At 42.5% G+C, this 72089-nt stretch overlaps 1 protein-coding gene across 1 annotated transcript; it reads right to left on the minus strand.

Annotated features, from left to right (window-relative positions):
* Window positions 1–1540: 1540 nt before the first annotated feature.
* On the minus strand, window positions 1541–22219 carry OLFM4 (olfactomedin 4). The gene is made up of 5 exons (XM_004274540.4): window positions 22074–22219; window positions 16977–17129; window positions 10763–10975; window positions 8783–8942; window positions 1541–2414 (listed from the first exon to the last, which is right to left on the minus strand). Exons 3-5 carry the CDS (start codon window positions 10901–10903, stop codon window positions 1612–1614), a joined length of 1104 nt encoding a protein of 367 aa, XP_004274588.1. The 5' UTR covers window positions 10904–10975; window positions 16977–17129; window positions 22074–22219; the 3' UTR covers window positions 1541–1611.
* Window positions 22220–72089: the final 49870 nt, after the last annotated feature.

Consider the following 72089-nt stretch of genomic DNA (forward strand, 5'->3'; position numbering starts at 1 on the left):
CATTGGAAATAATCAGATCAGTCATGCAAATTAATGAGTACATAAGATCACATCCCAAAAGAAAAGAGTGCAGGCTCATACAACAAAAGCTGCCAGAGAGAATGGATTTTAAAGGGAAATGAAAACTAAAGAGCCAGCCCTGACTTTGGAATCTTAAAAGGTATTGATGTTCTTCTCTGCTCTTAGGTGTCCTGGCGTTTGGGAGGTAGCCATTCTCTGAACCTCACAGCAAAGTGTGGACTGGTAAGAGGTGTTTTTTATAGTAAAATAAAAGTGAAAAAACACAAGAGACAACACTTTTTCATACCACATTTTAATCATTTATTAAAAGGGGAAGAATACAGCGTTTAAGGAGCCAGTCCTATCAACGAAGACTTCTGAACATCAAACGAAAATAGACCAAGACCGGATGATAAAGCCATTCAAAAGCACAGAAGCACACACACCTGCAAGGTTTTCCGATTGCACTGATTTACTACGTACTTTCAACTTTTTTTTCACATTGCTTCCTCAAAAAAAATTAAAATTTAATTTTCTTACAAGTTTCAGGCTTAAAGACAAAAATTGCATGAAGCCGTTGATGTGACTTAATACAAGTCTAACGTATGCTCTAAGGGCTTTACTATAGAACCAGATAGGCTATCATTTTATCACGGCCGTTTGCTTTTCACGGCCGTTTGCTTTTCTTATGGTCTTAGAGTCGTGAAAGTAAAAGTTCATGATGAAACAAAAGAAAATTAGTTTTGTTTATCTTATATCTGTTCCATTAAAAACTGGTTAATTTTTTTGTTGTTGTTAAGTAGGAGTTTGGGGGAGGTGTGAGAGGAATTGATTGGTAAGTCTGGTTCTAATCTTCTGAGCTGCCTTTGGAATGAAGTTATGAGGTAAGAGTCTTCTACTGACTCTTATGAAGGTCAAAAGAGAAAAGAAAAACCCAAGTGCCTCCTCTGCAGATCCATCTGGGACTGATTAGATAATTTAATGCCTAAAAGGACTTTTCTCCAGAAAACTCAGAGCATTTCACAGATAGAATACAAGCACACTGAATTTACTTATCTGATACATAAAAAACATCATTCCACATGCTAGTAAGAAAAACAAAGTTGGAGATTTGGACCCTCAAGGAGTTTCAGATATTAATCTGCCTAATTAAGCCCCAGATTTCTTTCAGGTGTGGAAGAATTAACCAAGCTATATGGAGGGGAACTGGTCCTTGAGCCCTCTCTTTTGTACAAAGAATCCCCAAAGCCATACAGAGTTCTCTAAGTTCCTTAATTTCCAGATGTCACCTCACCGAAGGCTTCCTTAGAACCATGATGCCCCGAGACCTCTGACAACCCGCCCACCCTGAAATGACCTTATTTCAGTTGAGAAATGCATCCCAGGAAGCAGGTGGCTTCCAAGAGAACTCATCCAATCAGGGCAATGTCCTAAGTCTCTAGTGTGGTAGAACTCTGCTCCCAAACATTACAACTAAGCAGATACACTTTTGAATCCTGAGCCCCGCCCTGCTTCCTCATCCCTCACTCCCCCACAGATACCTAAATAAGTGGAGAAGACCATTTTTTGTGAAAAAAAATTTTATTTCTCTCCACCCTAACACATACAAGATTACTGGGGTATCTGTTGGAAGACAAGATCATAATTCAGAAGGTAACCATCATTATAGACAAAAAGTTTCTGCTCGAAAGGATGATAGTTAATACTCTGCAGTTTTTCCTTCACCTTCTGCATTACAATGTTAAGTTTACCCTCTTTCCCTGTGCTTGTGTCATAGTAGTAGAAAATCTCTTCTGTTCTGGTGTTCAGAGTACGGGTGGCATACAGAACCCCACACACCATGAATGTGTTAGTAACAGATGGTTTATACTGCTTGGTATGCCAAGTGTTTAGCACCTCAAGTGTGGTGTCGTTGAGTTTGCTAATCACCATGTTACCAGTGCTGGCTTCAGTTGCATAAGTCACCCACAATCCATTCTCATCCACAGCCAAGTCGATATCTTGCCAACCAACATTAGCATAAGAAAAGCGGTTATTATAGGCAGCATCAGGGAGAGTTTGAGTCAAAGCAACTGAGGCAGTGGTCAGGTTAACTTTGGCAATGTTCTGGGTGCCGTACCAGTTGACATACATGTTATTCTTATAAACTACTACACCACCACCTTGGCCATAGTTTAACCAGTTCTCTCGGGCATTTGTGTACAAGAGCAAATCATCCAGTGTATTGTAGATTCTATAATATTGCAAAGTTCTCCCATCAGTATCCAAAGGTGCCACCCAGTACCGCCCTTTGCCTGGGTGCTGAGGAGAGTAATCCCGACCCCAGGCACCGTACAGATAGCTAGATCCTCTCCAGTTGAGCTGAACTATAACCGGCCTGCTGATGTTCACCACACCGCCGTGAGCACAGCTCCCTAGAGGAACAAGCAAATAAAAGGGCATTCTTAGAGAAAATGAATGACAAGATACAAACAGTTTAATATCCTAAGAACCAAAGGAATCCATAAACATTTTTCTTGTCAATGTTCAATGACAACCGTGGTCCTGATGGAGAAGAGGCAAAACCTACTCTTGGTTTCTGTCTCAATGCAAACCCGCTGTCAGTTCTAGAGAGCACTACCTTCTATTTACATGAATGAGCTTTCAGTCTGGAAAATGGGGATAATGAAATTCCCAAGAGCCATATTAAGAAGCGTTGAGGGCCCAGAAAGTAGAAAGGAGGACTTGGTGAATTTAATATATTTTCTTCTACGAGAAAGCGTTTTGCCAATATTATTTTATTTCCTTTTCCTTATAGAGAAATCAAGAAAGTAAGATCAGGTGAGAATGCTACCCTATTTTCATAAAGCCAGAAGTTGCTATTCACCAGGGTCAGGGAGAATTGGGATGAAGGAGAAGTCTGTCCTAGGCAAGTCTTTCTTCCCTTCACCCTCTGCCCTTCCCTGGGACCCCAAGGGCATATCCACACCAGGTACCAATGATGCCCCAAGCTACTCTCAAAAGAGGAAGTTTGTACTATGGCATTTTAAAAGATACAGAAAGATGGTCTCCTAATGGACCTCTAAGAGGTCCTCTAACGGTCCTCTAATGGTGGGATTTCAGCCTTGAGAAGCCATGGAAGTTATTATAGGGCAACATTGCCTGCTCTGTGCCCAAAACATAGCCGATCACATAGATCACTTGGTGACCCATCTCACTGCACAGTTACAAGGTGGGCCTTGCTGTTCATAAGCCATAGTCTACTGTGCCACAGAATGACAGGCAAGCACTTCGTCGTTCCCATTCTGTTGCTGTCATTGTCACAATGTGTACAATCAAGTGGGACCAGACTCACCGGTCCCTGAATCTACATTCTCTGTAACACTTGGGTGCATAACTCAGTCTGGGCAATTTGGCCCTTTGCAGAGCCCTCCCTCTGAAATGCCTGCCAACCCAGACCATTTATGAGCTATAAAAAATAAAATAAAATTCCTCCAGTATTTTTACAATAGCTATCTAAAGATGTGAACACACATTTTCTGGAATCTTAACAAATACCCTTAAAAAACTGGTCATAAATTTTATTGGAATTACAGAGAAAAGTCAACTTCAGATACATTTGAGATCATTTTCCCTCATCCTTTAAATGCTTGGAGGGAATCAGGGTGCCATGGAGAGTGTGTGAGGTGGGCTTGGGCCAGAAGCAGAGCTCCAAAGAATTGCCCGAGATTAACATTGTGGGGAGCAAGGGGATGCAAAGCATTCGCCTCTGAGTCCCGGCCTCTGACACATATGGAAAGACCCATTCCTTTCCTTGCTAAATGCCTCCCCTTTCTCCCCTCCTCATTCAAGGACTGTTCAGAGATGAAACCATCACTAGAAATCCTGCTTTTATTTTTCCAATCTGTTGGGGCTTTTTGGTCCTGGAATTAAATACGTGCTCCTTAAATGCTCTCATAAATCCGCAGTTGGTGGGAAAGCCAGCCAGCCATACAACAGGTAGAGAAATGAAACCACTCTGTACCTAACCTCAAATAATTTTGCATATCATTAAGCAGAACACAGTCACGGCTTTATTTTAATAATGCATGCACCATTTCATAAATAAAAAAGCAACGTGTGTTCAGCTAAGAGACTGCTCTCCTCTAAAGAAATAATAAAATTATAAATTATTATTTCCTCTTCTAAAAGTGATCTCTCAGATGAATGCTTGTTTGCTTTTGTTTATGAAACAATGCATGAATTATTAAAATAGAGTTAGCGGTGTGTTCAGCTTAATGATAACAAAAACTGTTTGAGTTTCCATATGTTACAAACTGGATTTTCTAGTTAAAATATCTTCCCGAGAACTTATTTATTCAACTACATTTCACTCCGAGGAAATAAAAGAAAGTCACTTTTTCCTTGCAGGTTAGAAGACTCAGGCATTATTTGCTTAATTGAATCTTGCCCTCCTTGAAAGGAAAGATTCCAAACCAACAGCAACAAATTATTTAAGGAAAACTTACGAGGCATATAACACATTCAAGCATTTTATCATGGGATTAAAGAAAATAAACTATTCTGTCCTAGATGTGGAAATCCTTAGATATGAAGGAACCAAAATAAACTTCTCTTAAAAATCACTACTACTACTACTACTAACGTCTCATCATTTCACAAGTTGACCAGGTGATTAAAATTGTACCTGGTATAAATATTAAAACTGTAGGTCATTTAAATCTCTTTTCCTCACCCCACAACAACTTTAAACATCTCCTGTCCTTTTTGTTTTTATCCTCTATCTCCTTTAGACCATTTTTAGAGCCCTGGCTCTCATCAAAGGAAGTGGAAATAAGAAGAAAACTAAGTATTCTTGTCCATGCTACAGATGTGGCTACAGCAGTGACAAACTGCTGACAAGGCTATGGCGGGTTTCCTCGACTCCTGGCGACAAACCGTCTTAGAAATATGAGTGAAACTGACAGCCGGCCCAGTGCCCACTGCTCATCTAGCGCAAGCAGAGACCCCATCCGCCCACCCTTTCTACACCAAGCTTCTCCCCGCCCTTTCTAATCTTGTACCCTTTCCCAGCCTGCATTTCAAGGTCTTAGAGATACTCCATTCTTTTCTTTCTTTATGCCAACTTTATCCTACCAGTGGAACAACAGCCCACTGCCCAACCCTGACCCGAGAACTATGAAAAACCAATGAATCATTTTGCACTTCCTGATGGAAGAGAACACACCATAGAAATGAGAACGAAGGTACCCTTTCAGCTACTCCGCAAGCAAAAAAGCCAAGCTAATTTGGTGTTAATCAGGTTGGTGACTTCTTGCAACTTTCTTGTCACTCTAGGAATCACAGGTGCACCTCTCTCTCCATTACAGCATCTGTGGAGGGCAGCCTGGTACACTGAAAACATTGCCAGATTCCAATTCAAATCCTGACTCCAGCACTTATGAACCGCGTATCCTTGAGCAAGTTACCCAACCTTCTGAGCCTCAGTTTCCTTACGTTAAAGGAAAAATAAGAATACATACTCTGCAGAATTGTGAGGAAGAGTAGACAGAAGACATGTACATTTGACTCAATAAATGATAACGGTCAGCATTATAATCACATCCATGTTACAACTGAAGGTTTACACGACTGCTTCCCCTCCAAGATAGTGGTTTCTGGAGGTTTCTGTACTTACCCTGATAACCCGAGTGCCCAGAACAGGACCAGCTACCCAGTGACACCAAATTATGTTTGTGGAAATAAAAACTGATGAAATCCCCCAAACTCACCTTACCCTTATTTATAAAACACTAGCTCTTTACCCTGGTACATAACTGAAAGTTTCCAAGAGCCTGGTATTCAATCCACTGAACGTAATGCAGGGAACCCTCTACACCGGATAGCCTTGGTTGGCAATCTCTTCTTTGTCATGCAATTTATTAGATATTGCCATGGTATTCTGAAAATATCCTGGGAGGCCACATGGTGAGATTTTAAAATACTCCAACTTGGCTTTTTTAAAGTCTCATGGCCAGTAGCACTTTTTTTTTTTAAAGCTAAAGATTATATACCAGCAGAGGAAACTTAATCTTGGATCCATCAATGCCCTCTCTCACCTGGGCCAGTGAACTTTGAGCAAAGACGATAATACAATTAAAATGGTTATAATCATAAAATGATTAAGATGAAATGGATATGTGTTACCTAACACTCTGCTCCTCTCTAGGCTTGGAATTTTGACCGGTCACCCTACATCTTTCGTGGACCATTTACTGTGCACCTACTATATGCCAGCACAGATCCTTGCATCTTTGAGCACAACAGTGATGACCCCTGGGCATTCACATCGCATTTTCCTATCTGCAGTCCTTTAGATTCAGGGGGAGAACAGAGAGAAACTGAAGGCAGTTGTTTTCAGGAAAAACAGTTAATGAGCGCAAGGCCAATTATTTTAGATTAGAAAGTTCTATGAAATGAAGCAGAAAAGGATGCCATTTGCAGCAGAAGCCATCTATAAAGCACATTTTATTGAGCCCTAATGCTATGTACTGGCTCTCAGATCAAGCTGACCGCTGGGGTAGCGAACTGCAGCTGCCCAGAGGGCCCAAGAGAGCACAGAATTACTTTATAGCTGAAACTTGCATAGAGTGTTTTTTGTTCCGCGCAACTCTGCAGTGAAAAAAAGCAGACAGGCCAGATTTTAAAGTCCCATAATAGTGAGTAACTTTAATTAAAGTCTCCACAGGCTCACAACTTTGTGGTGCCTGGGGACTTTCCAATTCTGCATTATCAACCAATCCAAACAGAAAGAGAGCAAGTGAAAGAAATTGATTTCAAACCATGACAAAAAGTCAGTTTAATATAAACATCATAAATATAATATGAACAGAGCTGGAGGAGGGCCAAGTGGCTTGGCAGGGATCCAGCTACAGCCAAGGTTGTGGGAAAGTGAGAGGAAATCTCGTCCAATTTGTTTAAACAACACAGCTGGGCTGGGCTGGCTCACAAAAGTCTAAGTGTGAGGACGTGGGGGAAAGTTCTAGATAAAAAAAAGGCTAACAAAAATAAGAAAACAGACTCACTGTTTTCTTCCTTAGATACTAAGCCATGTACTTTCTCCCCCACCGCCGGCCTTGAGTTACTGACGCCTAACCCTCGAGGTCCTGAGATGACAGGGAGCAAGGGGCCTTGCACTTCGGCCTCAGCTCTGTCACCAGCTGCCTGTGTGGCGTCAGGAAAAGCAGTATCCTCACCACTAGTCCCCTCCTCTGAGACATGACAGCCCTGAATGTTCTTTCCTGCTCCAAAATGTCCTCATTCCAAGGGATGCATAGAAAACTGTGGCAGAAAAAGCTATTTCATGAGGACAATTTGCTGAGGTTTAAAAAGAGAGAGAAAGAAAAAAGGACAGGAGGGATAGAGGAAAGAAAGAAAGACTTGCTCAGGTAGTATCAGGAGTGGTCGCTGCTTGATTCCTGCCCTCAGGGAGCCCTCCGTGGCCCCGCAGAATGAGCTCTCATTTCCAATGACGACGTTGACACCTTTGATCCCAGACCACATTTAGCCTGGTTTGTTAGAGGACAGAGCATGGCCTTTGTCCCAAACCTCCTCTGCATGTCATACTGTGACAGATTCCCAACTGCAGAAGGAGGGAAGGTAGGGCTCTGAACAACACCAAGAGGCTTATAACTGTGGCAGTATTTAATTAAAGCCTTAAAGAAACCAGCGACACTGACAAGGATCCAGAAACGCATGGCCCAAAAGGAAGCAGGTGGTGACAATGGGAATGAATGAAAATAACAAGAGCTGTACGATCTGATTAACAGATACTGTCCCCGTTCAGGCTGAGATGCTCAGGATGTGCAAAGAGAGCTTCCCTATGACCCTGGCTCCAGGGCTGGACCCTGCGGCTTTAGTTCTCCTGGAGGGACGTGCCGGAACACACACGGATCTAGCACTGCTTTTGTTGGCAGCAAGATGTTCACTTCAATTATCCTCATTAACAACAAATACAATCGCCAGTGTATAAATGCCGATCGCAGAGCTCTGGGTCTCCCAAGACTTGTTTTATGAATCCTCACAGCAACGCTGCCAAGTAGGTATTACTGTTCTCCCGTTTTACCAAGGAGGAGATTAAGAACCTTTCTGCTGTGGCTACATAGCTGGAAAGTTCAGGCTTTTGGGGTCACAATGCCACGCCCCTGACCCCTACACTCCACCAGTCCATTCAAGGAGGTATTTATGAGCACCCACCTCTACGCTACACTTATCCCCCTCCAAGGATGATTCCTTAGAGAGGATCACGCCGTCTTTGCCCTGCAAGAACTCACAGTCCAGGAGGGACGGCAGGACACACCCTCATGTACTGGGCATGCGGAGCCATCCGTTAAATCCTCACTGAATCCTGGGAGGCACTCCACAGCACGTGCATTTAAGGAAAGCAGGAAGGAGAAATAAAGAGGTGGACGGAAGGAGGGAAGGAAGGAAGGAGGGATGGAGGATTCAAGGCGTAACCCAGCTCATCACATAAATGAGCCAATCAGCCCTTACAATCCACAGGACAGCCCGGAGGGGAAGCCTAGCGGATTGCAGAGGCTTTCCCCGGGCCCCTGATAACCAGACAATCACCGTAGAGACATTTCTTCTGTGCGCCCCAGGACATGACAGTATGTAGAGCTCTGGTAGGTGAGATTTAAAAGCAGGGAAGAGTAAACTCAGAGCCGCAAAACTCCCATCCTTCCTTCACCTCCACAATCCCAGAGCCCTTCCCCACCCAACCCTTAGCTCCTCATGGGGCCTGGTAAAGATGGGGCCCCCTTACCTGGTGCAGGGGGAGGGGGTAGGGCAGGAAGGCTTCCGACTTTAGAGTCCTCACATTCCTTGAGTTTGTTCTTCAGAGCCAGGATTTGTCGGCGAATGGCAAGGACATTGTTTTTGTCTAGCGTCTCAAGCTTCTCCACCATGAGAGTCATATTCCTTATCTAAGGAAATCAAAATTCAGAGTGACTTTATATTATTGCGCAATTTCCTTCATAAACATTCAGGGCTGAATATGTCACTTAGGGAAACATTGCCAGAGAATACACCTGAGATTCTTCTGACTGGTTTCATTTGGAAGAATACATTTCATGGTTTAGCGTGAATGCCTGTCAGATTGCAGGCCGATGTGCGTGACAAGAAGAAAATGGCAAAGATTTTAACAGCTTTAATAACAGAGAACAGGCTCCGTCTAAGTATCCACAAGTGTCCATTAAAGTTCATCTCTAATAACCTTCCCCTATAAACTCGTGTTTACTCATGTCGTACTATAATTAAGTTTCTAATGAATGGTGAGGGCCAGAGAAAACCTAAATTCTAAAATACAGAACCGGAATTCTCAATGACAGCCCATGTCATGACTGGGCTAGTAAATTCTCGTTGATATAAATCACCCAAGCACAAAATCTACAAACAATAAATGTTGGAGAGGGTGTGGAGAAAAGGGAAGCCTCTTGCACTGTTGGTGGGAATGTAAATTGATACAGCCACTATGGAGAACAGTACGGAGGTTCATTAAAAACTAAAAATAGAGCTACCATACGACCCAGCAATCCCACTACTGGGGATATACCCTGAGAAAACCATAATTCAAAAAGAGTCATGTACCACAATGTTCACTGCAGCTCTATTTACAATAGCCAGGACATGGAAGCAACCTAATGTCCATTGACAGATGAATGGATAAAGAAGATGTGGCACATATATACAATGGAATATTACTCAGCCATAAAAAGAAATGAAATTGAGTTACTTGTACTGAGATGGATGGACCTAGAGTCATCATACAGAGTGAAGTAAGTCAGAAAGAGAAAAACAAAAACTGTATGCTAACACATATATATGGAATCTTAAAAAAAACAAAAAGGTTCTGAAGAACCTAGGGGCAGGACAGGAATAAAGACACAGCCGTAGAGAATGGACTTGAGGACACAGGGAGGGAGAAGGGTAAGCTGGGACGAAGTGAGAGAGTGGCATGGACATATATACACTACCAAATGTAAAATAGATAGCTAGTGGGAAGCAGCCGCATAGCACAGGGAGATCAGATCGGTGCTTTGTGACCACCTAGAGGGGTGGGATAGGGAGGGTGGGAGGGAGATGCAAGAGGGAGGGGATATGGGGATATGTGTATATGTATAGCTGAGTCACTTTGTTATAAGGCAGAAAGTAACACACCATTGTAAAACAATTGCACTCCAATAAAGATGTTTAAAAAAATAAACAATAAATTACCCAAGCATAACATTAATGGGATAGTGTTTATCCACAGAGCTTAAAAGGCTTCGCAAAACATCCTCACAAGAAACTCCTTTAAAGAGGCTTGTGGAGTATGTAGAGAAGCATTCCAAGAGGGATCAGGACTGTGTGATCATTCAAAAGGAGAAACAGACCTAGCAAATCCAAAACCGTGGTCTTCCAGTCCCATGAGGATAAATCCAGAACAGAGAAGACCCCTTGATCTAGCTTGGCCATGGAGTTGTTCACACTTATGTCATCTCCTTTCTAGAGACACTGAAAGGCCATTTGGTTTTGGGGCAGGACTCTGACCATTAGACAACACCTACTCCTCAATCAGCATGTTCCCAACGTGTGTAATTTACTGTTCAAAGCCAGGTGTCCATCCAAAACAGAACACGGGCCTTGCCAGGCGGTCATGAGAGAGTACAGCATTAGACGTCAGAAGAGGGACTCCGATCCTGATCCTAGCACTTGCTCACTGAAGAGACATTATTAATGCACAAGAAGTGATTTCATTCCTTACCTCCACTTCCAGCTGGTCGACAATCACTGAGCTTCCAACAAAACCAACCTTCAGCTGTTCGATCAGTTTCTCCATCTCCTTCACTTCTACCTTGATCAGCTCAAAGTCCAGTTCAGTGTAAGAAATGGTATCTTTTTCCATGATCTCTATTCGGACGGTTAGGTTTGAGAGTTTCTTTTCATACACGCTGATTAATTGCACATACTCCTTCACCTAGAGGGGAATCAAACAGCTCAAGTCAGTTTTCAGAGCGATGTCATACAGCTTTCCTCCACTAACCAAGTCCTTGGGGACTATTTGATTGCCTTCGATCTTTTTTAATTAAAGAAATGGATCAAAAATATATTTACCTAAATATTTTTTAAAATCTATCCAAATACAAAGAAGTTATTATTACAGTGGGGGAGAGGGTGGATTTTGCACTTGCCTAGACTAAAAATAATTGTGCTGCAGAATCATCATTCGCAAGTACATTTTAATCTCCATTTTAATGTTTGAAGATACTAGCACCCCAAACTAAACTCGTTTGAATCAGTCTTTTGCCCGCCCTCCTCTGCTTAGTACACATGCTCTAAATCAGGGTTTCCCAACCTCAGCACTATTTACATTTGGGAATAGATTGTTCTTTCTTGTGGGGGGCTTTTTGTGTAGTATAGGATGTTTAGCAGTATCCCTGGCCTCTAGATGCCAATAGCACCTACCCACCCCCCAGCTGTGACAACCAAGAATGCCCCAGACATTGCTAAATGTCCCCCAGGGGCAAAATCACCACCATCATCCCCTTCCCTCCATTTAGAAACACCGCTCTAAATCTAAGTATTTTCTAGAAGAGGGAGAAATGCTCTGAGAAGAATTCCTTTGTTGATCACCAAATGCAATGAGTTTTGAGCCCCTCTGCCTTCTATAGAGTGACATAAAGACTCAACTTACAAATTATGGTTTTCTCCAGGTATATGCCCAGGAGTGGGATTGCTGGATCATATGGTAGCTCTATTTTTAGTTTTTAAAGAAACCTCCATACTGTTCTCCATAGTGTCTGTACCAATTTACATTCCTGCCAACAGTGCAAGAGGGTTCCCTTTTCTCCACACCCTCTCCAGCATTTAGTATTTGTAGACTTTTTGATGATGGTCATTCTGACCCATGCGAGGTATTGTAGCTTTGATTTGCATTTCACTAATAATTAGCAATGTTGAGCATCTTTTCATGTGCTTTTTGGCCATCTGATATCTTCTCTGGTGAAATGTCTATTTAGTAACTAACAAGAACATACTGTATAGCACAGGGAACTATACTCAATATTTTGAAATAACCTATAAGGAAAAGAATCTTAAAAAAATACATATATATATATGTGTGTGTGTATAACTGAATCACTTTGCTGTACACCTGAAACTAACACAACATTGTAAATCAACTATACTTCAATTTAAAAAAAAGATCCAACTAACTCCACAATATGTGAGGGTATGTGCAACTGTAAAGTGCACATTTCATTAAGTGCACCCACATATTTATTCCAAGTTTATTCCAAGAACTGATTATTGCAATCAGACCTTTAAATTACACATTTGTTGCATATTTTTGAATGTCTGATCATTAAGTTAAAATACTTCCAAAAATTCCCATGGTGATTTAGTGTATAATTGGAATCTCCAAATGGATATTTCAATAAACACCGTTGGTGGTTCTTTCCGTATCTGATCTCTAAAAGAAATGCCATGGCTTTTTTAAGGACCTGCTCATTAAAAGTTGCCGGTTTTATATGCTTTTTAAAAATGTGAAGAGAAGTAATACTTTTCCCCCAAACTTCACTAATGTCAAGAAGCTGATCCACGGGGCCTGGATGAATTCAGAGCCAGATGTCAGCCTCTAATCTTTCTAATACCAAAAGCAGCCCTAACTTCTGTCCTTTTAGCCTTTCCACTTAACCCCACTGTACAAATTAGACACATAGGCCATGAACCTAAAGGGCTAGGGCTTCAGGCAAAGAGGATTTTAATGAAAGTTGAAAACGCAGCCCTTGGCACTGCTCGTGTATCTCCTTCGGCAACTGATGCTCATTGCCATCAGATGAGGCTGATAAGGCTGGTGACATTTTGGTGGATAAGGAGGTTAAAATATATATATATATATACCTAGCAAGTCCCACTCAAAAGTACAAACACATATATAAGGTAGCCAGGTTTCAATTCCTCCAAAAATCAGGCATAAAACATTGGCTGTGAGAAAAAAAATAATAATAATGGAGTGCCAACCGATGGCAGAAATGGAAGTTTGCGAAATGAATATTCTTGGCATTTGGTCTTGCCAGCTCTTGGAACGAATGAAACACCCTCAGCTTTCCTGGCACATTTTGGTGGCATATCACAGCTGTTGTTCTATAAAAAATAAGTGGTTCGACTGTCATTTCTGCTAAATAAAATGTGGCTCTCCCAGATTCTCACTGCAAACCTCAGAGAACGTATGGTGGGCCTGCCCTGGTTCTGCCCCAAAGTAAAGGGTCTCTACAGATCTGTTTGGGGGAAATCTTGAGGTTCCTTCAAGAACTGGGCTTCACTGGAATGTCAAGAATAGCTCCGGGATGTTCAGGAAAATTGGAATCATCCATGGAGTTACAGAAGGCAGGAGAGAATTTGAGAATGGGCCAGAAAGGCTTCGTGGTGTGAATGTTACTAATTTAAATAGATTGTGAGTCTAAACTCTTCACGTGTACGAATCTCTAGTGTTGAGATGGAATGGAAAATTCTGGAAACATCCCAACTCTCCCTGGGAGGTGCAGCCTCAGCAGAGGCGCTCAGTTTACCTGGGGATGTGTAGCAAGAATATGCGTCCAGCCCTACAGGGACACTTCCCTGGGTCAACATTTTTCGTGTAAAGCTCCCCGTCACTACAAGTTTGAGCTTTAGACAACTCATCTACACTTGCCCTCAAACGCTCAGCCCTTCATTCAGAGCTCCCATTCTTCTGTTCGTTATGCACGTATCATGTCATTGATGGGTTCTAAGCATTAAAGTCTCTTTGGGGGGTTGTTGCTCTATACAGTCAATGTGGTCTTGTAATAGATAAGGATGCAGCCCAGGTGGCTATTAAGCTAAAGAATTAGTTGGCTTGTGTTTCTGCCAGTTCCTCAAAACCTGTGATCCTCACCATAGCTAGATTAATTGAAATAAATAAAGGTACTTTGCCACATACTGTCATTTAAATATATTTTTTAACAACAAGATTAATTGAGCTTGAATTGGCCGTCAAGACATATGAAGCACTTTGCAGCTAGATCCACCTAAGCTCAAATCTGGCTTCAGTACTTCGTGGACAAATCACTTAATTTCTCTAAGCCTACATTTCCTCCTATAAATCAGAGGTAAGGGTAACAAGCTCACAAGATGATTGTAAACTCTAGAGATAATGTATATTAAGTGCCTGGTGTAATGGATGCCCTGTAAGTTACAGCAATTATTAGACAGTGATTTCAGGTTTTTTTCAATCTGACCTTTTAATTTATTATATTTCACTGCACAAAACGTGGCTCCGTAGACGTTGTTTGTTTATGGGTTGCCTAAATGTCTCCCAGGCTGCCTCCACCCTCTCATGCATGAGGAACTATTAGCAAAAGTGTCATATTAAATAACTTGCCCCAAAGACCATAACCCTCTAGAGAAAAAAAAATTCTGAGTTGTCTCCTTTCTAAGTACAGTTACACAGGGACATCTCATAACAACAGAAAAGTATAAAATGCTTTCAGCATCTTAGGCAGAGGCCGTCCCTGTCTTCTCCCTGTCCTGACAGATAATGAATCAATGTAAGACAGTCCAAATCCTTTTCTACTGGCCTGCCCAAACGGGCGTGCCCCCAGGCCTCTAGATAAACGGTGATTCCCAAGGCAACCTAGGGACAGCTATAGTAATTCACCTGGAAACTCAAAAGCCCTCAGCTGAAGAGATAATTTTGGATGGAAGGCATTACTGACCCGGTGCATCTCTTCTTAGAGCATGATAACCGCACGGCAGAGAGGAAAGATAATGATTGAAAGAGAATGATTCCGGGGCTTCCCTGGTGACTTAGTGGTTGAGAGTCCGCCTGCCGATGCAGGGGACACGGGTTCGTGCCCCGGTCCGGGAAGATCCCACATGCTGCGGAGCGGCTAGGCCCGTGAGCCATGGCCGCTGAGCCTGCGCGTCTGGAGCCTGTGCTCCGCAACGGGAGAGGCCACAACAGTGAGAGGCCCGCGTACCACAAAAAAATAAAAAAGAAAAAAATAAAAAAGAAAGAAAGAGAATGATTCCGAAGACCGAGATTCCTGACCTGGCTTAAGCAGCCAAAAGACCTTTACATTTATGTCTCTTTACCCTTATGAGCCTCAGTTTTTCCATCCCTACAATGGGGAAAAGAACACTGGCTTATATGCCTTAAAGGGTTGCTTGAGAGTAGAACGGGAAAGCGCAGAGGGAAGCTATTACTGCTATTGTTGTTATCCTCACCTGTCACACCCCGAATCCATTATGCAAATCTCAGTGGGCAGGTCAATTCCTTTCTTAGGCTTCAATCATGAATTATTTTTAGAACCAGCTACTGACACTTTCGAACCGAAAGTTTTTCCACCTACTCCACACTTCTTCCCTGCCAATTATTAGCAAGGCAGATACCACCTGACCCCCCTTAACAGGATTGGAATGAAATGTCCCAGACTCACAAAACTCTCCCTGGAGCAGCCTGGGGTTTCAAACTGCCGTTCACATCCCTGCCAGCCAAGAAGACATGCAAATCAGTAGCTCCCAATATTTCAAAGCAAATGACTCTAACTGAAAAGATCTTTACCTAGGATTTCCTCCACTTGTTATGTTTATATGCATAACTTCTTATCTGTACTTGATTATGCTATGAATATTAATGACTGGAATTTATAATTTAGTTCTGTGCCTTTTCTGCTGATTAATTCAAGGACATTTTATTTCTTAAGAAGCTAGGTTCCTGGAGTTGTCAAACACATTTTCCTGGACACTTGTTTAAACTTAGAATATTTATCTACCAATTGAGGTTGAAAGCAGGGGCTCAGCCTCATCAGAACTTTTGTCTTAAAAGAGAGCTAGGCTCAATGTTGAGGTAGCTGAGCTGAAATTTCTTGGGAAAACCTATTTTGAATCTTGCAGGGAAGCCAGAGCTCCTTGTAAGTAAATTAATGAAATGATATTAAATAATGCATAATGTGATGATAGCCTAGCTTGGACTTCACCTGTACAGAAGATGGAAGTTCTTTTGGTTGATTTTTAACTTGGCTAAAAAGGTTAAAGGGGTCAAAACTGGAATGTCAAGTTCATTGCTCCAGCCAGCTCAGAGAAGGGCTAACCCCATGAGATGACTTCCTCTGGCTGGAGAAAGCAGTAATCAGGGGGTCAAGTGGAGGTTTTTATCAAGGCTGAGCCACCTACTAGTCTCATTTCAAATTCCCAGGGAAGCCTTCGGTTTAGGGCTAATGCTGGATGCATCTGATGTAATGTCCCTGCTGAGACAATAGAGGCTAACCCCAAGAAAGAGAGAGAGGGAGAGAAGAAAGAGAGTGAATTGAGAAGAGAAAATAGGAGGAAGAGAGAGGAAAAGAGGGAGGAAGGAAGGAAGATGAGAGGGAGATTTGTGGGAGGGGTGGAGGAGAAGGAAGGGGAAAGTCCAAAAGCAAGAGAAGACCAAAAAAAGTAAAAAACAAAATAAGAAGGAAAAGGGAAAGAAAGGACTGAGGCAAGAGGAGAAATAGAAATGAAGGAAAGGAGGAATGGAATAGAATAGGCTGAAAAAAATGCAAGGGCAGGAAGATAGAACATAAAGAGGACAGAGGAGAGGAAAGAAAAGAAGGCAAAGCTGGAGGAATGACCAAGAAGAAGACCAAAAGGAAGAAACCACAAAACCAAATACAGATTTCAGAGTTGAAATTTAGAGGGAGAACTCAGGCTTCTTTCCAGCTGCACACACACCATGATATTGAAGCGAGTTTATCCTGTGGCGTGACTCATCTCCATCCCATCTTCTCCCTGTGCTCTCACTCTTCCTGCTATAAAGAACTCCATAGGTTGCTGTGAAAGAAATGCTAAAGCTTCCATTAGATGCAAATGTGCTCTTTGATACAGTGAAGAAAGGCTGCTTATAAAGTCCTGAATAAAAAGTATTTTGTTTGTTCTTAACAAGATATTGTTGGAAGAGGAAAAAAGAATAAAATACTTACTTTAGAAAACTCTTTCTCGAACTTCTGGGAGATAGTTTGGGCTATGATTTCCAAGCGTTCCACTCTCTCCACAGGAAAGGTGGTGTCTGGCAGGATAACAGAGCACTGGCAGGTCCCACGGTCATCCTTGGAGCCAGTGAAGTTGGGAAACGACTGTAAATAAAAATAAGTTCAACATCAGTAATAAGCCGGGAAATGAGCCTTTGGCAAGGGAAGTGACAGAAACTGGCTTGTCAGAAGAGTGCTCAGAGGCAAGCGAGTGGATTTCAATACATAAATGAATGGAATCATAGAAACACCCCAAAACTGCTGCCATGTCTCCCAAGTGTAGCTCAGTGTTCAGCCACCTCTCCACCTGTTAAGCAAACCATATCATTCTCCTTTCTGGAAGAGTCTTTAAGGAAACTACTACTGTCCCCATGTAAGGAAAAAGAAATAAAGAAATGATGAGAAGACTTCCCTGTTGGCACAGTGGTTAAGAATCCGCCTGCCAATGCAGGGGACACGGGTTCGAACCCTGGTCCAGGAAGATCCCACATGCTGCGGAGCAACTACCGTGTGCCACAACTACTAAGCCTGTGCTCTGGAGCCCGCGAGCCACAACTACTGAGCCCACGTGCCACCACTACTGAAGCCTGCGCGCCTAGAGCCCGTGCTCCGCAACAAGAGAAGCCACAACAATGAGAAGCCCACGCACCGCCACGAAGAGTAGCCCCGTTCGCCACAACTAGAGAAAGCCTGCGCGCAGCAACAAAGACCCAACGCAGCCCAAAAATATAAATAAATAAATTTATTAAAAAAAAAAAAAGAAGACGCGATGAAAGTCCTAAGTTGGCAATTCTACCACTTACTGGACCTGAATTCTCTTTAAGTCTCTGTTTCCTTATCTGTCAAATAGATATAACCTGCTTCACAGGGTTGTTCCCAAGAGGAACAAAGTAATGTAAACCAAGTCCCTGGCACGTGGTAAGTGATCAGTAAATGTCACTCTCCTTTTCCTTCTACACCCTCATTTCCTTTTCCACACTTCTACCCCAGCCCCAACCCAATGCCTTCCAGGAAAGTGAGAAAAACATCAAGGATGTGGGTTACAGTGAAGCTATGCAATGCAAATTCACATCCTCTCTTCACCTGGGAAAGTGTATAATTAACATCCTTCAAAATGGCGACAAACCAGCCATTTGTTAAAAACTGAGCAATGTATGAGTTTGAAGATTTTGTGCAAATTCTTTTTAAGTTTTCCAGCTTATCACTTGCAGAAAAGTCATTTTTAAATATTTGATGTTTCTTTAATATATTCAGGCTCCCACTTCGGTGCCACTGAATATTTTAAAATGACAGGTTTGAAAGATCCTGTTTTTCTTTTGTCCCCTTTGAGCTTCCCCAAGGGGATCCCGGCACAATTAACATTTTTTTATTGCTACAATTGCCTTACGGAGTAACTCTTGGCAGCCGACTGAATGCCTTTCAATGATCTTCTCTGACGGCCAGCCCAAAACTCACCTGTGGAACATCAGCCCGAAGGGTCTTTTTCTGAAACTACCAAGGGGAGAGCGATGGTTTTCAGAGTTTGAAGAAATGCAGGCTACACTTCTCAATATTTCAGAGGTCAGCTGGCTGTAGCTGAGGTTGTGTGCTCTGTGATTTAATGTCTACCACCTTCCCTGATTCTTGAACAAGCTGGACTTGGATGCTTCTATAATCAAGATCTAGTCCATCAGTGACCTCTGAACCAATTAATTCAGGCTTTGGCAGCCAAATTGCTTGTTATTTTAACCTAATCTTCTATAAGATGAACAAATACACACACACACACACACACACACACACACACATATATATATATTTGTACCCAAAACTCTCTATGCCACATTAATTCTTGACATTGGCCTCAACTTTCTTTGCCAATCACACCCCACACCTGCAAAAACTGGGGAGTAAGGAGGAGGGACAAGCAAGTTTATGCTGAACACTGTGGCTGGGAGGAGGGTAAGGGAAAGGTCTTTGCCAGGGACAAATAAAGACTAGACAAGCCACACCAGGAGCCTGTCAGAGAGCAGCTTCCCTGGGAACCAGTTTTATCACTCCCACGGAAGGCAGAAAGACTCCAGCTCAAGCATGCCAAGGCTTTTGCAGGAGGACCTGTCCATGCCATCATGGACTTTTGAAGAAATAGCTTATTATAATAACTGTCTACCAAAAAAAACGGTCTTGCATCGCATTTTGACAAGGGGAGGTCGATTAGCTGCACAAGACAGGGTTGGACCATTCTGAGAGTTCTTGGAAAAGCTCTGTCAACTCCATAAACAGTAGAAATCATCAAGCAGTCTCTAGACAATCAACTGGAAACTACTAGCTCACAACTTTTTCATCCTGAAGTTCACCTGAAAGGCAGGCAAATAATTATGAGACCTGCTGATAGCCATTCCGCTGTCTTGTATTGCACATCTCCGTCCTGGCACAGTGGACTTCCCGCCTTCCATCCTTCTTATCATCAGCCCAGCGTGCTCAGCGGACATCCAAATGGTCCATAAGTTTGATCAGTGTTTCCCATTAGAGATATTTCTGTTCCTCTCACTCAAAGACCATGAAACTAATGGCGATGGGTCTCTTTCTGTGGCAAATGCTTAATCTCTATGTGAGTGTCACATGGGGGACGGGAGACAAAAAGAAGCCCTTGTCCCCTTGGCCTTTGGAAGGGTATGTGACCCCCCTGTGGACCCCACAGACACCTTACACTGATCAGTTCTCACTCGGCCTGTGTTCAATTCACATTTACTGGTGTCTACAGCTTGCCAGGCTCTGGTCTGGAGCCGGACAAATAAGAGACAAATAAGACCCACTTCCGGCCCAGTGAATCAGGCCCCTTGTCATTATGAAAGCCTTAGTGTCTTTTTCCTCAACAAGCCCTTTAGCCTGATGACAAAAGCGTGTGACTCGAGGTTCTGACTCTTGCCAGGTGCTGTGTGAGGCAAAGCACCGAGGCTTTTCTTGCCTGTGAGTTGAGGACCGTGATAGCAGCTCCCCTCTTTGGAGGGCGACACCTGAGGCTGGCGGAGTGCTCTGAGCACGCCAGCGAAGGTGCGACTCACATTTGGGATTGCAATTGGTTGCAATTGGTTGCAATTGGTTCTAATTAGCAGCCAAGTCTAAGTGCCTGTAAAGAGTCAAGGCATAAAATAATGGTACTCAACATTTTCAAAGTACAGAAAATGATATGTTTGGAACTTGCTCAATGACAGTTATAAAGGGGTTTTCCACCACTTTCCAAAGAGCTCATCAAGCAGCCCTAGAAAACTGGGTTTATAGCGGAAGTGACACCTAGCCTGCCATAAAAAAGAAGTTGGAGTCGTGATATTAACTCACCAGAGGGAGATAAGTAAACCAGGAAGGAAATTAAAAACTCTAAGTATAATTTAACTACTGTTAATGGTAGTTAATATTTATCTTATCTTTTAAATATTTATCTTCTTACCAAACAACAGACACTTTGAGTTTCTCTGTTTCTTGACCTGTATTTTCTTTTCTATTATGTTAGCTGATCACCTTACCTAAAAGCTGGTTTCTGATTGGTGATAAAACCTCACAATATACTATTAATTTTCATTTTAATTTTTTTTAAATGCTAACCAGTTCTCATTGTCCCCAGAAGTCATTTAGTATCATGGAATAAAATGATATGTCTGATTTCTGGCTACAAAGAATCTTGGTTCATATTGATGATTCCCAAACCATTCCCTTCTTCAAAATAAGCACTTTAAATCTATACTCCATGAAAATATAGAAGGCTGCATGGAGAGAGATGGTGAAGAGCATGAACAACTAAGTTTGAGCTGTATCACTGGCTAGTTTATTGACTTTAAGCCAATGATTTCATCTCACTAAGCCTCAGTTTTCACATCTCTAAAATGGGACAATTAATTGTACTTACCTCTGAGGTTAAATAAGATAATATATATTATGCACTTAACGTAGTCCTGACATTTATAAGGCACTCAGTAAACACTGTTACTGCCATTTCTGAGCCCTATCCAAACCATTTCATTTCATAATTGACAAGTTTTCATTGCCTTTGAGGTTCTGATGGTGAAAGGAAAAAAAAGTCTTTTCCTCCTCTTTTCCCGTTGGCCCTTCCATTCAGATGATCCTATAAACAGTGACCTGACCTGTGAGTAAAGATCATAGAAGTACAGAGGACAGCCTCAGGGGGAGTTAAGACTCCCCCACCCCAAATCATACCTTAGCAAGGAAAGCCTAGGTTTCTCAGAGCAGGACTCCTACAGAGAAGCCCGGAGCTGATGGAGGGAGGAGCTGCTTCCTGTGCCCTAACTTCTCACCCCTCTGTGCCTATTTCCCTTTCTTCAAAGGAGATCCAAAGAGGGCTCATCCCCTAAAGAACGAGGCTCACTGCACGTTGTAGAGATGTGGGCTAGCTGGACCAGTCCCTTTCTAGTGCATGCTTTGTTTTTCATTTGTTTGTTTGTCTTGTTTGTTGCTACTGCTATCGTCATTTTGAACTGGAAATGGCTCTTAAGATCCCTTATAAGAAAGACTGAAAAGAGCTAACACTCCTCCAGGGAACTATGCATGTGTAACAGCACTTTCCCAAGGACCAGGGATTCCTCCTCTTCCTTCTGTCACCCATCTCCCTTACAAACAGGCTCAGAGAAACTCTCAGGTCTCCAACCAAAGCACTGTGGGTCCCTGATAGCCGCAAATCAATTAGACACACTTTTCTGGAGCTTCTACTGGCAGGGCTCATCCCCTAACAGCTGGTATCTGGGAGAGAACCCAGGCATCTTCATTTTTCTTAGTCCCCTCCGCCCCGCCCCGATTCTAAGGTGCAGCCAGGTTTGAGAACCTCTTGAAAGCTTAGATTCTTTCCCTAAAGCCCCCAGCCGGAGAACCGAAAGAACTGCTAACAATTTAATTATTTTACCCAGGTTTTAATTCATTTTCAGGGCACCTACAGTTAACAAAGGGAGTCGTAACTCTGCTCCAGTGTTCAGGCCTAGCCATCCGTGAAGTTATATTCAGTTCCCCAAAAAGCCAGAGGAAGGGAAGGAACGCAGCTATCAGACTCTGGGGCATCCTCACCTGGGACTCGAAGCTGGGGGTGGACCAGCCAGAGCCAGAGGCGGAGGTGGAGCTGAAGTCAGAGGTGAGTAAGGAGGTGGAGGCGGTGGTGCGGAAGTGGGTAGAGGTGGCGATGGTCCCACCGACGCTCGCAGTATCTGAGTGGAGGAGGCACAGAAGGGCCAGCAGGCAGGGGAGGCCCGGCTTCATCTTGTGCTCTAGGCTGGAGCCACTAGCTGCTGCAGGAGCTCCAGGGCTTCTTATAGTGCCCAGTGGGGATTTCCCCCCGGGGCCAGTGTGCAGGGAAAGAGGAAGCTGCCAGAGAGCACGTGACCACCCAGGAAGGTGAGGACAGCCGGGAACTTGCGTCACCTGCACATCGGGTCCTGAGCCCCACTCTGCCAGCTGCCCTTGAATCTGGGTCTCTCCTACCAAATCTTAGCTCAAATGCGCTTTTGCAAGCCCAATATCTGGTTTCCGACTTGACGCTTCCTTGAAACAGATGGGATGAAAGTAGTCTTTGTGGATGAAGAGCTTGGGGACCCCAGGAAGGAAAAGTAAGCCTCAATCTTTTGCCCAGAAGCCATCTCTATTTGTCCCCTGCCCCCCCCCCCCCCCGCATTGTCCTGAATGCGGCTTTCCAGGGAAAGCTAGGGAACTCCATCTAGAGACTGTGACTCTCCCCAGGGGAGTCCCTCTTCACTGGCTACTGCCCAGGCTGTCTCTGACCGCTCCCTTGCAGTGTCTGCTTCCACACAGAGTTCTCTCAACAGCCCCACTCAGAAGGAGACACCAGCCATGTGTCTGCCCTGGGACTTCAGTCAGGGCTCTGCGCTATCAATCACCCGGCCCTGTGAGCTTGACAGAGGAGAAAGAACCCAAGCAGGAGGCTGCCCCAGACCCAGTTCGGGAGGCCCATGGTTGAACAGTTTCTTTCTCCAGAAGGTTCTCTCTTGACCTCCTTATCCCAGACCCAGTTGTGAGCTGGTTAGGCATTCAGGAGCTCAAGGTGTATTCCTGAAACTGAGAGATAGGGGTGGTCTTCAGGCCCATTTACACCCCTCCACCATTTCACACACCTCTGTGACCTCTGCCCTCCTTCCTGCAGGGGAAAAAGGGTGTTGGCCTGAATATTCAAAACCAGCTCTGTCATTTAGTCAGTGGCATTAGGCAAATCACTGAGCCCCCTAGTGTTATAACAATTCCTAAATCATTAGAATTAAATGAAATATTGTATAAGAAGTTGCTTATAAGCTTTGAAGTGCTATACAAATGTCAGATTTTTTTGTGTGTGCTTTTTTGGTTTTATTTTTAATTTCCTAAAGCCCAGCTCAATATGGAAGGTGTTTGGGTTTGAAACAGGGAAAGAAGGTCCCTGCCCCTCACTGTCCCCACCCCCAGGCCAGGAGCAGTGCGGAAGACCTGGTCTGAAGGGTTCTTGCACCTCAGGGGCTGCACAAACTCTCAGAATCAACACTGTACTCATGTGAGAAGCAGGGTCTTCATTGAAACACACCTGACCAGCCACACAGGGCGCCTTCTCAGGGCAACTTTATACCCACATTCACGTGGACGTGGTGATAGGCAGTTAGAGCAGGCCCAGGAAGGTCAGGATCATTTTCCCAGAAGTTTTCTGGAAGCAACGGGGTCTGCTTACCTTATCTGCTCTAAGGCAATGTGCAGTGAAGATGGAGGTCAGGGACAGGGGATCCATGGCCATCTGTTAGAGGAGAGGAAGAATATTTTTTTTCTTTTTTCTTTTTTCTTTTTTCTTGAAGTATAGTTGATACAATGCTGTGTTAGTTTCAGCTGTACAGCAGAGTGGTTCAAATTTTTTATATATGTGTGTGTATATATGTATATTCTTTTTCAGATTCTTTTCCATTATAGATTATTACAAGATATTGAATATAGCTCCCTACTGCTGTACAGTAGGTCCTTGTTCTTTATCTGTTTTATATATAGTAGTAAATGTATGATAGTCCAAAATTCCTAATTTATAAAATTAGGAGGAGTGTTTTGAAGCCCCTACCTCTCCTATTCTGCCCTATAGTGGGTTGTCAGATTTTGCAAACAAAAATACAGGACATCCAGTCCAACTGAATTTCTAAAAAGTAACGAATCATTTTTTAGTATAGGGATGTTCCATACAATATATGTGGGACATACCTATGCTAAAATAACGATAGGCTGTTTACTTAACGGTTGAATTGAACTGGATATCTTGTGCTTTGTTTGGGAACCTGACCACCGAAGGCTGCTTGTTCCACCTGGGCAGGGCCCCCTGGGAAAGGATGTGAGCTGTGAAGCTCACTGTTCCCTACCAAAGCAATTCAGCTTCGGCCCCTTTGGCAGAATGGTCTAGACACTGAGACGTCTGGCCCAAGACAGGAAAAGCGGATGGCATGTGTGAGAGTGGAAATTGGTGAACTGAACCCATTATCCTGAGATTGAACACCATGACTATGAATAGAGAGAGGAAAGCTTCCTCTGCTTCCCATCGTGGTTTCCCTCTTCCTCCTGCTTCCCACCAAAGCAAAGGGCAAAATCTCTTCTCTTTTGCTTGTAGCCTCTGTCTGTGGGTATAATGAGCTTTCCTTGCTCCTTTTTTCAAGGAACATGTCAGTGCCCTTGTCAAATAAATAAAAAATCTCATTAACAATGGCAGCCCGTAGTCATGACTACCTTTAGAGCCCTCTATGACCAATCCTTTAGGAGACCCTTTTCCAGAGGGGCTGCAGTCCTGCAGGAATGAGGCAGCAATTCTCTCAAACACAAGTGTGCCCTAGGCAGGAAGATACTCCCCCTCCCCCTCCCCCTCCCCCTCTCCCTCCCTGCCTCCCCCCAACACCCCGCCTCCCTGCCACTGCCTCACAAGCTGCTTTGTTCCTGTGTGCCTCCGTAGTTTTCAGATTCTGTACTATTTGGTAGCAGCAAATGCACAAAAGCATTGATGATGACTCAATAATGAGATTATTAATAATAAGAGTTTGATCAGCTCTTCTGCAAATACCTTTGTCCAAAGAAACAACAAGTTTCCTGGTAATTTGACAGACTGAAAGACAGGAAGAAATTATCAGCACTGCAAAGCAAACAGTGTATTAATATAAAAATTTGTTCTGACAATGGGCTCCTTCTAAAGGAAGAGGTCACTGAAATTCACTTGAGTAACACTGTATTCTTCACTGACAGCTTGAAGGAAAGTTACTCTGTGTGCATTTCATTAGGGGGATTCCCTAAAGCTGTACTTTTTGACCAGTTGCAACACACAGGAAAAAATAATCATATAGATAAAGCCTTAATTTAATCCCCCGTCATTAAAAAGCAATGCCAAACATACCATGGTACTTTCAGAAGACAGTGTCTTTAGGGTATCTGGTCTATAAAAAGACAATAGAGGCCAGTTTAGCCAACAGACTGACTACAGAGGTTGTGCTGGGGTGACCCTTTCCACGTCTGTTGACCTCCAGACAAGGAGATCTGGAGGTTGGAGGTGGAGGTGTTCAACACCTCCAACAACCCTCGAATTGCTATTAGCAATACTAGAAATGATGTGTAAAAATAATAATCAACTGACATCATTCATGTACCCTGGAAAGAAGGTTAATGGTGTGTATGAGGCCTTCATTAACAATGTGTATCAGGCCCCACTCTGTACAAAGTATCAGGCCCTATGAAGACTTAAAAAGAAGGACAAAAGCATAATTATTGCTAATAAAAATGTCCGGTCACTCAGGGGAGGCAGGCCACTTCAGAGAATATCCTAGGAATGAAAACAACAAATTGGACTCAAAGCCAATGACATGAATACTGAGGAATGACCGGATGGATGATGGGGACCAGTCTGAGGGAGCTGATGTGGGAAGAATTCACCAGTTGTTGAGCTTCTTAAGGATGGAGACAAAGGCCTTCTTAGTTTTGAATCGCAGCACCTGGCCCAGTGCTTGGTACTTGGTGCCCAATAGACATTTGTACACTGAAGGGACGTATTTAATAAATATATGAGTGAATGAATGAATGAGTTGATTCAAGGAGAATTGTGAAAAATTGTGAATTTTTTAAATTATTGGAGGAAAGGGAGTGAGTTCCCAGCAAGAAAAATTACATGAGTACAAGAACTCAGGCAACCTGAATTCTCTCCAAGGTCATGGTGCTGGCCACACCCCTGTAATTTCACATGGCCACCCTAGCAACTCATCCTCAGATCAGAATTCCTAAGGTTGTTCCTCAGCCTGACCCAAACCCCGAAACACTCTAATTCCCTAAGTATATCCTGTATAAGGAACTACACAGACTTAGCCATCCAATCATGGTTCAGAGAATTCCAGCTCCAAAATACAGAATTTTCAACCAAATACTTATGTTTTTAATCTGCAGCAAAATCATTAACGTTGGCTGAATGAAGAACCAAGCTAGTCAAAAGCGCAACTGATGGAAACCAGTGCAAAGTTCTGTGCAAATGCTGAAAAGCAAAAACAACAACCAAAAAATGTGTTGAAAGTCAACATATGCTAATTTTTTAGGAAAAAGAAAAACTCTACATCTTCTGAGACAAAGCGTGGACTAATGAGCCACAAGTGTGCTCAAAGCTATTTCCCTTAGGATTGTTGGTGTACAGTCAGGAAACACCTGCCACCGTAAGGGGCCAATGGACTCAGGAAGCACCACACCCCAGGCTTATCTCTGGACCCCTCCAGAGAGACTCTACCCAGACACCTGGGACCAAGGATGGCCACATAAATTCCTCTTGCTGTTTCCTGACCACTGCCTTCACTTCATCCCAACAGCAGCACCTGAGTTTCCCACACCAGTTGGATATTGTAAATCACCCAGTCATCCTCAAATGGCCAGATGAGTTGGTTTCCCCAACCAGAAGTGAAGGTGCATCCTCCTCTTGCTTAGCTGCCCCACTACAGAAGCTCTGCTTGCCTCACATCCAAACCACCTGAGTTAATGATACCAGCTGTCTCAGCAAGGCCCGTTTTCCCCAGCGTTACTTGCACATGTTCAGCCTCATGCACCTCTCATGGTGAGAAAGAAGCACACTTTCTGCACCTAAGAGGAGTTGTCACCTTGAAATTCTAAGTGTGACCCCTGCTACTCCTGCAGCATTTTCAGATTTAGTCTCGTCTTTTATTTTTCTCTTTCCATTACTTCCCTGCCTGAGTCTTCTCAAACCCTACAAATGCCAAGCCCAAGCTAGGTGTCAGGATTCTGCACTTAGAGACAGGTCCATGTACTGAAAAAGGCAAAGAGTCTAAAATACTGAGCAAAACTATTGGATCTACCAACTTCCTAGCTGAGTGACTTTGGACATGTAAGCACAGCAGGACACGTCAAACCTGAGCTTTCCAATAAAGTAACCACTAGACACGTGTGTCTATTGAGCAGTTGAAATGTGGCTGATCCAGACGTAAGTGTGTTATAACTATAAAATACATACTGGATTTCAAAGACTTAGTATAAAAGGAAAGAATGTAAAATACCTCTTTAGTCATTTTTATATTGATCATCTGTTGTAATGGTAATATTTTAGATTTATTGAATTTAATAAAATATTCTAATTAATTTTACCTGTCCCTTTTTTATTTTTTTAATGTAGCTCCTAGAAAAAATTTGATGACTTGTGGGGCTTACATTAAATTTCTATTGCTATGATGGAGAAGCTTCTAAAGGTTACAGAAATGTCAGAAGTTGTACCATTTGGCCCTTCCCACTGATAGGAGGTTAGCTAAGCAGGTGTGTTGCTGTCATTAGATTTCAAATTTAACATTTCTTCGTAAGTGTTAAATGTTACAGACACTCTCTCTAAAGAGCCTCAAAATGAAATTATAGATTTTTTTCTTTATCTTAAAATGCTTATCATGTAAGAGAAAGGAAAAATATTGGAGAGCTATTTGGGACAAAGTGAGGGAATCATGTTAAGAATTACCTCTACAAGAATGGTCACATGGGGGCTCCCCTGGTTGTAAAGTGGTTAAGAATCCGCCTGCCAATGCAGGGGACACGGATTCGAGCCCTGGTCCGGGAAGATCCCACATGCCGCAGAGAAACATCCCATGCGCCACAACTACTGAGCCTGCACTCTAGAGCCCATGAGCCACCACTACTGAGCCCACGTGCCTAGAGCCTGTGCTCCACAAGAGAAACCACTGCAATGAGAAGCCCACGCACTGCAACGAAGACCCAACGCAACCAAAAACTAATTAATTAATTAGTTAAGAATGGTCACATGGCATTTTATTTGAGCCCACATTTTTAAAAACCAAGAAATTTCACATAAACTCCTATGTCTGGAGTTCCTTTGAGGGCAAAAGAAAGTTCTAGTGACAGCAGACTTACACTCCCCGTATCAGTGAGCTGGAGCCGCTGGAAACACGCCTATTCCCCATTTGGCCACGTTCCTATCATTCACACCTGGTCTATTTCCTTTATGTGTATGACCTATCTAGCCTTTATAGGACTTTTGGATATGCCATTATTGTTCTCATGATTTCAGATTTGAAAAACAGCTTTTCAGAGGCAAAGAACATTTCCTCAAAAAAAAAAAAAAAAGAGAAAGAATGTGGCAATTTAGATATTGCATTTCCCCTATTTCATCAGAAGAACAGCATCATGTTAGAATGTATTACCAAGGATTACATGCCATATCACTAAACTTAGATTTATGAGTTTTGGAAAACTATCAGAACACAGTGAAACAAATTTTGAAACTGCTATTTAAATAGAACTAAATTTAATGAATCGTAAAATGAAGCCATAGGCAAACATGTGCAGGAAATTCATGCAAATATGATCACAAAACTATCAAATAACCCAACGTCATGTATGATCAGTTAAACATAATTGAAGTTGGCTCTTCCTTGTCCATCCTGAGCCTCACTTAACACTCCCTACCTAGCTCAGCTATGACTTACTTATCCATGAGGCTTGGCCCACGTGTGGCCCAGTACAAAATGAAAATGTGGACCCCTTGTTCAAAAATGATTAAGAATTTTAAGGCAGTGATAGCAAAGCATAAAACCAAGTGCAAAACCTTTCTAAGTAGGGGGCCTTGTGGGACCGCACAGGTGGCATGACCATGAAGCCAGCCCTGACTACAGTAAGGGACATCTAGCCAATCCTGGAGGCTTAAGGAAGTCTTCCTACGGGAGGTAAAATCCCAAACTGATACTTGAAACCTTATTTTCTAATCTCTACCACCTAAAATTGGACTTTGCAGTATCAGGATAGAAGAGGTACTCTTTGATCTCCTCCTGTTCCTATCCAGCGGCCTTTGGCAACCAGCAACTAGAACTTGAAGGCGCCAGCAATACTGTGATGAGAGGAACTGAGGCTTCTCTAATTTAATCTCGCTTTTAAGAATTTCCCACTCTGGTTGCTATATAATGACACTTTACAGTTTCAACTTTTCTTATAGGATGTAAAACTTAGAGTTAGAATGATGGTGACTTTGATGTCTTCATGAAAATTAATATTTAATGAAAAGCTTCCAAGATTATTTGAAAAATAAGTAACATGTATAAAACATGAAGCTGAATTCTTTTTCAGTTTATTGCTTAGTTACAACCCTCCAGTGACCAGACCAACCATTATCAAATATAAGTAGTTTCTACATAATCTTGACCCTGCACTGCACCTCACCCACTTCTTTGGGTCACACACGTTGGTTATGCCATACCTGTGTTTAGTTAAGCTTTGTTTTGTGTGTATAGGTATCTATAGGTGTGCATGTATGTTTGGTGTCACTTTGGGTCCTTACTGAGTTCCCAATTCTTTCATTCATAGAAGGGAGAAAAGAATAATAATTCTTCTTAGTTAATAAAACTATTCATTCATTTATTTACTAATCTTTAATGAGTGTGTCCTACGTGTCAAGCACTGCTCTAGATGCCAGGTGATATAGTAATTAAAATTAAAATGCCTACCCTCATGGATCTAACAGTTTAATATAAGACAGGCAATAAAAAATATAAATAAGTAAAATACGTAGTGTGTTAGATGGTGTTAAGTTCCATGGAGAAAAAATACAGAAGGAAAAGGAAATAGGGAGATCGGGGTTGCGTGTAGGAAGGAGATATTTGAGTAAAAGTGCAAATGAAGTAGAAGAGGAAGACATAAGGCTGTCTGAGGGGAGAGCATTCCAGGGAAAAGCAAATGCAAAACCACAGGGCAGGCATGTCACCTGGAATTGAATGACACAGCCTGAAGGCCAGGCTGGCTGGCAAAGAATGAGGTGGAAGGGACTTGTCAGTGGTGTCAGAGGGAGTGCCATGTTGTGCTGGGCTTTTAAGACCATTACAAAGATGTTGGCTTTGTCTCTGGGTAAGTGGCGGCCATTTGAGGAGAGGAATGACATGTTCTGATTTCTCTTTTAGCAGAATCACTCTGACTACTTGGTTGAGGTCAGACTGTCCTGAGCTGATTGTGAGACTTCTGAGATAATCCAGGCAGGAGACGATGGTGTACAGACCAAATTGACAGCAGTGGAGATGGTGAGCCGTGGTCATGTTCTGGATGAAACTTGATGTTAGAGATGAAAATATCTGCTGTGGGCTGTAAAAGAAAGAGAGGAGACTGACCCTGCAGTCTCTGGTCTTAGCAAATGGAGAATGACGTTGGCATTAACTGGAATGGAGAAGGCCACAGAAGGAGCATGTCTAGAGGAGAAGTTCAGAGACTCACTTTGAGATTGTAAAGTTGGAGGTGTTTTTTAGACATGCGAGTTGCAATGTTGTGTAGGCAGTTGGATATAGAAGTCTGAAATTAAGAGCAGAGGTCCAGGCTTATAGAATTGTTGGCATATCAATAATGTTTAAAACCATGGGACTTGGTGAAATCACCAATGAAGTGTTTATAGATTTCTTTTTTTTTTTTTTAATGTCTGAGATCTAAGATCTAAAAGCCTCCAAGGTTAAAAGTCAGGGAGTTGTGGAGGTAACAGCCAAAGAGATGGAGAAGAAGCTGCCTGTGAGGTCAGAAGAAAGGCGGGCAAGTGTGACACTGTTGAAGCCAAATGAAGAAAGAATTTCAAGAGGGAAAGAGCAACCAACTGTGTCAAATGACTCAAATGGGTCAAGCAAAATGAGAAGACTGAGAATTGATGATTGGACCTAGCAATGTGTGGGTCAGGGTGACCTTTAACAGAGCAGTTTTAACAAAGTGATGGGCCTTGAAAGCATGATTGAGGACATTTAACAGACAGAGAAGAAAGAAACTGAAGCCACAAAGTACAGACAATTCAATCAAAGAGATTTGTTTAAAAGGGCACCAATAAAATATAAGGACCAAGTGAGATACCGTGTGTGAAAGTGCTTTGGAATTATAAATGCACTATGTAAATGCTGGCTATGATTGTAAGAACCTGAACCTTCTGTGTTCTAAGAATATGGCTTTCAAAATGTCAGCCAGACTGAAGCATTTCTGTGCCCAGTTAGAGCTTTAGCACCTCAGAAGATTGTGTTCTCACTACACCCATGGCTGTTCCAAGCAATCACTAAATCCTCAAAAAAAATCAAAGTTCAAAGACAGTGATAGCATGGTCTATTCAACTCCCCTTCGCAATCTGGTTTTACAATCAGCCCACAAAGTACAGGATGAGGAAAAAGTCAAAGTTCTATACACAAAAGAAAGCTACAGATAGTCTTTAAGAAAAGAGGTCTTTGTTCTTCAGGAGTACAGAGCCTTGGGAAATTCCCAAATCAATCAACTCCTCTTGATTATGGCATCAAGATATTATAAAATGAGTTGTTTCCAGTAAGAGAAGTGCCCTCACCCACTGCTAATGAGAGACATGGCCCAGATGGTTATTGAAGGGCGTTGCGACCGTTCAAAATGAGCATCTACCCTGTTCCCGATTCAGGATGTCAAGTTAATACTTTATTCCTGATGATATGGGCAAGGTGCACCACATGCCTGCAGGACTGGACCCATAGACTCCAGGCAGCATGTTTCACCTCAATTTTCTCCATCCCTTGGGGATCCAGGCCAGCTGCAAGACTGCCCAGCTCAGAACATTCAGCATGAGAGGACCATGGGGTCACACCTGAAGCAGTCAGATCTTAAAGCAACATGAGCTGAGGCTGAGGCGAAAACACAGTCACCTATCCTTTCCCTTTCCTATGCATCCATCCACCAACTCATTCACTCAACAGATGTGCCAGGCTATACACTCTAGGCCAGTAGAGTTCAATAGAGATATAGTTCGAGCCACAAATGCAAAGCCTCATATGTGGTTTTAAATTTTCTAGTAGCCGCAGGAGTAAAAAAATACAAGTGAAATTAATATTAGTAATATAGTTTATTTAATGCAGTATATCCTAGGTCTTATCATTTCAACATTTAAAAAAATTATGAACAAGAGTGTAAAATTATTTTGCATTTTTTTGTACTAAATGTTTGAAATCCCGTGTCTATTTTATAGTTCCAGCACATCTCAACTCAGAGTAGCCACATTTCAAGCACCCAGTAGCCACAAGTGGCCAATGGTTACCATAGTGGCCAGTACGGATCTAGTCACAGGGGATTCCACAGGGAAAAAAATCACAGGTCTTGCCTTGGAGAAGCCTGCAGACTAGTAGGGGTGGACTCACACAAGTAAGCAGGCTATTAGAATTGTGCCAAAATAAAGGCCGCATGTTAGTGGGCTGCAGGAAAATAGCTCCTAATAAGATCTGAATGGTGGGGTCAGAAAGACTACCCCAGGAAGTGAAGTCTTAGCTGAACCCCCCAAAGGATGTAAGAATCTAAGAGAGAGAGAGGCAGGAAAGGGCACAGGAAATGCACTGAAGAAAGAGGAGCATCGTTTGCAAAGTTCTGGGAATAAGAGAGAACATGGCATATTCTGGAAACTGGCAGGCATTCATTATCGCCAGAAGTTGGAATCTAAGAAGGAGAACAAGAAAAAGCCCTCAAGGTAAGGAGGGACCAGACCACAAAAGGCTTTGTGAGCCATAGTGAGAAAGTTGGGCTTCCTCCTGATGGGGATGGTTGTCCTTAAAGAATTCTGAGCAGGGGTTCTTGGTTGCCCCGTTTTCCAAGTCCATCTACTCCAAGCCCATCTTTTTAATTGAGGAACGGTTAGCCCATAGAGGTGAGGTGAGCTGCTTAGAGTTCCCAGCTGGCTGATGGCAGAACTGAGACCAGAACCCCGACTGTGACCTCAATCCCACAAGGTCCTTCCACTGTCCCACACTCAGGACACAGGTGTGTCTGAGCAGAAATGGAAGTGCCATTGCTCCACACAGCAGATAAGGTAACAGAGCCCATCGCACCCGACAGTGAGGCAAGACGGTCAGGAACTAACCCCGGGGGGGGAAGAAGAGGGGGAAATGTGATTGCCTAGGAGGGGTACTGCCTCACCTGCTAAATTTCTGGGTGGCCAACTCTGGGTCCTGTTCACCTAGCTGAGCCCAGGCTTGGGGTAAAAGGAAAGTGTAAATGAGATCAGGGCCAGTAGCCGGGCCCTCTGCTGGCTGTACCTCCAGGCCACCTTGGGAAATGGCGCGAATGAGGGCTGGCCCTGCCCAGAAATTCAGCAGGTGTGACAGTGGGTCTTGAATGTGCCCCTGTTTGTTTTAATATAAAAACAGCATTTAAAATGGACACAAGGTAACCAAACTAAACACCTAGACTGCGGTATTTTACCCCCAAGGTGCCAGGGGTGTAGAACGCCACAGGATCAATGTGCATCTTCCTGCTGTGTCCACTTTAAATGTTATTTGTATATTAAAACAAACAGGGGTACATTCTCGACTCACTGTCTCACTTGCTGAATTTCTGGGCAGGATCAGCCCTCACCCCATTTCTTGAGGTGGCCTGGAGTTACAGCCTGTGAGGTGGGGAAAGCTTATAAACCTGTTTTCAGGGTCAGAAATGTTAAGTGATTCCTCTAAAGACACCCAGCAAGTTGGTGAAGAAGCCAAGTTGAGGACCCATGTCTTCTGGTTCCTTGTCCATCGGAGTAGAAATGGACAAGGAGGACTAACAAACCCATGGGAAGCTGATCCAAGGTCACGATCATCACCTCCTAGCCTACTTGTTCCACCATTATGGCTTCATGCCTTTGGGTGTGGGTGTGTTTATAGCTCTAGGGCTACCCTTTTCAGTGCGAATATTCCCAGGAAGGGTCTAATCTTAAAATATTATCCATTAACAGAAATTACATAAAATCAGGAATGGGACACAGAAAAGGTTGATGGTGAAGGGCCAGGATGAGAGCCCAGGAGGGCATAACAGATTCTGAGGGGGTGATGGGAAGGCACAAAGGCTGGCTTTGCCCTCTTCAGTTTCCTGGAACCAGTCTGCATCCATAGAGCAAACATTTACTGAGCACCTAATATATACAAGGCACTATGCTACACTCTGTGAGAAACACAAAGAAGTATAAGGAAGGTCTTCTGCTCACCCTGTCCTCAAAATTTAGTGTATTAATTCTCTATTGCTGCTATTAAAAATTACCACTAAATTGGTTTAAAACAACACAGATGTACTGTCTTATAATTCTAGGTCAGATCTCACAGTGCTAAAATCAAAGGTGTTATCAGGGCTGAGTTCCCTTCTGTGGTATCCGTGTCCTTACCTTTTCCAGCTTCTAGAGGCTGCCTACATTCCTTGGCTCATAGCCACCTCCTCTGTCTTTGGCCAGGAGTGTCTTGCCCACTCCACAACCCTCTGACACTGACTCTTTTCTTTGCCCCGCTCCTCTACTTTTAAGGACAGTTGTGATTACATTGGGCTCACATGGATAATCCAAGATCACCTCCTCATCTCAAGGTCAGCTGATTAGGAACCTTAATTCCATCCTCAACCCTAATTCCCCTTTGCCTTGTAACATAACCGTCAGTGTCCAGGGATTAGGGCATGGACATTGTTGGTGGGTGAGGAACATTACTCTGTCAACCACAGGGAGGTTAAACACTCAGATATAAAATTAATTCTAAATAAGGTAAGAACCACACAGATCATAGATGCCACAGAGTTCAAGAAGGGAAAGATCACTTCCTGCTGGGATCATCAGGAAAGGCTTCCCAAGACAAGAGGCTGTGTGATATGCAGGGGGTACCAGGATACTCCATGAGATGAAGGGCTTGATCTCTGTGATCCCACTCATCTGTCCAGTGCTAAAGCATTTTGTCCCACAGAAGCAACAGCAGCAAAAGCAGCAGGAGAGAGAAATGCCGAGCTGTGGCTGCCAGCGCCTGGGGAAATCACAGGATCTCCACTGAGATGAGTTTTCAGGGACAGGTCATGGAGGGCTTGCATGCCCGGCCAACGACTGAAGCTTTATCCCATAGGCTCTGGGCAGCAATTTAAGGCTGACTAAATAATGCCTCCAGTGATGATGCAAGGAATATGGGGATACAGAGTGATGAGGCCAGAAGGGCAGCATTTTCGGCAATCCAGACAGAGGTAAAAAGGGAGAGGATGAGGGTGATGGCGGGGCGGGGGTGGGGGGAGTGGGTTGGAAAAAGGGCACAGACACATGGGCATCTCACAGGCAGAATGAAGAGATGGGTGGGTTGTGGAGAGGTGGGCATGGAGAGCAGCACGGTCGTGATGGGGAAGGACATTTCAGGAGCACGAGTCTAAGGCGTGGGCAAGATCCCAGGAGGAAATCGTCCTCTGGCCGTGGAAAATCAGGGTTCAGGAATACTTGGAGGTATGGAAGGAATTAATATCTGTGATCAAGAGCAATGTAATAAAGAGAGGGGCACAAGGATTCAACCCTGGGTAATATCCTATTTAGGGGTCTGGAGGAGGGAAGAAGCCACTGAAGGAGATGGGAGCAAACAGCCCCCACGGGCTCTCTCTCACACACACACACACACACACCCCGGGAGCAAGGCTGCCCTGTGGCTTACAGTGTTATTAAGATACAAGCACCTTATCAGAAGGGTGGTGCAATAAATCGCTACCAACCACAGTGCTTATCAGCAAGCAGCCGATCAGCCAGGAGAGCCCTGAGAGGTGAGAACAGTGGGTCAGTGACAGAAGCTCCCAGCCTGGGGCTCTGCCCGGAAAAGAAAGTTCAAGGGAGCACTTCCAGCTCCCTTTCTCCACCAAGCAAATCGAGAGTGCTGCCCTCACTTGGAGGGGGTTTCTGAGAGGACACACTAGGGGCTGAAGTCAGTTCTGAGAATGTGGAGACAGGGCCCCTTTCCGATGTCCCCACCAGGTGCTGTTTGTAACATCCTTTAGGCAACCGTGTGTGTCCACAGTCTCTGGCACAATGTCCCGTGTGTAACAGACCTGCCGTGTTTGTTGTTTGCAAGCAGAGATGAAAAGACCAGGACAGGGGCACTCAGAGGATTTCCCATCATGGTGTTTCTCCACACAAAACCAGGCTATGGTGCAAGCAGACTTACCATGTTATCCCCTTATATGGAACTCAAAATAAAGGTAAAATTAATATGTTTTGCTACAGGTCAACATAGAGGTCACCCTTAAGGGTCAGGAGCAGTGACTGGGGTTGCACACAAGGGGGACTTCTGAGGAGTGGGAATGCTCTGTCTCTTGGTCCAGGGCTGGTTACACGAGGAGGCTCTCTTGGTGAAAATTCATCAGACTGTCTTCATATGGTTTGTGCTTTTTTCTGGATGTGTATTACACATAGATGAAAGAGTTCGCTTTTCAAAAATGTTACTGTGGAAATGCCCTGTGCCCCTGAATGGGAGGTCAGGAATGCTGTGCTAGGAAGAGAGGAAGTGATGCCAAAGAGAGGAAGAGATGCCCAGAAAGAAACCTTGGCCATCCTACAAGGGCCACACTGAGCTTTTCTCCAAAGAAGGGAATCTGGTTGATGGAGGAAACTGCCAACTGGGTAAGCTCACCAGTCATGGTCAGGGGAACAGGCAGCTTTGGAGTCCCCTGCTTGTCATGTGAAGAAGGCACTACAGACTCCACAGTCAGCAAGATGCTTGGTCTCAGTGCTGGTCAATTTTAAGTGCCAATCTGGCTATGTTATGATGCTTAGTTTTTTGGTCAAATGCTCATCTAGGTGTTACTGGAAAGATATTTTTTTTAGATATAATTAACATTTACAATCAGTTGACTTTTATCACTTCTCAGCCTTTTGGCCAAGATCATTTGTAGCAATTAGTTGACATTAGGTAAAGCAGATTATCCTCCATAATGTGGGTGAGCCGCATTCAATCACTTGAAGGGCTTAAGAGCAAAGACGTGAGGTTTCCCTCAAAAGAAGAAATTCTGCCTCTAGACTGAAACATAGAAATTCTGCCTTGGGTTGACAAACTTCAGACTCAAGACTGCAACATCAATTCTTACTTGAATGTCCAGACTGCCCTACAGATTTTGGACTTGACAGCTCCCACAGTGCTGTGGGCCGATTTATATAAATACTGGTTTATATAGTTCCTATTTATATTGGTTCACCATATTGGTTCTATTTCTCTGGAGGTCCCTGACTAAGACAATTTCCAACAGGCTGTTCTCAGGGGTCTCAAAGCATCTTTCTCAGGCCTTCTCTGAGGGCAGAAAAGGTGGCAGCAGCATTTCCATTTGGGGGGCTGCAGCCTAAAGTGAGGGTCCTTTTTCTAAGGAAAAAGAAATCCACAGCCAGTCCAAGGATCTAAATGCCGGCTTTGCCCTCTTTACTCTTAATTCAGCAAATGTCACAGGCACGCTCTGTTAGCACTGAAAAAAGGAAGTTCTGGGAGAAGAAAATATTGAGAGAAACCTACATGTTTCCAGTTTTTCCTGCTTGGGTTACTTATGTGACTTTTTCAGAGGGTCCCCAGAAACCCCAAATAAACAACCACATTCCTGCAGGTATATCCAAACCCACGTAAACTCTGACCCAGTTAGATACAGCAGAGGAATTGGGTGAAACAAACACAATGTTTGTAGGGCTTTAATCTTCTCCAAACCCTGAAATATTGTTGAGATGTTTTATCTTCCATTGCACGTGGAGAAGATTAAAAAGCCATGATAAATGGTGTGCTCTCCAGGAGGGAATGCCATATATAAGGCAATACATAATTTCCTGCTTCTGGTACCGTTTGGGATAATCATCGTGGTGACGTGAAAACAGGAGGGATATTAATTTAAGATTAAAGCATAATTATAAGCCCTGTCATACTGTTAATTTCTTTTAAATGTTCTTCTGAATAATTCCACCTTTGAGAGATGGAATAAGCACACAATTAAAAACTACATTAAATAAATGAATAACTGGGCTTCCCTGGTGGCGCAGTGGTTAAGAATCCACCTGCCAATGCAGGGGACATGGGTTCAAGCCCTGGTCCGGGAAGATCCCACATGCCGTGGAGCAACTAAGCCTGTGCTCCACACTACTGAGCCTGCACTCTAGAGCCCGCGAGTCACAACTACTGAGCCCGCGTGCTACAACTGCTGAAGCCTGCGTGCCTAGAGTCGGTGCTCTGCAACAAGAGAAGCCACCGCAAAGAGAAGCCTGCACACTGCAACCAAGAGTAGCCCCCGATTGCCACAATTAGAGAAAGCCCGCACGTAGCAACAAAGACCCAATGCAGCCAAAATAAATAAATTAAATAAATAAATTTAGAAAACCAAAAATGAATAACTAATTAATGAATAAAAGAACTCTGAAAATAAAATGGGCCATGCAAATTCTAAAAAATAATTTTAAGAGGCCAGATCTTAATTCTTCAGGTCTTTGAAGGAATAGCACTTGGATGCAGATAGATAGCATCTCCCTCTAGATTTAGCTCTCAAAGAGCTGTGTTCTTTGGTCACACACTGCCCAGGGACAGATTTAGGTGCAGACACTGCAGGCGACTGGGCTGCATAATTGACCAACCTCAACACCTTCCCAATCTTAACACCATTGCCTCCTCCATAATGCCTGAAATTCTACACTTTCCTTTGTCCTCCAGCCAGAAATTCTACTAAGATGATTCTACCATTGATTATGAATTCCATTATAAAATGCAAATACTCCCATAAAGCTGACAGGTGGATCATTCCTTAGCACATTGATATGAACCAATTTAATCACATTGCTTTCCTCCCAACACCTAATGGAGGCCAACTTCTTGGAAGAGTGAGATGAGGGAGAAAGGAGTGGTCATTTTGCAAGAAAGGGAAATAGTAGGCTGAGAAAGGGAGAACCACCCAGTTCAGGAGTGTTCTGGGAGCTCAGGGAAGGTGAGAGATAAGACGCCATGATAAGCCTCTATCCGCAAGGAGTTAAGACTTGGATGAACCATATGGATGAGGAAGAAAGGGAGGGTGCTATCACCCAAGCTTGTCTTCTATGTGCCAAATGAAGGTCATCATGATTATATGCATTTTACAAGTTGAGGAAACTGAGACTCTTGTTAATAACACAAGACCACACAGTAATGCGGTAAATGGGAGAGAAGAAATTACAGCCTTTTTCCATCTGACTCCAAAATCTATGCTTTCAACCACACCACACTTCCTCACAGCAACTTAACAGTTAGATGTGATTATTCCCATTTTTTAAATGAGCAAATCAATGCTTTTAGAGACTAAAGAGGCATAATCATTCAGTGTCTCCAGGTGTGAAAACATCAGCTTGTGCAGTAACTGCAAATACTTTGGTTCCTCGTCCTGAGGGTTGGAATGGCAGGAGAGGAGGCTGAAATGTTGTCGGTGAGATTGCAGGAACCAGGGAAAACTGCCAGTGCTGCCCACAGATATGAGTCAAGCTCAGATCCTCACTTCCAGTATCTAACAGGATGTCCTGACCTTAAACTAAGTCAAGGTGCCAAACCTGGGAGAGAGGGCAAGTCACACCTGAAAACATTATTTTCACTTCACACCATTCTGCTCTAACGGACATTGATAAGGGCTGCAATTAACAGCTCTGTTATCAGGGGAGAATAACCAACATAAAACCCTGCAGTTATAAAAATTATCACTTAAGTCTGGAAGAGGACTGAGAGATAACCCTTTTCTCCAGGTACCAGGAAGCATGAAAACACTGGGCTTGGGAAAGATCTCTAACTCCTATCCAAGGAGCGTTCTCATGAGACCAACGGCAGACATCACAGAGGCCAGGGCCACTGGGGACCCTGGGACTCTGTGGCTCTCCACTCACCTAGTAGGACCTCATGGGAAGCCCTCACAGGCTAGGAGCCTGCTAGCAGCCTGGCCTGAATGCCCACCTAGCAGAGCCTTCTCAGCTGGCCACCACCAGCCCCACCTGGTCCCTAGAGCCGTCCTACCATCAGCTCTGTCCCAGCTGGCCCCCCAATTCCAGCTCTTCCCTGGCTCCCCCTGTTCACTGACATCCTCCTCTTCTGGGGTCTCCACCACCCAAGCATCCCAGACCTGCTGGGGAAACGGAGTTCCCAGCAGGATCACCTCTTTCTTCAACAGTCCCTGACCCCTCGCTCTCCCCCCACCTGTATCCATCTCCTCAGTCTCCTCTCCCTCCTAAAGCTTTTCTGAAAAACTCACTCACAGTGCCCTCTACACCTCACAACTGGCATTTGTCATGCATGTCACAAGGCTGTGGCAGTGCCTAGCTTCCACCCATTTCTCAAGTTCCCGCTATGTTTCAGGCACTGTGGGGTGCCAGGTATCCAGTAATGAACAAAAAAGCACCACCTTGGCCATTGCAGTCAAAAGCCTTTGAAGGCAGGGCCAAGCTGTATTCATGTATGTAATCCCAGCCCCTAGTAGGGTACCTCATACACAATAGGTAATCAAACATTGATATTAAAGCTAAAGGGTATAATTACAGTTTACAGAGGTTTTTGATTACTGTCTTAAAATGCTTAAGTGTTAACAGCCAAAAGAGAATCAATAGGTTTTCCATTATAGATAACATATTTACATGTTAATGAGAACCATTAATCCCTTAATCATCACTATTCTCCCTCCCTCCAAGTCCCCACACCCTAATGGTTAGGATTTCAGTTCCTGGAAGAGGGAGATATTTGAAGGAGAAGCCCCTCCAAACCACACTAATTATCAGTCTTCTATGCTAGGCACATAAAAACATAAAAAATAGGCCTTGGTTGTCCCATCTGCACCCGCCGCTCCCCCCACACACACATCAGTTAACAGAGTGCCCTACTTTACGCTTTTTGGAAATCTGAAATGTGTAGCCCAAAGCCAAATTCAGCCCACAGATTTTTTATGAGGCTCCACATTATTTCATAAAATTTGAATTTCACACAATGCCCATCTCAGTGTGCCACAGACCTCACCGTTCTCTTTTATTTACATCTGGCCCTAATCAACAGATTTACTTTATTTGTCTGGCCCTCACCCCCACCCCAGAGGCATTTGGATTTTTCATTCTTGATTAATATGTAACTGTTTAAAAATAATTTGATGACCACAATAACCCCTTGAGCTAAGTAGGGGGTATTATTATTTCCCCCATTTTGTGGTTGAGGAACCTGAAGGTCAGGGAAGAAGTGAATGACTTTCCCATTTTCAACCACTGTTTTCTATGGTCTATGTCAGTCTGGTTTGTGGGGTTTTGATAGGTCAGTAGCAATCACCAGTGACTGCCTCCAAGGCCTTGATGGCCTATAGGGTCCAGGGTCCTGCAGGGGTTCTTAATCTGGCCTCCATGTACCCTAGACATTCTAGAGATGAGATTTCAAGAGTTCCGTTGGTCTCTCAAAACAGCACACAATTTTTGTGGGCATACATACACTGGGGAAAGTGCCTATAGCTTTCATCAACTCTCATGGAATATGTTAACAGCAGGGCGAGGTGACCACCTGATTGGCAATCTTTTCCTGGAGAAGATTTCTCTCCAACCCACAATGTGCAAAGCTACCTGGCAGGGCTAAGGGGGTCACTGGTGGTTTATAGTTAACCAAGTAAAAGGACCACAATCTGCTCTTGCCAGTAGTCCCTTGGATTATCTCTGAACTGGAGTAAGAGGGTAGCAGGGTGGAAGGATCTAGCCGGCCTTTATGAATGTCTCACCTGGAAGGAGACTCAGGCTTTTCTGAATGATCTGCCACTAACAGAAACATGAAATATTCCCCGGGTAGGTGGATATAGTGTCTTAGCAAAATTGATCAAAACCAACAGGAAGTTAAGGCACTGAAACTTTCCTAAAGATGGTGTGAGGGGGGCAAATCTAGAAGACAAAAGTGACTACACAATACAAATTCGATAAGCCTCACTGAAACTACCATACAAGGCCCTCTCCTCTTGCTGGAGCATCTCCCTAGACATTGCCCCATTTTTCATGCATGTAATCTTCATGATCCAGCTTCCTCTCCTCTACCCATCAAAACTGACTCCAAAGAAAGAATGTAAACTTGGCTCCACTAAAGTCTTAAGAACTAGTGGGGCTTAATAATGTCTTACTGTGTTTTTCCCCCACAGGCTTTGTTTTTTATGGGTAATGAAATATTAAGTCAAAGGAATAAACCTCTACCTGAGAAATTTCTGATATCAATCCACCAGTGAGACATATTTGTTGCCTTTGTAAGCATATCTGGACAGACATGAAAAAGTGCAGCCAAATATACAAGATCTGGACTTGGAGTCAGGAAACCAATTATCTTATATGTCAGGTTTTAATAATTTTCCACTTAAAGAAAAGATGCCTTGTCTTTTGAAAGCACAGAGAGGGAGAGATTCAAGATGGTCGAGGAGTAGGTGGACGTGGAGTTCATCTCTCTCCACAGATGCATCAGGAATACATCTATAGATGCAACAATTTTCACAGAACACTGGCTGAAAACTAGCAGAAGACCTTGGACAGCAGAAAGGACTAGAAAGATCCCTGCATGACTGGATAGGATGGAAAAAAAGAAGGGAGAAAGAGGAGGAGAGGAAGTAGGATGGGACCTGGACCCCAGGGTGGGGGATCTGAAGCAGAGGAGAGATTCTTGAATTGGGGGAAACACTCTCTCCAATGGGGAAACCCCCTCTCCATTGGGGAAATTGACTGGGACAGAAGGGAAGCATTTGAGGCTGTTGGAAGAGGATGAAGCAGCCGATCTGTGGCAGATGGGATGGAGCAAGAAATACACAGATGGTCCATACCACGGCCCTACATGCCCCAGACTGGGATGTGTGTTCACAGGTGTGCAAAGAGGCTGGGAGCTGGTGCATGGGGATTGGAGAACAGGCCCAGAAAGTGAACTGCCGTTGGCTGTGGGGAGACGGACTGGGGGATGGGAGGGAGGAAATCTGCAGCAGGGAATGCCTACGGAGGAAGACTGGACTGCCATGGAAGCAGGCGCTACTGCTGAGTCACATGCAGCAGGAGGAGCCACTATTGTAGCCTCTGTCTCCCCACACGCTGGTGCCTGCCAACAACAATAAAAGAAGCCCGCTCAGGGCTGGCTTTTGTGTGCCAGCTGCTGAACAATTAAAAAAAAGCCCTCAGAGCTGGCTATCACGTGCCTTACGCTGGGCACCAGAAAAGGCCCTCACTAGGGCCATATCTCCTGTGCCCTTGGCCACTGGCTTCCCTATGCATTTGGCACCGCCGGGGCTCACGCAATCCAGTCCGTCATACCACTTCTGTGCCTGGTCCTCACAGGGGCAGACCCAAGAGCTCCCAGAGAGCCTCAGGACCAGACTCCTGTGGGTGGACTACATGCAGAGGTGGGGATAAAACCAAAGCTGAACCCCAGGTATGGGGTGACTAAGGAAGAAGATCAAAAATCTTTCCATCAGCTGTACAAGCTGCAGATAAATCCCATCTATGGAATATCTGCGTAGACAGTGAGTGTTCCCACAACTGAAAATGGTCTAGCTCTGGCAGCTGTGGACTTTGGGGGGCAGCACACACAGGAACTGGGCCAGATCAGAGTCTGAGGGGCCCCCACAGGGCCCACAGCAGGTCCAGAGACCAGCCCAGAGACAGAGGAGAGCCTCTTGGGGAGGCGGAGGTGGGTTGTGGCTCACTTACAGCAGAGACCCCAGGGAAACAAAATTATTACTATTAATTTTATTATGTTTTGATTCATTCTGTTGGTTGTTCTGGCTTTTTTTTTTTTTTTTTTTTTTTTTTTTTGATTTCTTTTTCTTTATTCTTTGTTGCTGTTTTAGCTTTTTTTTTAATTTAGTCTTTGGGGTCTCTATGTTTTATAACATTTTTTTTAATATATATTTCTATTTATACTTTGCTTTTCTGTTGTTCTGTGTTCGTTTCCCTTATTTTTTTGTTTCCTTTAATATATTTTCCTTTTCTATATATATTTTCATTTCTACTTTGCTTTTCTGTTGTCCTGTGTTTTTTCACTTTTATTTTATTTTATTTTATACTATTTTATTTTATTTTACTTTATTATTTTTTAATTATTTTTATCTATTTGTTCTGTTTCCTTGCTTTATTCTTCAGTTGGCACACTGCTTCAGTTTTGGTTTTAGGTTATGTGTTTTTGTTAGTTTTAATCCTAATTGTTTGATTTTGTTTTTGAGTTCTTCTATTTGTTGGGTTGTTCTCTTGCTTTTGCTTTTATTTGGCTCTGTTTTTGTTTCTTTTACATGTGTGTGTTTCCTCATTTCTGTTTTTGTTTGTTTGATTTTGTTTTTACCATTTCTCTGGAGTTTTGTCTTTTTTTTTCTTAATATATTTTCTATTTTCTTTTATATTCCTATTTCTGCATTGCTTTTCTGTTATTCTATCTTCTTTCCCCTTTCTCTTTTTCTTTTCTTTTTTTTATCATTTTTGTCAGTTTGTTTTGTTTCTTTGATTCATTCTTTAGCTGGCACTCTGCTTTGGTTTTGGTTTTTGTGTTTTTGTCAGCTCTCTTTTTAATTGTTTGATTTTGTTCTTGGGTTCTTCTGTTCGTCTGCTTGTTCTCTTGCTTTTTGATTTATTTGGGTCTGTTTTTGTTTCTTTTGTGTCTGTGTGTCTTTCCTTGTTTCCATTTCTGTTTGTTTGTTTTTACTTTTTACCATTTGTCTGGGGTTTTGTTAGTCTTTTTTTTTAATCCCCTTTATTTGTGGGACAAGCAACTTGTGGGGTCTTGGTCCCTCAACAAGAAGTTGGGCCTGAGTCTCTGGGGTTGGAACACCAAGTCCAGGATGCTGTAGCACTAGAGAATTCCCAACCCCAGGTAATATTAATTGCTGAGAGCTCTCACGGAAACCACTATCTTAATCCAAGACCGAGCTCCACCCAACTACCAGCAGCTCCCAGTGTTGGATGCCTCAGACCAAACAAAAAACAAGGCAGGAACACAAACCCACCCATCAGCACACAGACTACCTAAAGTCATACTAAGCTCACAGACACACCAAAACAAACCACCTGACATGGCCATGCTCATCAGAGGGAAAAGACTCAGCTCCACCACCAGAACGCAGGCACCAGTCCCTCCCATCAGGAAGCCTACACAAGCCACTGGACCAACCTCACCACTGGGGGCAGAGAACAGAAGCAAGAGGAACTATGACCCTGCAGCCTGGAGAAAAGAGATCTCAAATACTGTAAATTAGACAAAATGAGAAGACAGAGAAATATCTTACAAGCAAAGGAGCAAGATAAAAACCCACAAGACCAAATAAGTGAAGAGGAAATAGGCAAACTACCTGAAAAAGAATTCAGAGTAATGATAACAAAGATGATCCAAAATCTTGGAAATAGAATAGAGAAAACAGAAGAAACATTTAACAAAGACCTAGAAGAACTAAAGAGCAAACCAACAGTAATGAACAACACAATAATTGAAATTAAAAATACTACAAAAGGAATCAAAAGCAGAATAACTGAGGCAGAAGAATGGATAAGTGAGCTGGAAGACAGAATGATGGAAATAACTGTCACAGAGCAGAATAAAAAAAAAAGAATGAAAAGAATGGAGGACAGTCTCAGAGACCTCTAGGACATCATTAAGTGCACCAACATTCGAATTATAGGCATCCCAGAAGAAGAAGAAAAAAAGAAAGGGTCTGAGAAAATATTTGAAGAGATTATAGTTGAAAACTTCCCCAACATGGGAAAGGAAAGAATCAATCATGTCCAGGAAGTGCAGAGAGTCCCATACAGGATAAACCCAAGGAAAACATTCTGAGACACATACTAATCAAACAAACAAAAATTAAACACAAAGAAAAAATATTAAAAGGCAGCAAGGGAAAAGCAACAAATAACACACAAGGGAATCCCCATAAGGTTAACAGCTGATCTTTCAGCAGAAAGTCTACAGGCCAGAAGGGAGTAGCAAGATATATTTAAAGTGATGAAAGGGAATAACCTGCAACCAAGATTACTCTACCCAGCAAGGATCTCATTCAGATTTGACAGAGAAATCAAAAGCTTTATAGACAAGCAAAAGTTAAGAGAATTCAGCACCACCAAACCAGCTTTACAACAAATACTAAAGGAACTTCTCTAGGCAGGAAACACAAGAGAAGCAAAAGACCCACAAAAAAACACCTAAAACAATTAAGAAAATTGTAATAGGAACATACATATTAAAAATTACCTTAAATGTAAATGGATTAAATGTCCCAACCAAAAGACACAGGCTGGCTGGCTGGATTAAAAAAAAAAAGACCCATATATATGCTATCAAAAAGAGACCCACTTCAGACCCAGGGACACATACAGACTGAAAGTGAGGGGATGGAAGAAGATATTCCATGCAAATGGAAATCAAAAGAAAGCTGGAGTAGCAATACTCATATCAGACAATATAGACCTTAAAATAAAGACTATTAAAAGAGAAAAGGAAGGACACTATATAATGACCAAGGGATCAATCCAAGAATATATAACAATTGTAAGAATCTATGCACTCAACATAGGAGCACTTCAATACATAAGGCAAATGCTAACAGCCATAAAAGGGGAAATCAACAGTAACCCAATCGCAGCAGGGGATTTTAACACCCAGCTTACACCAATGAACACATCACCCAAACAGAAAATAAATAATGAAACACAAACATTACATGACACATTAGACCAGATGGACTTAATTAATATTTATAGGACACTCCATCCAAAAACAACAGAATACACTTACTTCTCAAGTGCACATGGAACATTCTCCAGGATAGATCACAACTTAGGTCACAAATCAAGCCTCAGTAAATTTAAGAAAACTGAAATTATATTAAGTATCTTTTCAGACCACAATGCTGTGAGACTAGATATCAATTACATGGAAAAAAACTAAAAAATACAAACACATGAAGCTAAACAATATGCTACTAAACCACCAAGAGATCACTGAAGAAATCAAGGAGGAAGTCAAAAAATACCTAGAAACAAATGACAATGAAAACACAATGACCCAAAATCTATGGATGCAGCAAAAGCAGTTCTAAGAGGGAAGTTTATAGCAATACAATCCTACCTCAAGAAACAAGAAAAATCTCAAATAAACAACCTAAACTTACACCTAAAGCAATTAGGGAAAGAAGAGCAAAGAAAAACCCAAAGTTAGCAGATGGAAAGAAATCATAAAGATCAGATCAGAAATAAATGAAAATGAAATGAATGAAACAAGAGCAAAGATCAATAAAACTAAAAAGCTGGTTCTTTGAGAAGATAAACAAAATTGATAAACCATCAGCAGGAAAAAGGAAGAAGACTCAAATCAACAGAATTAGAAATGAAAAGGAGAAGTAACAACTGACACCACAGAAATACGAAAGATCATGAAAGACTACTACAAGCCACTATATAACAATAAAATGGACAACCTGGAAGAAATGGACAAATTCTTGGAAAAGTACAACTTTCCAAGACTGAACCAGGGAGAAATAGAAAACATGAACAGACCAATCACAAGCACTGAAATTGAAACTGTGATTAAAAATCTTCCAACAAACAAAAGCCAAGGGCCAGATGGCTTCACGGGTGAATTCTATCAAATATTTAGAGAAGAGCTAACACCTATCCTTCTCAAACTCTTCCAAAAAATTGCAGAGGAAGGAACACTCCCATACTCATTCTACAAGGCCACCATCACCCTGAAACCAAAACCAGACAAAGATACTAAAAACAAAAAAGAAAATTACAGACCAATATCACTGATGAATATAGATGCAAAAATCCTCAACAAAATACTAGCAAACAGACTCCAACAGCACATTAAAAGGATAATACACCATGATCAAGTGGGGTTTATCCCAGGAATGCAAGGATTCTTCAATATATGCAAATCAATCACTGTGATATACCATATTAACAAATTGTTGGATTAAACATCATATGATAATCTCAGTAGATGCAGAAAAAGCTTTTGACAAAATTCGACACCAATTTATTATAAAAACTCTCCAGAAAGTGGGCATAGAGGGAACATACCTCAACATAATAAAAGTCATATGTGACAAACCCACAGCCAACATCATTCTCAATGGTGAAAAACTGAAAGCATTTCCTCTAAGATTAGGAATAAGACAAGTGTGCCCACTCTCACCACTATTATTCAACATAGCTTTGGAAGTTTTAGCCACGGCAATCAGAGAAGAAAAAGGAATCCAAACAGGAAAAGAAGAAGTAAAACTGTTACTGTTTGCAGATGACATGATACTATACATAGAAAATCCTAAAGATGCCACCAGAAAACTACTAGAGCTAATCAATGAATTTGGTAAAGTAGCAGGATACAAAATTAATGAACAGAAATCTCTTGCATTCCTAGACACAACAAACAATCAGAAAGAGAAATTAAGGAAACACTCCCATTTACCATTGCAACAAAAAGAATAAAATACCTAGGAATAAACCTACCTAAGGAGGCAAAGGACCTGTAAGCAGAAAACTCTAAGACAATGATGAAAGAAATCAAAGACGATACAAACAGATGGAAATATATACCATGTTCTTGGATTGGAAGAATCAACATTGTGAAAATGACTAGACTATCCAAAGCAATCTACAGATTCAATGCAATACCTCTCAAATTACCAATGGCATTTTTCACAGAACTAGAACAAAAAATTTTACAATTTGTATGGAAACACAAAAGACCCCGAATAATAAGCTCAAAATGGATTAAAGACCTAAATATAAGGCCAGACACTATAAAACTCTTAGAGGAAAACATAGGCAGAACACTCTATGACATAAAACACAGCAAGTTCTTTTGTGATGCACCTCCTAGGGTAATGGAAATAAAATCAAAAATAAACAAATGGGACCTAATGAAACTTAAAACTTTTGCACAGCAAAGGAAACCATAAACAAGATGAAAAGAGAACCCTCAGAATGGGGGAAAATATTTGCAAACGAAGCAAATGACAAAGGATAAATCTCCAAAATATACAAACAACTCATGCAGCTCAATATCAAAAAAACAAGCAACCCAATCCAAAAATGGGCAGAAGACCTAAATAGACATTTCCCCAAAGTAGACATACAGATTGCCAACAAACACATGAAAGGATGCTCAACATCACTAATCATTAGAGAAATGCAAATCAAAACCACAGTGACGTATCACCTCACACCAGTCAGAATGGCCATCTTCAAATAATCTACAAACAATAAATGCTGGAGAGGGTGTGGAGAAAAGGGAACCCTCTTTCACTGTTGGTGGGAATGTAAATTGATAGAGCCACTATGGAGAACATTATGGAGGTTCCTTAAAAACTAAAAATAGAATTACCATGTGACCCAGCAATCCCACTACTGGTCATATACCCTGAAAAAGACATTATTCAAAAAGATACATGTACCACAATATTTATTGCTGCACTATTTACAAAAGCCAGGACATGGAAGCAACCTAAATGTCCATCAACAGATGAATGGATAAAGAATTTGTGGCACATATATACAATGGAATATTACTCAGCCATAGAAAGGAACAAAACAGTTGTTTGTAGTGAGGTGGATGCACCTAGAGTCTGTCATACAGAGTGAAGTAAGTCAGAAAGAGGAAAAACAAATACTGTATGCTAATGCACATACATGGAATCTAAAAAAAAAGGTATTGATGAACCTAGTGGTAAGGCAGGAATAAAGAACAGACGTAGAGAACGGACTTGAGGAAGCAAGGCGGGAAAGGTAAGCTGGGACCAAGTGAGAGAGTAGCACTGACATCTATACACTACCAAATGTAAAATGGATGGCTAGTGGGAAGCTGCTGCATAGCACAGGGAGATCAGCTCAATGCTTTGTGACGACCTAGAGGGGTGGGAGGGAGGCTCAAGAGGGAGTGGATATTGGGATATATGTATACATATAGCTGATTCACTTTGTTGTACAGCAGAAAGTAACAACATTGTAAAGCAATTATACTCCAATAGAGATATTAAAATTAAAAATAAAATAAAAGCAGAGAGAGGAAGTTAAGCCCTTTGGTTTAAAAATCCCTAAAGGATATCTAAGATCCTTTAGTGTCTAAATATTAAAAAATTCTAAGAAAAGATCAATGAAACTAAAAGCTTTAAAAAAATACAAACAAAATAGAAACTTTTAGCTAAACTTGCCAAGAATAAAAGAGAAAGGATTCAAATGAATAAAATTATAAATGAAAGAGGAGACATCACAACTGATACTACACAGAAACAAAGGATCATAAGAGACTACTATGAACAAATATACTCCCCAAATTTGACAAGCTAGAAGAAATGGATAAATCTCTAGAGACATACAACCTAACAAGACCAAGTCATGAAGAAATAGAAAACTATACAGATCAATTACTCATAAGGAGATGAATCATTAACCAAAAGCCTCCCAACAAAGAAAAGTCCAGGACCAGATGGACTACCAAATATTTAAAGAAGAATTAATACCAATACTTCTCACACTCCTTCAAAAATAGAAGAGGAGGGAATATTTCCAAACTCATTTTATGAGACCAGCATTACCCTAATGACAAAACCAGACAAGGACTCTATAAGAAAAGAAAGTGACAGACCAATATCCTTGATGAATATAGATGCCAAAAGTTCTCAAAAAAATATTAGCAAGATGAATTTAACAGTACATTAAAATAATCATATGCAATGACCAATTGGGATTTATTCTAAGGATGCAAGAATGGTTCAACATCTGCAAATCAATAATGTGATAAACCACATTAAAAAAATAAAGGATAAAAATTATGTGAGCATCTCTACAGATGTAGAAAGAGCATCTAATAAAATGCAATAATAAAAGCTCTAAACAAAGTGAGTATAGAGGGAATGTACCTCGGCATAATAAAGGCCATATATGATCTTTATATAAAGTATATACATAAACCCACAGCTAACATCACACTCAATGGTAAAAAAGATGAAAACTTTTCTTCTAAGATCAGGAACAAGACGAGGATGCCCACTCTCACAACTCTTGTTCAACATAGTAATGGAAGATCTAGCCAGAGGAATTAAGTAAGAAGAACAAATAAAAATTATCCAAATTGGAAAGGAAGAAGTAAAATTATCTCTATTTGCTGATGGCCTGGTATTATACATATAAAGATGTCACAAAAAAACAGTTAGAACTAGTAAATGAATTCAGTGAAGTTGCATGATACAAAATTAATATTCAAAAATCAGTTACATTTCTATATGGTAATAATAACTAACAGAAAGAGAAATTTAGGACACAATCCCACTTACAGCTGCATTAAAAAGAATAAAATACTGAGGAAAAACTTAAACCAAGGAAGTGAAAGATCTGAATAATGTAACTTATAAGACATTGATGAAAGAAATTGAAGACAAATAAATGGAAAAATATTTTATGCTCATGGATTGGAGTCATATATCATATGGAATCAAATATCATGGATTGCTCATGGGTCGTTAAAATATCCATAATACCCAAAGCAATCTACAAATTCAAGGCAATTGTTATCAAAATTCTAATGGCATTTTTCACATAAATAGAAAAAACAATCTTAAAATGTGTATGGAACCACAAAAAACCCTAAAGCAATTTTGAGAAGGAAGAACAAAGCTGGAAGCATCTCACTTTCTAATTTCAAACTATGTTACAAAGTTATAGTAAAAAGAGTGTGATATTGGCATAAAAACAGACATATATACCAATGGAACAGATAGAGAGCCCAGAAATAAACTCATACACTTATGGTGAATTAATTTATGACAAACGAGCCAAGAATATACAATGTGGGAAGGAAAATCTCTTCAATAAATGATTTTGGGAAAATTAGACGGCCATATGCAAAAGAAAGAAACTGGACCCCTACCATACACAAAAATCAACTCAAAATGGATTAAAGACTTGAATGTAAGACCTGAAACCAGAAAACTCTTAGATGAAAACATGGGGAGTAAGTTCCTTGACATTGATCTTGGCAGTGATTTTTTTTTTTTTTTGGATTTGACATCAAAAGTAAAGACAACTTAAGCAAAAATCAGCAAGTGTGGGACTATATCAAACTAAAAAGTTTCTGAACAGCAAAGGAAACCATCAACAAATGAAAAGGCAGCGTATAGAATGCGAAAAATATTTGCAAATCATATATCTGATAAGGAGTTAATATCCGAAATATATAAAGAACTCATAACAACTCAATAGCAAAAAAACCCCAAGCAATCCAATTAAAAACTGAGCAGAAGAACTGAATAGACATTTTTTCCCAAGAAGATATTCAAATGGCCGATAGGTAATGAAAAGTTGCTCAATATCGCTAACCATCAGGGAAATGCAAATCAAAACCACAGTGAGATATCACCTCACACCTGTTAGAATGACTGTCAGTAAAAAGACAAGAAATAACAAATGCTGGCAAGAATGTGAAGAAAGGGAACCCTTGTGCATTGTTGATGGGGATGTAAATTGGTGCAGCCACTATGGAAAACTGTATGAAGGTTCCTCAAAAAATAAAAATTGAATGACATATTATCCAGAAATCTCACTTGTGGACATATATCCAAAGGAAATGAAAACAGAATCTCAAAGAGATATCTGCACTCCCATGTTCATTGCAGCATTATTCAATACAGCCAAGATAAGGAAATAACCTGAGATTTGGGGGGTGTGTGTGTGTGTGTGTGTGTGTGTGTGTGTGTGTGTGTATACATTTGTATATAATGGAATATAATTCCACCATGAGAAAGAAGGAAATTCTGCTATTTGTAACAACATGGAATGAACTTGAGGACATTATGCTAAGTGAAATAAGCCAAAGACAAATACTGCATCGTAGCACATACATGTGGAACTTAAATTAAAAAGTCAAACTATGGAAACAGAGAATAGAAAAGTGGTTGCCAGGGTTCAGGGGGTGGGGAAAATAGGGACAAGTCAGTAAAAGGGTACAAATTTTCAGCTGTAAGATGAATAAAGTCTGAGGACCTAATGTAAAACATGGTGACCATGATCGGTAACACTGTACTGTATAATTGAAATCTGCTAACAGAGTAGAACTTAACTGTTCTCACAAAAATAAAACAGTGAAGAGATAAATAAGGTGACAAATGTGTCAAGTAATACATGAGAGGAATCCCTTCACAATGTATACAGATATTAAATCATCAAAGTGTACACTTTAAATATCTTGCAATTTTGTCAGTTATACCTCAATAAAGCTGAAAATAATTATATGATTCCAAAGTTTAGATCTTACTCAGCCCTGTGAAGTGCACACCCAACCCTTCTCCTGCTGCTCTTCTGCAAGTCTGGCCAAAATGCCTCAGGTGCTCAATACACGTCCCCAAAGAACTAACTTTAGGGGTTTCTCACCCCCACGCTGCCCAATCTCACCCACCTCTGGGGCCAGCATTCCAGAATCCTCAGTATTCACCCCTTAGTTAATGGCACCATCGTCTATTTACTCACAGAGGTAAACCTCCCAGAGTCATCTTTGACTCTTCTCTTTGCCAAGTTCCCACACTCATTCCATCAACAAATCCCACTGGTTCCACCTCCAAGACACATCTGGACCCTGACTGCTTCTCATCACATCCCCAGCTATCTGCCTAGGGCAAGCCATCACCACCTCTGGTCTATAACACCAGAACAGCTTTCTAACTGGTTTCCCTGCTCTGCTCTCCACTTCCTGTCCATTCTCCACCAGCACTCAGAAGGTCTTTTTAAAATGTAAACTAAATTGCATATTTCCTGTGCTTAAAACCCACTGCTCTTACCCAAACTCTTACCAAAGCCTGCAAGACCTTACCTCTTCCACCTCTTGCTTACCCCATCTTCATCTCCCACCTACACTTTGACAATACATTTCCTTCACTGTCCTTACCAGTATCTGAAATTATCTTTTTCATTCCTTTATTTAGCAAATACTTGAGCATCTAAAATCTAGCTATCAGGTCCTATTCTAGGTGCTGAGAATATAGCAATGAACAAAACAGATTTTTTAAAAATTTGAAAACCCTGTCCTTGTAGAGCTTACATTCTGGTGTAGACAAATAGGGGAATTTGTTTAACTTGTGTATGGACTAACTCTCCTGCCAGAATGTATGTTCCTTGGAAACAGGGACCTTGATTATCTTGATCACAGCTGTATCCCCAGTACTTAAAACTATGATTAATTGTAGATGCCCAGTAAATATTTATTAAATGAATACATGAAAATTTTCTTGATTGAAGACCTTGTCCTCTGTTTAGAACAGATATCTGATTATGCTTCACTCTGGAAGTGTAGGAGACCATCCAAGAAGGCACTCATAAGACGACCCTTCTCACACAGGGCCTCACCGCACCCTGGGGTAACTTGGGATACAATTGCTCCACCCACAGGCTTCCTTCTGGACTTAGACAATTGGTCTGGCCAAGAAAGAGAGTTGACTTTTCTGAGCCAAGGTGTTTCTGTCTGTCCCTCTGCCTTGCAGGACCCAGGCAGAATCTCCCATCTTGGGGTATCTGGCAGGCCCAGTCTCAATCATCATGCCCCTTCCCTTCCTCACCAACCCCTAAGACAAGACATCTCAGCCAGGGCCCTGCCTACTCTGGCCCAAGGCCAAATCTGTTTCTCTCCCGCAGGTATGTTCCACCAGCACCCACAGTTCATAAAAAGGTTTCCCATTTAAATCGAATGGATTAAATTGATCACTATCATCAAAGCCCCATGACCACCACCAGCACTCAGCTGCCCTTTTACTTTGGAGAATGGATGGTATCAACCCAGACTCCAATTCAGGAGTGGAGATCCCTACTTCATGGAATGGGTTAAAGAAGTTAACTTTAGAAATAATGCTTAGCACCTTCTTCTGCCAGAGCTTAAAAAACTTCCTGGGCAACATCTAATTAATCTTCACCAAGTTCCCAAGAAGCGGAGGTGGGGGGAAGCTTTTATTATCCTCTTTTAGCCGCCAAGAAAATATGGAGAATCAGCATTTTTCTCCACAGAGAGGATCTGGGCCCAAACTATGGGCCGCTACCTCCGCAAGCCGAACGCTGCCCATCACACCACCCCTCCCCACCCTCAGAAGCTGCAGAAGAGGAAGAGCCACAAAGGAGAAGTCTCAAGACCCCTCCAGCTATGATGGGAAAAGGCGTCAAAGACATCCCATATTGAGTTTGGGATTAACATGTACACACTGCTATATTTAAAATAGATAACCAACAAGGACCTACTGTATAGCACAGGGAACTCTGCTCAATATCCTGTAATAATCTAAATGGGGAAAGAATTTGAAAAAGAATAGATACATGTATATGTATAACTGAATCACTTTGCTGTGCACCTGAAACGAACACAACACTGCTAATCAACTATACTCCAATATAAAATAAAAATTTTTTAAAAAAGACATCCCATATTGTGCAGCTCTATGACTCCACATTCCTGCTCTGTCCTTGGAAGGCACCAGCATGCTTTCTTTGAGATCTAACAAGCTTTCATACTGAATGATTCTTTTTCATGTCTCTGGGAAGTTGGGATAGCTGGAGACTGTGTTTTGAAATACATGTATTGACATCCAATGACACAGTTCTGCTTCTGTGGTATAACTCTGTCAGATCACTCTCCAGCCCATGCTATGATCTGCTCAGACCTTCATTTTCACTGTAATGTCCCTCGTCCTCTCAGGGCTTCTCAGCAGCTGGCTGCCCCCAGGGAGAAATGACTGCACTCATTTCAGGAGTGTCAGGCTTTCCCTGGCTTCCAAGGAGAGCAAGGCAGCTGGAAGGTGGTGAGGAGAGTGTCCCAGGAGAGTGATTACGCTGGGAAAGCTGGTCTTTGGAGACACCTGTTCCATTGCCTCTGTCTCCTCTGTCTACTCCAAGCTGTTCCTGCCTATCCCTGGGGAGATACACCAGAAGCCCTTCTAGATATGACAGGTCAAATAACTCATACCAGCGTGGGTCCAGGCATCAGTGGCTTAATGGGATGGTTCAACCAGGACCACTTAATCTAGAACCAGAATACCCTAACCTGGAGATTCTTGACCTGGACCTCAGGAATTTATAAAGCCCCTAAAATTATAGGCAAAATTGTATATACTTGTGAATATATCTGTTGTCCACACTTTTCATCTGATTCTCATAGGTTCTATTCCTCAACAATGTTAAAATTATATATCCAAAGAAAGGACTCCAAGGAGAAATTTTCCAACACTCTGACCGAAAAATTGAGGAAGAGATGAGGAACAGGCAGGTGCTTTTGCTGTCCCATGATACTAACAGCTGACGTGCATGGGAAGCATCCCAGAGGTGCCGGGAATTGCTCTTAGCACTCTGCATTTATAAACTCATTTAATTCTTATAGGAGCCCTGTAAGGTGCTACTTTTACTAACCCCGTTTTACAGGTGGTGAAACTGAGGCACCAAGAATCACAGCAAGAATGAGGCAAGCCCAGATTTGAAACCAGGCAGCGTGGCGATGGAGTCTGTGCTCTCAGTACAACACCATGCATCTGGCTGCCTGGCTGCTGGCCGCACAGTTGTGGGCTCCCCTTGGGGGCTGCTCGTCACCCTCTCAACATTGAACCATTCACCTCTGGGACTGCAAGACCGAACTCTACATGCTGACTGCACTGGGAGAGACAATGGTTTTGGCAAACCTTTCCCCAGAGACTATATACTTGAGATGATCCAGTTTAACCAAGTGCTTTGTAAGCTGCACAGTGCTATACAAATGTGAATTAGGATGACAACTATGATCTACGTTTTGTCTGATAAAGTATAATAAAAAAATAATCATGTCGAGTGCTGCAGGATATTTCTGCTTCAACCAATCTGCTCTCTGCTTTCTTTGCTCTTGACCACTTTCTGCACTACTCCTCACAAAGTTAATTTAAATGCACAAAATTTCACATCCCTATTTAGAAGTACCAGAAACACGAAACTCCCACAACTAGAACATCTGGCCTCACAGCAGCCCAGATATGTGTGCCACACATTTAATGTGTGTTATTTTTTTCCACAGTGCTCTACACCCAGTGGGCACTCAAATATTTTGTCAGTGTCAATGGTGACATTATAAGAGGGAGCATTTTTCCTAATGCTATTCCACTTAGTTTCAGATTTCAAAATTTCTCATATGACCCACTAAGATAGGATTTAACATCAATTATTCAATTAAAAATCTTCTTCATCTAATTTTAATTCTTTTGCACATGATCTCAAAACTTCATAGAAAATACAGCTTCCATCCAATTCAATATATCTTATTTTTCAGAGTGAAAAGCAAAAAATATGACAAAAATCAAGCTGAAAAAATGTCAGACTGTGAGAACAAATTGAATTAGTCCTGCTTCTCACAACAGTATTAAATCTATATTAGGATGCCTTTCAGCAGATTTCTCATTCATTCATTCATTCATTCAACAAACATTTACTGTGCCTGGCACTGTCCTAAACAAAACAGAAAGATTCCAGCCCTTGTAGAGCATACATTCAAATGGGGAGTCAGAAAATAAACAAAAACATAATAAAGATAATAAGAGAATTGGATAGCATATCAAAAAGTAATGTGTTCTAGAAAAAAACAGAGCTGGTTCTGGAGGATCGGGAGTCCTTGAGGGGCTTGGAGGGGTTACGGTGTGAAAAAGGTAGTCACACTGAGCATCAGTTGAGAAGGTGAGAGTGAGCAAAAACGTGAAGTTAATAAGGGAACGAGCCACGTGGATATTTGGGAGAAGCGTGATTCAAGCAGAAGTGCTAAGGCAGGAGAACACCTGCTGCCTTCAAGAAACAGCAAGGAGGCTGGTGAGATTGTAGCAGAAGAGGCAGGGACGTGGTGGATGGGGATGAGGTCGGAGGGTGTGGGTGGGTGGGAGAAGACCTGGCTGTGTAGGACTTTGTAGGTCGTTATAATGGCTTTTGCTTTACTCTGGGTGCTATGGAAAGTCACCGGCAGATTGGAACAGAGAGGAGGCAGGATCCAACTTTAATTCTGAAAGCATCCCCCTCCCACTGCTGTGTTAAGACCAGATTGTAAATGTATGTGTGGGTGTTGGGAGGGAGAATCAGAAATAGGAGTAAGAAGACCAACTAGGATGCCGTTAAAGTGACCCCGGCAAAGAGAGGGTAACAGCCAAACAAGCAAGGTAGCAGTGGAGATGGTAAGAAATGCCTAGATCCTATTTTGGAAGGAGAGCCTATGGGATTTCCTGATGGATTCAATATGGGATACAAAAGAAAGGGTCAAGATGACGCTGAGGTTTCTGCCCTGAGAATTTTATCATTTAAAAAAAACAAGTCCTCAGTTCTGTTGACAAAGAGGCAAAGAGGTCAGTGGATGCAGGGATCAACTTGCACATGCGCTCTGTCCAACGGCCCAGGCACAGTAGCCCAGGATGTCCTTCTCTGCTTACAGCTCCACCCCCAGCGAAGGCACAGTGGATCTTCATTCCCTCTGCTCATCCTCCTCCCCTTCACCCAGCAGCCCCAGAGCAAGAACCCCCTGGACTCAGAGGGTATCACGCATCTCTAGATTCAGTATTTCTTCTCTTTGATGGTGGCATGTGTCCTCGCCTTCCTTCTTCAAGCTTCCAAAAGCGTTCACAGTCCTGATCATGAGCAAATGTACCATTTATGCTTTTAGAGAGGCTGATCCAATTTCCCTCCAACTTTCAACTCTATGGACAGAATGGGTTAAACACAAATTTCATGGATTAAGGAAGCCAAATACATTTTCTGAAGATTTCTGAAAACCTGGTTTCGTAGGTGGCATATCGGTTACAGTCTAACCCAGGCCCAGAAGTTCATATTTGCTCTCTTTACAGAAGGCATCTCATTAAATCACTGCCTAGTCCATAACTGACTTTATTGGGACATAAATTCATTTCACTAAACCAATAAATGTTAATTCTTCACCCTGGAGATTCCAGTCAGTCTGGTTTTATCCTGCCCAAGCTCCTGAGGCTGCCATCAATTACTCATGTTTGGGTTTATATGTCATTATGGAATCACTTTAGCTAGAACTAACGGGAAGTGAAAGGACAATAAAGTGAAGCCTTGTTCCAAAGAGAATCAACAGAAGAGGGCGTTCGTTCACCTGAACCCCATTATTCTTTTCTATGAAATCAAATATCCTGGCATTCTGCAGCAGCAATCCATTAGATTTAGATTCTCTGCAAAAGCCAGGGCAGGCGAGTGGTGACTACTGATGAAAGCAGCTGGAGGGTGGAAGGTTTAGGCGTGAGGCTCGCTTTGCAATAATGAAGTGTGGGACTTTCAGCCAATCACTAATGTCACGGAAACTCAGTCTCCTCACCTGCAGGCTGAGAAGAGTATTAAGTCTCATGAACTGGGGGAGAAGTTCCTGAGACGAGTGAGGGTTTGGGGGCGCAAGAGGGGAAACATCTTCTTCAGATGTGCTCCCTCTCTGTTTCTCTGTGATGAACCCCCGTTTGCCCTAGCAGACTTCCCTTGTGGTCTTAAGTGATTTCACCTCTTTTTGAACTTCCATTTTCCCATTTGAACAATGGACCTGATCACATCTCTCCTCCTTTTCCCGCTCCCCAGGTACACTGATACAGATCATCTCTGTAAGGTTCTCAGCATCTGACCAGAAATGGGATCAATTTGAGAAGAATGGAATCTCCCTTGAAGCAGGATTCCATTCTGAAAAACAAAGACATTATCTCTCCAACCAAATGTTCTTTCTTATGATGGAAGGTTTCTCTTTAAAGCTGTCAGCTCTTTTTGTTCCCCCCTCAGAGAGAAAATGGTTTCCTCTCTCAGAACCATATATAACTTCAGAAGCAAGGGGGGGAAAGAGCAGAGCTGGCAAAAAGTAGAGGTGAATTGAATGCCTGTACATCCCATTCAGGATAAACTGCCCTTGGTGTAAAACAGTCAGTAACATTTTACAAGGAAAAAGTACAGATAAATGGCTGCAGTCCCAGGACGGTGCTCCTGATGGCTTTTTATAAACCATGCACACAGTCTGGACGCCTCTGTGCCCGCTGCCCCCACTCTGGAGAGAGTTCGTGAGCAGGGCTCCAAGCCAGCCAGGCCAACAGTGCCAGCCAGCTCCGGCCAGACCTTCCTCCATCTGCAGGCCAGAGAGCCTCCTGTTAGCTCCAGCTCCTTCCTGGGGCTGGAGCAGGTCCTCCAACCAGACTTAGACCTGGAAAGGTGGAGAGAGGCTTCGTGCCAGGCCCCGTGCTGAGCTCTGAAAAAAGGAGGAGCCGCAGAGTGAAATGGGACAGGCATGGGCTTTGCAGTCACATTGGGAAGCCGGTCCTGCCATTTACAGACAGCATGACCTTGAACTATTTCTTCCTTCTATAAAATGGAGATTTATAAAACCTACCGTGTAGGTTGTTGCGAGGATAAAATGCTATGACGTTATGAATGCACTTAACACAGAGTTGCTTTTCAGTGTATTTTTACTCTCTCCCCTCGTTACTAAGGTTAACTCACTTAGTCCTCACCAGGATGCTGCCATGTAAGGAGGAATTTGTAAATAAGGAAACTGAGGCGTGAAGTGACTTCCTCGACAGCACCTGTCTGTCTCTGACTCTTCCACTGAGTAGACTTCAGCCTCTTTATCTAACAAAAACACTGAAATTCAGAGAATGAATGGGTTAAATGCCTTTCCAAGTCTCTCGGCAGATCCAGGTCAGAACTCCTTGTTTGCAGTCAAACGCTCTTTATGTCAGCTTAGAGCCTTAGACATCACCTTCATTTCACAGACAAAGAACCCGAAGCCCAGGAAAGACAATGACATGCTCAAGGCCAACCTCCAAACACTGGCAAAAGCCCGTGAGATCTTTCAGAATACTCTGTGCCTTGGTGCCGTAGGAGCTCACAGACTGGAGTTTTTAACTGATTCCCTGAGAGCCTGCTACGCACCAGACACAGTCCCTGCTCTCAAGGAGTTAAGGCCATGTGGGAGAAGTCCACAGGGAAGGTCACCTGAGTGGCAAGTGCTACCACATGGGGAAGCCTGGGATGGGAAGGAGAATGTGGGAAAGATAGCTATTCCAACCTTGGGGGGATCGAGATTGGCTTCCTCAAGAAGTTAGATCTAAGCCAAAGGATGAGTAGGGGACAGTCAAACAAAATGAAGGGGGAAGAGTTTCCAGGAAGTGGAGGCAAGGTGTCAATTGCCAGAAGTTTAGAAAGGGTGACCTATTAAGATAATTGGAGCATGAGGGGAAAACACAGAAAGACAAGGCTTGAAAGCTAAGCCAGCTAGTTAAGGTCTTGTAAATGGCTTAAAGAGTTTGAACTCGATGCTGTAACAGGCAGTCGTTGCGTGGTACCCAATGAACTGTCGGGCATACCTGCGACAGAGGGGGAAAGACCTACATCACCCAGCGGCAGCAAGGTCTTTGTCTGGTAGAATATACTTTCGGTTTTCCATCAAGACCAAATTCTCATGCATATCAAAGAGGATTAAAAATTTAAACTATAGCATAATGTATCTTGAATTAAGTAAAGCATTTCAATAGTCTTTCTTGATTTCCCTGTGAACAAGATGGAGAAATACACACTAGAAAATAGTCCTACTCTGTGAATGAATAGCTGGCTGGACATTTTAATGCAAAGAGTTGATTAAAGGGCTGGGGTCTCACTCAAGAGAAGTCTCTAGTAGCATGCCACAAAACTCTTTGATTCCTGTCTGATGGGCATGTTCCAAGGCTTTGAGGAAGAATAGAAAGCTTGTTTATCAAAAGTGAAGATGACTCCAAGAAAAGAGGAAAACCTAGCACTTCAGAAAAAAAACTATCTTAAAAATATCAATAAGGTCATATAAATAATATTAAATGTAGCTGAGACAAATGTAAAATCCTACATTTAGACTCAAAGAATTTACTGCAATATGAGGAAGAACTTGTTAGTGGTTTGTGTGAAAAAAGTATTTTTGTTAACTGTATGACATGATTGCTGGACAAGAAAAACTGACTGACACAATTCTTTATTGCAAGGAGGAAAGAATTGAACAAATAAATAAAGTCTAGCTTGTACTTCCAGGCTGGTGAGGTCTGGGGGTTGGAAATGGTCCCTGTAAGAGTCATGAACAGTATTTCTTTGAGTCACTGAGTCATCCCTGCCCACCATCACAGGGATGCCTCACATACACTCCCGAATACGGTACCCCTGGAAACCTCCTTCCCTGTGCCCAATAACAATGGTATAACTGCTGGGAAGACATGATACAGGAGGCTGCTGTGACATGTCCTGCATCTTCACATTTTAATATGGTTAACAAAGCAGTTTTGGCTCTTGCATCAGTGACTTAGAAAAACTATAGATCTAACTCCTTCTAGCTCCTAATGCCCTCTCATGATGCCCTTTCCTAAGAGTCCATTATCCTACCAAACTCATCAACACTTTTTTCCATTGGGGTGGGTCTCTTTGTATGGCCTCTTGATCCCATGTATCTGCCAGCCCAGAGTTCCAGATGGGCTGGACTGGTCTGAATGCTCCATCTTGCCCTGGGACTTGCTCTGCACACATGGTATCTCTGCAGGAAGACTCTGCCCAGATACAAAGAGGTCATAACCCAGCTGTAGTTTGTGATGACCAACTCATATTCTCTGGATAAATGGTGAATATTCTAGAGACTGTTAAGAGAAATGGCTGAAGGACTTGGACTATTTGTCTTAAAGAAGGATTAGTACAGATATGATACTTGTCTTTGAACATCTGAATGGTCTTCACATAGGAAAAAATAACAAGCATATCTGTGGAGCTCCAACACCAATAACTAGCTTTGAAATGTGTAAGATGCAATGAAACCTATTTTGGTTCATGGTAAGGTCAAGCTTCCTCACAATTTAAGCCATCCATAAATGAAATGAGCTGCCTAGAAAAGTAATGATTTCACAGGCACTGGAGTTGTTCCCAACATATTCCTGAAGGCCATGGGACAGGAGTGTTGCAGAAAATATTCTTGCTTTGGCGGGAAGTTGGACCAGATGTTGGATTCTTCTCAAATATATGGTTCTGTAAGCTGCTAGATATTTGCTTCGATGACTAGGGTGCTCTGTGGTTCCCATGGAAGTGCAGCGATCCCTGAATATCAAAGGACAGAGAAGAAAATACTGGGGACTTGCATTGTTATTTAGGCTGTCCTCTGATTTTATTGCATGAAATGGATGAGATGCTGTAAATTACATGATTTCCCAAGATAAACTATTCTAGTTTATATCCCTTATCAGAAAGATTTCCCTTTTCTTCCTCCTGAATCTCTAGGCTTAATTCTTAAGCCCATTACTCTTGACTTGATTCTCAGCAAATACGAAGAACAATCATGTCCCTCATTATACCAATTCATGTAACTAAAAATGTGTTGCATAAGGCTTCTCTTCTCTAAACTGAGAAATTCCAGTGCATTTCCTGCTCTTCTGAAGTGTTCTTCCTAATGAGCACTTCCCCAGATTCCTCTAAAAGTTCTCTAAAACTGAGTACAAAATTTATAATGACTCCCTCTTTTCTAGGACAGTGTCTCTCCCAATTGTGTTCTATGGAACATTAGTTACTAGGTTGTTTTTGAAGGGCCCTATTATGAAATGAATTTGAAACATGCCAGACTAGGTAAAGTGAATCAGACTCCTCAGAGCTCTCACTATGCATCGTGAATCTCCTAGACCAGGATATAGAGTGTATCCTCTCCCGAACTTAACACAGATGTCTCTTTCAAAGCATCTCAAAGGCCTCTTGTTCCACAGAACACAGTTTGGGAAGTGCTCCTCTATAAAATGAGGTCTAAAGCTCATACCTGTTTGGGAACTGTTGACGGAAACCGCCCACCTTGACCAGGCATGATGATAACCACTTGAAGGAACTCATCAGGAGGTCGCGATGAAGAACGCAGTGCTGCCGAGGAAAGCTAACCAGGAGAACTCGGGAGGGGCCGAAAGGAGGAGGGAGGAGACAACATGCCCTGCCAACCTCCCAGAAACCCTCACGCTGGATCCATCTTGGCTGAGAGATGCACGCGCCACAGGGAAGGACCCTGAGTCATACCAGCTACACGCCAAGCAGAATGATTGGCCAGAGACAACCCGGAAACTAACCCCATTACCATGAAACCTGAGGCTGCAAGCCACGTGGAGAGCAGTTCTCCTGGGCTGCCTTACCCTGCTGCTCTCCACCCGGGTGCCCCTTCCCAATAAAGTCTTTTGCTTTATAAGTACGTGTGTCTCCTCGGACAATTCATTTCCAAGTGTTTGACAAGAGCCCACTCTCGGGCCCTGGAAGGAGTCCCCCTTCCTGCAACATACCCACCCCACAGAGCTCTTGGTACTGAGGCCCTCTTCGAGCCACGTGACCAAGCCTCCCTCTCCTGCCCCACGGGAAACCTCCTCCCCAGCCAGGCTCATCTCATGGCCCCACCTTCCCACTATACTCCTGTTAGCCTTCCCCTCCCCTCCAAGTCAGATCTTAACCATACTTCTGTCTTAGCTTGAGCTGAAGTGGTGTCATGGAATGGAATGATTATAAGAGATGACCAGTGTTAAGGTGACCAGTGTTGACTGAAAAAAATGCACAACCTAAAAGTTGAGAATTATGTTTTATTTGACAGGCTTTCTGAGGACTCAAGCCCGGGAGGCAGCCTTTCAGATAGCTCTGAGACATTGCTCTCAAGAGGTCAGGGAGGAGCCAGGATATATAGGAGTTTTGCAACAAAGGCCAGCTAGTCGGAACATCAAAAGATTACTGTTAATGAAAGAAAACCAGCTATCTCAAATTAACGGAGTTAGCACTTTTCTATGAATGGGAAGATGCAAGAGTCTGGGCTCATTAAAATCATTCATTTTGATATGCACCTCAGCTATTTAGGGCCGGTATCCTGTTCTTTCCCATCCTGAGTCCCCTCAGGGTGCACCAATGGGGGTAGCTGCAGTGGCTGAGGGTTTGATGGCAGACACGCTCTTTGTTTCCATCCCAAGTTCCCTCAGGCTCACTGTCCTAGTGGCTGATGGCTGCAACATCCTTGGTTTATGGCAAGGCAATATTTTTCATTCATATGAAGGCAACCTCAACCAAGGCCGCCCCTTCAAAATTTAAATGAAACAACTAAGAGCCAAAAGGTTAGCTTGCCTGTGTCACACAGCAGGACCCTGAGACTAGGACTGAAGTTTTCAATTAGCTGAGTGTTCCTTATGCTGCACCAATGGGCTGATCTGCAAGCCGGGAACACACTGCGAAAATATATTCCTGGGCCTCACTCCAACCCTCCTGAATCAGACCCCCTTGACAGCCTATTTTATTTTCTTATTTTTTAAAAATTGTTTTATTGAAATATAGTCGATTTACAATGTTGTGTTAATTTCTGCTGCACAGCAAAGTGATTCAGTTGTACATATATATACATTCTTTTTTAAATATTCTTTTCCATTATGGTTTATCATAGAATATTGAATATAGTTCCCTGTGCTATACAGTAAGACCTTGTTGTGTATCCATCCTATGTATAATAGTTTGCATCTGAAAAGCCTATTTTATTAAAACCTCACAGGATATCCTAGCACACCACCAGGTTGGGGAACCACCACATCACATAACACTAGCTACCCAAACAGAGCTCCGTGTATAGTCAATCTGGCCCCTGATCCTGATTTATTGACTAGCTTGATCAAGTCAATGTCTGAGCCTCTGTTTCTGCCTTGGTAGACTGAGTCAGTTGGACCCGTTCATATCTTAAATCCCTTCTAACAATTTGATTCTGTCATTTCAAAGTTCTACCTTAGTTATGCTCAACATTGCCCTATTCTTCTAGCCAGCATTGTTCCCTCCAGTCTCTGAGCATTTGTATAACTTTTATTAAGGGCTAAATTATAATATATATAATATTCCATCTTATAACAGTATTTCTGGAGTGTCTCTGATGGGTCAGGTGCTCTGCAAATGTTATTGCTAATGCAACAGTCTTAAAGGTATTAACACCCTGTTTTAATATAGAGAAACTAGGTGTCTACAAGGTGAAATAAAAAGTTCAAGGTCATGCCATTTCAAGCTGTGGAACTGGATTTTTAAAGCAGGTCTGCCAGATTCCAGATGCTGTTCTCTGTCCATGGACCACGCGACTTGTGATATGAGTCATGTTTCCTCATTAAAGATGTAAGCTCTCTCCTCATCAGGCATCCCTTACAACACCAGCACCTCGCTGAGCATCAAGAAGGCACTCAAAAAATATTTGTTGACTTGATTAGTGAATTAACTCTCTCCTTCTACCTGGAGCACAGACCGCATCTTTGCCATGTTGTGAAAAAAGTGCTAAACCCAGGGACCATCTGCAAGTTTTCAGTTAGCTCTGAGCGGAAGATTACATCTGTGTAGACTGCACCTGTAGACTAAAGCTTAATTAATAGGCTTATCTTGGACTGAATGAGTTGAAGATACAGTACCTTGTGCAAAAGGCACTGGGGAGCATGTTAATTGTGGGGGAGGCATGTTTCATTTCTCTTGTTTTATACTATTAAAACCTTGTTAATGAAAATGTATTATTAGTAGTAATAATAATGAATATGAAAATCCTCTCTCTCCTGATCCCTTACAAATGTTGTTTTTCATTTTGAAGCCTCAGTCCTCCAGGGAGAAGTGGGAGGGAGTGTCACAAATCCAGATAATGATCTTGGGTATTACACTGTTCATTTGGAGCTCTGGTTTAGTGAAGCTGACAGATGTTGGGGAAAAACATGTCTAGCCTGGAAGCTCTCTGGTGGCCACCCAGCTGTGGCTGCAAAGAGGAGTGAGCTTTCTCCAACAGAGCTTCACGTTCATTTAAATTCAGGATTTGATGTGCAGAGTCACCCTGCTCTAAAGGTAAGAGTTGATGTGCAGTGATGTTAGGTACTGGCTCCAGCCTGATGCTTTGTGGACCACCTCACCTCTAACCACACAGCTCTCTCAAGGTCCCTGAAATCAGTGTCAATTTTTATGCCCTGCAGTTTTGACACAACTGCCTTGCTTATTATCCATTTACCATTTACACCAGGAAAAAAAATGCGCCTTTGTGTTAACCACCATCATGTGCTGCTTCCTTTGTTCTTTCCCCAGAGCAGTTTAGAAGAGGGGAATATTTAATTCACCTTTAAATGATACCAATTTCCTTAACAACAGTCTGAACTCATGTTTTTTCCCCCTGAAATAAATAGACAGAGAGGTATCCTGGGGAAAGACCTACTCCAGAGAGACAAAACAACCTGAAGGGTGATCTTTGATGTCCTTGAGCCTTAGTTTTCCCACTTGAAAAAATTTGTAAAAGGCATTTTGATCTCAAAAGAGAAAATCTGTTAATGAAATATAAGGCAGAAGGCAATAGTCTTCTCAACAATAGTCAAGGGAGGTCAGAACTCAGCCTCAGGGAGCAGAAATCAAATGAAGACATTACGTGAGGCTGGTCTCTCTTGGCTCTAAACCCCACATAAACAAATGAGCCTGATTTCAGAAATGCATAGCACAAAATTTATGGCACCTAAATGGCCCAAATGTTTTCTGAGAAGCAGAGGCCTTCCTGTAATCTAGAATACATGGTTGAGAGCTTTGAGTGCTGATTTTTATCACACTGAAGGTTGCGGGAAGAAAAAAATGAGGGAGGTACTCGTAAACGCAGTTAAATTAATTTTCATAGGAAAGAAAAGACATCAATACATCAATAGCTAATTTGTCACTGTAAAAAAGTTCTAACCACCAGTCTCTCTGAAATACTAGTGTTCAAAACATTCTCTTAGAAATACCACTAGCCTCCTCACACCTGAACCCCCTTTCCAAATAGATAAATGCACTTGCAAACAGGGTTTGAAAAAAGAATTTTAAAGAAAGAAATGTGACTTACACGTCGACAATGGCAGTGGGGTGGAAGGGCAGTGGGGAGACCCCTAACTCCCAGCCTCCACCCTGGGTCATTACAGAAGTCTTGTGGCTACCCCTTGGATGCCTATTTCCTTCTCAGACTGTTACCAAACTCAGGTTTGGCTGCTTGCTACTCGAAAGCCAATACTTGAGAGACAAGTGTTGGTTGGAAAGGAAAGCTTGCTTTATTCAGGAGGCTGGCAACTTGGGGAGAAGGTGGACTAATGTCCAAGAACCAACTCTGAAGATTCTGCTTGACCGTGAAAGTTTTTAAAGGGAGAAAGGGGAAGTTAATCACAGTTAATCATTTGAGAAGGGGGTCAGAGTCTTCTTCGTTATCTTCCACTGTGTACAGACTTTCTTCTGATTGATTGGTGGTGAGGTACAGGACTCTTGTGCTCAGCCTGAAGTTACCATCCTCCACCTGGGTGGGGGTCTTAGTTCCTGCAGAAGAACTCAAAGATATTGTTACGTATATTCCTTGAGGAGGAACCACAACCCTGCCCCATCACTGCATTATTGTTTCTTGCCTGTTTCTTCTTTGTTTCTGCATTCCCTCCTTTCCATGATTAGCAAGTGTCTGAATTTGCCCTTTGGATCTCAGGGAAGGTCAAGGAGATTGAATAAAGTATCTTTCCTACAAACAAGAAATGAGGGACTTGGAAAGGATTTGTAGCCGGGAGAGCCCCAGAGGGTCCTGTTAGGTTTCAAGACTCCTAGCTATGTTCCAAACTATTTTAAAAGTCAGCCATCTCATGTAGATGACATTAGTAGACTCATTGTACTAGCATCAGTTCTTCTCTAATCTCATCAAAATTCACCCGTGTCTCAATACAAAATGGGGGAACAGAGGTATTACTCCAGGGTCGGTTGTCCATGAGAGTGGCTAGAATTTGCATTGCAATTTTATCCTAAAAGGGCTTCAAAGTCATCAGAGGAAGGTATCCACATTGACTATAGCCCCACAGAATGCTTATAAGGTAAGAGAGAGCACAATTGCTCCTTTCCCTAATCTTTATGAACCTGGAGACAAAGAGTCCTAAGCAGAGAGTTTATGTATTTTACTCAAGGTCAACCAGTTCGTTCCTTCATTCCTTCATTCAACAAACATTTATGGAACATCTTCTCTGTGCCAAGCTCTGGGAATAAAAGACAGACTAGAACCCTGACCCTGCCCCCAGAGGGGCAACCAAGCTAGTGGGATGAACAGATCTGTAGGGAGATTGTCACAAGAAGTGTAACCAAGCAAAAGGATTCGTGTGCCCACCTTGCAGAAAGCCAAACTCTGACAGTAGGTGTTTGCAAGAAACTAAGGTTTTATTGCAGGGTGACAAGCAAGGGAGTGGGAGAAAGCCTCAGCTCAAACTCTAGCTTGTCTCTGAGTTAGGGGTTTCTTAAAGAGGAACAACAAAGAAGCTGGGATGAATCATCATCTTGTGACATTCCTGTGACATTACTTAATTGTAGTTTCAGGAATCAAGATGTCTCTGGTTTACAATTCTCTGGCCCGGTAGTCCAGGACTCAGGAGTCCGTTAGCTCATCTTGCCCTGGAGAAACAGCCTGAGTTTGTACATTAACGATGATATCAACAACAGCAGTTTTAGTCATCTGACTCTTGTTGATAAGTGTTCAGTTAGCACAGGATTGAGGTCAGAAGGGACAAAAGAGGGAATAAAATTTTGGATAGAGAAGTTAATCATAAACTTGGCAGGGTAACTCGGTTAGGGAGACTCAGTTTCAGGAGGTGGTTGGGCTATCGTTGAGATGTGTACAAGGAGCTATTGGAATAGGGAAGAGAAAGCTCCTATTTAACTGGAGAGGGACGAAATCCAGAATAGAAACTAAATGTAAAAAGAAAAAAAACAAAAAATCCTACTCATCTGTCTCCTAGCCCAGCAGTTCTTAGTCCTAGCAGCACATTAGAATCACTAGGGGAACTATTCCAAGTACCAGTGCCCGGGCCCTTCCACAGATTCTTTTTCATCAAATCAGGGTCTCTGGTATGGGAACCTGTTATGGACTGAATGTTTATGTCCCCCTAAAATTCATATGTTAAAATCCCAGCTCCCAACATGATGGCATTACCTTTGGGAGGTAATTAGTCATGAGGGTGAAGTCCTCATGAATGGGGTTATTATCCTTATAAGAGACAGGAGTGCTTAATTTCTCATTCATTCCATATCTCTCTCTCTCTCTCTCTCTCTCTCTCTCTCTCTCTCATCTCTCACTGCCTTCTGCCACATGAGGATATAATGAGAAGACAGCCATCTACAAACCAGGACATAGGCTCTCACCAGACACTGGATCTGCCAGCACCTTGGTTGTGGACTTCCCAGCCTCCAGAACTCTGAGGGATAAAAGATTGTTGTTTAAGCCACCCAGTCCACAATATTCTTGTCATAGGAGCCTGAACTGACCAAGACAGGACCTGAACTTTCACCTTTTTGAAAGCTTCTCAAGTAACGCTGTGGTGCAGCACCATTTGAGAACTGCCATATTAGACTAGTCAAGGCCATCTCCACAAAAGCCCCGAGCTTATGTAATAATGCAACATTGTTTACCTCCTTAAGTGTGGCCCTGTCACCTTCCAGATCATTGGCCCCTTTGGGATGGGATCCAGGGTTTTTAACTCTTCTACACCCTGAAGCAATCCTTATGGGACCAAGCCTACCATAGTTACTTGATAAATATTTAACAAACATATCCACTTCAATGAAGAAGATGGCAAAATCATGCTCAGACTTGTCCATGAATGTCTTATGTTCATAACGCAAGGGCTGAGTTTGTGCCAACACAATAACGAAGAATAACAGGTAGTTTTAGTTCAGCTGGATCAGAAAGATGTGTATGATTAAATCCAAAGACAATGATTGACTTGATGACCAGCCACCATCTGCTAATGAGTTTTTCCTCCGGAAAAGTGGAAAATAAAAATGTTGCCTAAGATGGCACACCACCATTTATCAGAGGGCAAAGGACCTCAATTCCAGCGAAACGGAATTTTTTTTAAGCAAGTTGACAGCATCCGGCTCTCAGCTGGCAATCAATGGATATACAGGGAAATGAATTCAGGCTTTTGTTGGATTAACTGCTGCCTTGTAAAACGGAAGCCACTGAGAAGCCGTGCCAAGTTTGGGGTCCGCTAAATCAGTCAGAAGTTTCCTGTGCTAAAGTCTTCTTGACAATGGTTTTCTGGGACAGCAGGACAAACTGGGAGGGGGGGGGCGGGGTGCTGGCTAAAGCCTATCTGGTGAGATGCTGCTCAGTCAGGTGCCCACGCCAGCTCACTTCTCCTACACCCAAGTCACAGTGGAACTTTCCTGAAAGAACTAAATCCTCCGAGCCTCATTAAATCACACTTTAGTACCACATTTTTCGGCCATCATTGCTCCCAGTGTTGTATGTCAAACCTGTCCCCTCACCATCTTGGATAATAAAGTGTTTTATGGTTTTGCTGGATGATTGCTCCGTGTCCCTTCTACTTTCAAAATGGCACATAATAAATACCCCCATGGAAAAAGGACTGATTTGATGGAAAACACTGTACCAGGTAGAGCCAAAGGCAATCAGGCTCACCCAGAACAGTCAGCACAGCTGGTGGGGGTTCTGGAGCCATGTCATTTGCAAATGTTTCCTCATCCATTCACGAAAAACACAACTAGCAGGATGTGGCTCTGTGTCCCCCAAATAAGTGACCTGTGATACAGTCGGTCGGTCCGGGGAATTTGGTCCCCCATATGGTCAGTCCCAACCAGTCTGCAATGACCACCACTCGGTTCAGCCAAAGGCACCTTGTAGAAAGGTTCAGTGGACACATAAATGTGGTACTGAAGGAGGACTGACAGCTCATGCTCACCTCAGGGGGCAGAGGGCACCTTGTCACGCTTGGCACATCTGCACCTTCCGTCTGAAGGCTAATCCTGTGAGTCCCATCATTTCATTGTTTGATAATATAACTGCCATTCCCTCTCACAAAGTCCAATTTAGCTTGTAAGGG

The sequence above is a fragment of the Orcinus orca genome, chromosome 18 (assembly GCF_937001465.1).
Source record: "Orcinus orca chromosome 18, mOrcOrc1.1, whole genome shotgun sequence".
Lineage (NCBI taxonomy): Eukaryota > Metazoa > Chordata > Mammalia > Artiodactyla > Delphinidae > Orcinus > Orcinus orca.

Coding starts and splice junctions, on each gene's coding strand:
- OLFM4 (XM_004274540.4), bottom strand. CDS start 10,903: ATGGAAAAAGATACCATTTCTTACACTGAACTGGACTTTGAGCTGATC. Junction 8,943..10,762: donor TCGACCAGCTGGAAGTGGAG/GTAAGGAATGAA, acceptor TGATTTCCTTAG/ATAAGGAATATGACTCTCAT. Junction 2,415..8,782: donor ACCCCCTCCCCCTGCACCAG/GTAAGGGGGCCC, acceptor TTGTTCCTCTAG/GGAGCTGTGCTCACGGCGGT.